We start from the raw sequence: 72089 nt of genomic DNA on the forward strand, positions 1-72089 counted from the left end.
GGATTGTGAGCATCTCTTGAACTCAATTGTAAATATGGCAATTTTATTAGGTTTATGGTCAAAATGGAAAATTGGCTCTCAATTTCTTAATAGAATAAAAGTGCTTGTTGAAAGTCATTCAAATTACTTGAAGCACTTATTTAGGGGGAGCTAAATTTCTATTTTGCACCATTATGGACTAACAAATTTATCTATCATTCTTTGAAGTTCTTTGGATGAAAATGTATCTAGCATGATTATTTGGCAATTGAGGTCAACATAAAGATCATCATGCTGTTTATCTTCTTAGTGGTATTCTTGTGGGCTCAAGGCAAAGGTATGTGTTTACATACATACATTGTAAGTGCATCTAAGGCCCTTTATATGTTACAATGTGCATTTGTGTGACATAGGAGAGATATTTTCAAAACCCAGAACTAGCATGTGTAGGTGGTGTGAATTTGAAAAACTATTTGAATCTTGGTCTTTGTGACCTAGCCTTGTCATGTGATGATTATAGCTCCCCTTGATTGTTTGATTGGCTAATCACACATGACATGGCTTTCTTAAGTCCACAATCTACTATGTCTCACTCTATCTCTCTCAAGTAAGCGAAATCTTGTTTATGCCAAATATTTGGATAAGAGAAAATCATTTTATGGCATTGGATAAGAAAAGTGATGATACTCAGTTTGGATCAAGATTATATACCTTTTTGGACTGAGAAATAATAGAAAAGGTGATTGGAAGAGAGAAAACACTTTTTGGAATTATTTGGGCTAGCCCGCATATACCGGACATGTCCGGTATGCTACCAGACGTGTCCGGTATGAGCGGGGCTATAAAACCGAGCGTACCCCTTCGGCCCAGACAGGCTTGTCTCATTCCAACCAACCCAGCCGCCGACTTCTTCCTCACCTAGGGTGACTAAGGACTTCACCCAAGAAAAAGGAGAGAGGGAGATTGCATTGGAGAAGGCTTGCATCAAGATTGAAGGCACGGGGATTTGGATTTCTCATCGCCTTCATATCTCTTCTCTCAAGGTACCCTAATCACGGACCAAATCCGATCTACTTGGTTAATGCTTGGTTTTGAAATTCCTTCGGTCAATATGCTGCTGTTGACACCGTTTTTTGCACGTGTCAAAATAATCGGAGTGGACTAATCGGCAAGGGGGAAGTTATTGAATACTTTGATAGCCGATGAAAGATGGTTTGTAAAGATGGTTGCCGATAGCTGGTGATGGTCGATGGAAAGGTTGATTTGGACTCGGGCGTTGCCGATGAGGTTGGAGGTGTTATTGTCGATGCCGATGAAGGGAGGCTTGAGGACTACTACCGATGAAACATGGAGTATGCCGATGAAGGGAGACTTGAAGACTACTGCCGATGAAATAGGGAGTATGCCGATGAAGGAAGACTTGAAGACTACTGCCGATGAAATAGGGAGTATGCCGATGGGAAGGAGGACGGTGAGATTTCCATCGTAATTGAGGCGGACAGGGAAATAGATAGGAGTTGATTTCCTTTTCTGTATTTGTTAGGTTATGATTCATGTAAGAGTCACGTGTTTCCTTAGATATGGGATTGGTGTCCTAGTTGTGTTTGGTTGTGTCTCTTTAGATCAGGGTATAAATATGGAGTAAGGGGCAATGTAATAGATATATCAAATCAATATCAAAACCAATTTTTACTCCTATTCGCATCTACTTACTTTTCGGCGACTTCGTCAATTTGCATACTTTTCTTTTTTTTACGAGTTCTCATTGATTCGGCGAGCTGCATCGTTTCAGTGCGACCTTCGGCGATTCTTGAGTTCCGCGTGAGCACCTCTTGGCCATGACTTCCGGGCGTATCGCTGTTGTCAGGACCAAAGTGTTCGTATCTTCATCCTTGTCGATTAGCAGGTCAAATCGACTGGCACGCTTTGGATATCGATTCGGGTATTAGCCCTTTGTGTTTGCAGATCACTTTTGCATCAACACATCTTTTGGCACGCCCGGTGGGACAAATCAATCAATATGTTCAATTCCGAGATCGATCCAGGGAACATTATCACAGTATCAGAAGAAGATCTCAAGGAAGAACAGAGGCAGGCTATGGAAAAGGCTGTAGAAGAATACAAGCAGCTTTGTCTAAGATCGTTTAGCTTGAACAAGAGTGGACAAGTCATCCAGAAGCAAGATTTGCCGTTGCCTCGGCAGGTTACCTTTGACTCCAATCCTGGTAAACTTCAAGAGATGGTTAATTCTGCAGTAAATCATGCTTTGATTAATCATTCCAATGTGCTGTCCAATACTGTTCATAATGCTGTGGTTCGAACTCTCAAAGAAGGACAAGCGGCACCACATTACGTTGGGCCTGCCTATCATCAACCAGAGCCGGCATCTGTCAAAACTCCATCGGCTCCTTCGGCCGTTGTGGGTACAGAAGTTACTTCCCCTCCAGTATTGGCAGGCTCACCTAATATTCAATCTACACCGATACAATCAGATCAGGTATTACCAGGAGGGCGAGTTCAGCTTAATACAGATCTATCGGCATCAGCTATGTCAGGCCCTGTGTCTCAGAATAGCCAGATTCCTACTAATTGGTGGGGATATGGCATGCCTCCAGAGTCCTCTGCTTTCAATCCTAGATTACCTCAAGTGTTTGATGCAGTAGGAAGAGCGCCTATACCATCGGCCGTTTCGCCGATGGCTCAAGTGCCTCAATATGCCACGACTACTTCTGCGCAACCAACTCCAGGAGGTTTCCAGATGCCTATGGTTCAAACATTCAATTCAAGTCCATCGGCGAGCTTACTGCCGATGCAGCAGAAAGCCCCTGCTATGAGTCAAACTGGGGTTCAGTTCATGCCTCAAACCAGTTATAATTATCCAACAATATCAGCAAATTACCAGCCATCGGTAAGTTTTGTACCGATGAGTTCTAATAATGATTGGTCAGGACAGTTACCTGTTCAACATACAGTTCAGCGAAATCAGCAGGTTGCAGGGATTCAACAAGGTCATATGCAAGCTGGTTTCCAGAATCAACCATCGGTAGCCCAGCCGATGAATCCTTTCCAACAGGTTAATGGACCACAAGTAACGGCAAATATGCCGATTGCTGGAGATCGTGGGCCACAAAGATATGTGGAGGGATGTCAGCAGGCACCTCCTGTAGAAATTCAACCAGTTCGTCAGCAGGAGGTTGATGCTTTTTGGGCCGATAAGATAGCAGAAATTATGAAGGATCAGTTTGGGATAAAGCCCAAGGTCAATACTTATTCTTATCGGACTCCATACCCTCCTGCATACGATTTAATTCCTCTCCCAAATCGGTACAAGGTACCGGATTTCACTAAATTCTCTGGGCAAAATGATACATCAACAATGGAACATGTCAATCGCTTCATTATTCAATGTGGAGAGGCAGCTAACAGAGATGAATTAAGAGTTCGATTATTTTCATCATCTTTGTCTGGATCAGCATTTACATGGTTCATTTCATTACCATCAAATTCTATTATTACTTGGGTTGATCTAGAAAAACAATTCCATAAGTATTTCTTTGCTGGAATCCATGAAAAGAAGCTTACCGATTTAGTAAAATTGAGACAGCGTAATGATGAATCGGTGGAGAGCTTTGTACAAAGGCTACGAGATGTAAAAAATAAGTGCTACAGCCTGGTGCTGGATGATCGGCAGCTTGCCGATCTGGCTTTCCAAGGGTTATTGCCACATCTTAAGGACAGATATGCTTCTCAGGAGTTTGAAAGCCTCAGTCATCTTGTGCAAAGGATCTCTGATCAAGATACTAGGGTTTTTGAACCTAAAAAGAACTGGAGTAAAAAGGTATCATTTGTTGAAGAAGTAGGAGATTCTGACTCTGATGAAGAACCAGTTATCGACTTAGCTGAGTGGGTTAAGAATAAAAAACCGATATCATGTCCCTTTGGTCAAAAAGAGCCAGAAAAGTTTACCTTTGATATCACCAAGGCCGATAAAATATTTGATCTTCCGCTTCAAGAGGGCCAAATTAAGCTGTCACCTAATCATGTGATCCCATCGGCAGAAGAGTTGAAGAGGATTTTGTACTGCAAATGGCACAATGCAACTTCACACAGTACAAATGAGTGCAAGGTATTCAGGCAACAGTTACAATCGGCTATTGAATCTGGGAGAATTAAGTTTGGTACTTCCAAGACCCAGAAGCCGATGAAAATTGATCAACACCCTTTTCCAGCAAATATGTTGGATGCCAAAGGAAAGACCAAGGTATTGACGTCAGAGGCTGCTGAGAAAAACGTGTCAGTAGACCCCCAACATCGGATAACTACCGATGATGCAAAGAGTAAGGGTTTGCTAGGAGAAAGCAGTAGTTCCAAAAATCCTCCTCGACCTGGCATTGTGATTACTCATCGAAGGCAGCAGGAGGGTTGGCGTCAACGTAATGACCGATATCGGCAACAGCAAGAAATGAGACGTCAGGAAGAGTGGAATCGACATAAAGATCATTGGAGATGTCCATTTTTCATCCATTGCTGGGAAGAAGGTATTAAATTGCCAACTGTTGAAAATTGCCCTGAGTGTAATGGTTATTACGGAGTCAATCGTTCAGAAAGGAGGTTTCAACGTGGTAATCAGGGTTTGTCTATCAATGAGCCGATCAGAGGCAGAGCATCAGTGCATGATCGGCTGGGGGGCAGACTTAGTGTACATGAGAGGCTTGGTAAACGCGCTAGGATATTTTCCAAGGAATCAAGAGGAGCTTGAGGAGATGGCAAACGCAAGAGTTCCCGATGAGGAAATATTCTACAGGGACCCTAATATACGTCATGTAGAACCAACTAGAACTTGTTATCAGCCGGTTTGGAAAACCAAGTTTCCTCGATGGTGCCCAGAGGGTCTGACAAAGACACAGAGAAGGAGGATGCAACGTGAGCGTCAGGAGGATTTATACCAAGAGGAAAATTCCTCCAATGAAAGGCCTGGTCATCAGCAATGGCAGGTAAAACACAAAAATAAGGGTCCATCGGCAGATGTTAATATGGTATTCATGTTGCCAATGGAGTTTCTGGCACTATCTGATAATGAGGAAGAAGTTGTTCTCTCTGATCAAGTAGCTCAGCTAACACTAGATCCAATGATGGCTGTTTTTGAGAAACCTACCGATGACGAGAGACAACATCTTAAGGCTTTATTTGTGAAGGGCAGAGTTGATGGGCAGCCTGTGTCTAAGGTACTTATTGATGGAGGGGCTGCGATTAATATTATGCCTTACGTGATGTATCGGAAAATTGGTAAGGGAGATCAAGACTTGACCAAAACCGATATGATGTTGAAGGATTTTGAAGGCAATGTGTCACCGGCTAAAGGGGCAGTGTGCGTTGAATTGACCATCGGCAGCAAAACCTTGCCAACGATGTTCTTTGTTATCAACGGCAAGGGTGCGTATAATTTGCTTCTAGGGAGGGATTGGATTCATGCTAATTGTTGTGTTCCTTCTACAATGCATCAATGCCTCGTACAGTGGATCGGGGATAAGATTGAGGTCGTCCCTGGTGATTCTTCTTATATCATCGCATCGGCAGAATCAGATACTTATGAGCGAACTAAATGCATATCAGGAGAAGCTTGGGAAAAAGAGTTCCTTAGAGTTGCTGATTATGAAATTCCACCGATCCAAGCAGTCGGTTCTGAAGAGGAGTTGTAATGGATAGGTTTGCCGATGATGGAAAATTAGGTCAAGGGTTCACATCGGCAGATGATTTAGTAGAAGTAGATATCGGTGATGGTGATAGGTCAAGACCTACTTTTATTAGTGCTAAGTTAGATTCCAAGTGTAAGCAGCGAATAACAGATTTGTTAAAAGAATATAAAGATTGTTTTGCTTGGGATTATACTGAGATGCCTGGATTAGACCGATCGATAGTTGAACATCGGTTACCTATCAAATCTGGATTTCGGCCACATCAGCAGCCAGCAGCGCCGATGCAACCCTAATGTACTTCCTGACATTAAGGCCGAAATAACTAAATTAATTGAAGCAAGGTTTATTCGGCAATGTCGATACGCAGAGTGGATCTCTAATGTGGTTCCTGTTTATAAGAAAAATGGAAAACTTCGTGTCTGTATTGATTTCAGGAATCTCAACAAAGCCACACCGATGGATGGTTATCCAATGCCGATTGCTGATTTGTTGATTGATGCTGCAGCTGGACATCGAATTATCAGCTTCATGGATGGTAATGCAGGTTACAATCAAATATTCATGGCTGAGGAAGATATTCCAAGACTGCTTTCAGATGTCCAGGACATGTGGGGTTGTTCGAGTGGATAGTCATGACGTTTGGTTTGAAAAATGCCGGTGCTACTTATCAAAGGGCTATGAACTTTATTTTTCATGAGTACATCGGCACATTAGTGGAGATCTACATTGATGATGTAGTGATTAAGTCTGGAGATATCACAGCACATTTAGCCGATCTGCGAAAGATACTGGAGTGCACAAGGAAGCATGGATTGAAGATGAATCCTAATAAATGTGCATTCGGTGTATCGGCAGGACAATTCTTGGGTTTTATGGTGCATCAGCGGGGCATTGAAATCAGTAGGAAGTCTATTGATGCAATTAACAAGGTGATTGCTCCTGCCAATAAGACTGAGTTGCAATCTTTGATCGGTAAGATTAATTTCATTAGAAGATTCATATCTAATCTGTCGGGTAAGATCAAGGCTTTCAGCCCACTACTTAAATTGAAAGCTGATCAGGAATTTGTATGGGGAGTTGAACAGCAATTAGCCCTTGATGAAATTAAGAAATATTTATCAAATCCTCCAGTGCTAGTTCCACCTCAACATGGGAAGCCTTTCAGGTTATATTTGTCAGCTGATGATGCAGTTATCGGTTCAGCTCTTATTCAAGAATTTGAAGGGAAAGAACGTGTTATTTATTATTTGAGCAGAAGATTAGTGGATGCTGAGACGAGGTATTCGGCTATCGAAAAATTGTGTCTGTGCTTATACTTTTCTTGTGTCAAATTAAGGCATTATTTGTTATCTGCCGAATGTACGGTCATATGCAAAGACGATGTGGTCAAGTATATGCTGTCGATGCCGATATTAAGTGGTAGAATCGGCAAATGGATCTTAGCATTATCAGAATTTGAACTACGCTACAAATCAACTAAGGCAGTTAAAGGGCAAGTGATGGCTGATTTTGTCACTCAGCATTGTAATACGGTGGACTCTCTGGGGATTGCTCCCTGGACACTTTTCTTCGATGGGTCCACATGTGGTGAAGGAGCAGGTATCGGCATTGTGTTAATTTCACCTCAAGGAAAGAAGTATGAGTTTTCATTGCCGATTGTTGCTACAGCGACAAACAATCAAGCTGAATACCAAGCCTTGATAAAAGGGTTAGAATTGCTAAAGGAGATACGTGCCGATGTTGTTGAAATCTTTGGTGATTCTATGCTAGTTATAAATCAATTGGCTGGAATTTATGAATGCCGAAGTGAAGCTTTGATTTCATATTATGAAAGATGTTTGCAATTGTTGAAAGGATTTAGAGATTTTCGTCTTGAACATATCTCTCGATTGCATAATGAGGAAGCTAATCGACTAGCTCAGCATGCTTCAGGATATCAGCCTATCCAGGAAGTGCTAACATCGGCAGTTGATACCGATGACTGGAGGAAAGAGATTGTCGATTATTTAAAGGATCCATATAGAAAGGTTGAGAGACGTATAAGGTTCCAAGCTACCAAATATGTGCTCCTCGATGATGAATTATATTATCGAACTATAGATGGAGTTTTACTCAGATGTGTTAGCAATGATGAATCGAAAAGCTTGATGGGTGAAATTCATGAAGGAGTATGTGGGGCACATCAATCGGCTTTCAAGATGAAATGGATGATCAGAAGGAATGGGTACTATTGGCCGACTATTCTTGAAGATTGTTTTAAATATTTTAAGGGATGCCAGGGGTGTCAAAAGTTTGGTAATATTCAAAGAGCGCCTGCATCGGCTATGAATCCTATAATCAAACCATGGCCGTTCCGGGGATGGGCTATTGATCTCATTGGTCAGATTTATCCGCCGTCGAGTAAAGGACATAAATTTATTCTGGTTGCTACCGATTATTTCACAAAGTGGGTTGAGGCAATTCCTTTAAAAAAGGTGACATCGGTCAATATGATTGATTTTGTGAAAGAGCATATTGTTTACCGATTTGGTATTCCTCAGACTATCACTACCGATCAGGGTACTATGTTTACATCAGGAGAATTTGATGAGTTTGCTGTAGGTATGGGAATTAAAATTTTAAATTCTTCTCCATATTATGCTCAAGCTAATGGTCAAGCTGAGGCTTCTAACAAAGGGATCATCAAACTCATTAAGCGCAAAATTGAAGAAAATCCTAGGAGGTGGCATACAGTATTAAATGAAGCCTTGTGGTCATATCGGATGTCATGCCATGGTGCAACCAAAGTAACGCCTTATCAGTTAGTATATGGACACGATGCAGTATTGCCTTGGGAAATTAAGGTTGGCTCTAGACGAATACGTTCTCAAAATCAGCTGACAGCCGATGATTATAATACTCTTATGAAGGATGAGTTGGAAGATGTGGCGGGTCATCGGTTAAGGGCTTTAGTTAGTATCGAAGAAAATAAGAAAAGAGTAGCTAGATGGTATGACAAGAAGGTGAAAGTAAAAGACTTTGCCGATGGAGATCTGGTCTGGAAATTGATTTTGCCGATTGGGACTAAAAGTTCAAAGTTTGGAAAGTGGTCTCCTAATTGGGAAGGTCCATATCGGATAAATCAGTCTGTTCCTGGTAATGCATATATTTTAGAAACCCTCGAAGGGGTTGTATTTCCCAGAGCGTTAAATGGAAAATATTTAAAGAAATATTACCCTAGTATCTGGATAGATGCATAAAAGTACAAGTGCCGATAACAGTACTATCGGCTAGAATTATGCAAGGATGTCAATGTCTCATAAAGTGCCGATACAATAAATAAGATTACATGTTCAACAAGGATTGGATAGCTAATATCGCACGCAGGCGAATCTGGTCGGCTTCCTCCATTTCTTTGATATCGTCATCGGCAGTACCCTCTACAGGCTTGAGTTTTCTCTTCATGGCTAAAGCCTTGCAAGCTTGGATATCTCTTTCTTGCTGAAGGGCTTTGACGGCATTGGGTAGCTGGCTTTCTTCTTGTTGAGCATGAGTTAAGGCTGCATCGATTTCTTTCAATTCAGCCAATAGAGCTACCTTCCTTGCTGATAGATCCAAGATTTTCTGCTTAAGTGCAGCACCCGAAGTCTGTAAGTTGACGATGCCCTTGTGCTTCTCATCAGCGATTTGTTTCAGTTGTAGCATCTCTTCTTTAAGTTGAGCTTGAGCTGCTCTATCGGCAATGCGCTGAGCAGCCCGTTGATATTGCAGTTGGCGGCTTTCTAAGTGAGCTGCTGGGAAGAGTACTTCTTCAACATCGGCAGGGACCTGGCCGCGAATTGTTTTGAAAATTGCTTTTGCGGGGTCCGAGTCATCTACCAGTTGGGCGGTACCTTGCTGTAGCAAGTTCAGGAGGGTTTCCAACTTGGATTTAGTCTCTGCCGATATTGTTCCCAGTGCAAGGGAAGAACTTGTCTCCTCTCCATCGTCGTCAGAAATGTCAATGGCAAAGGAAAATAGGTTGTTCGGGGAATCTTGTTCCTGAGAGAGAGAAAAGGAGATCAGTTAGGGGTAAGTATGAGTATTGTAAAATCAGATAGGCTGATTGGTTTACCTGTTTCAAGGCAATTTCCTGTGCTTGACTGGAGGAAGCAACCTGGAGTATGTCGTGTGGAGGATCGGCTGAGCTTGCCGATGGGATATCCTCTGTGACTTCATCGGTGGTGGGCTCTTGAGGTATGATGACCGATGACATTGGGGCAGATGTAGGGATCGGCATAGACCTTTGTCGTTTTGGCTGTGCTTCAGTATCTGTTAAAGCTTTGCGCTTTGCTTGAGCATCGGCAACGATTGGCTGGGGGGCATCGACACTTGTTGGTTGTGAAGCTTGGACATCTGGTACGTTTGCCGATGTACCCAATTGTTGCTGCAAAACAAGTGTAAGATATGATATTTAACAGATAAAATGTAAAGTCAAAAAGCTACCTCTGAAGGAGTGGTGCTTGATATCGGCGGAATTGCCGATGACGATCCAGTAGCAGCTCTTACCCCCTGATGATTAAGGTTAATACAGTTTGTGATCGGCATAAGTGAAAATAAACAAGGTTGTTACCTTAAAGGCTTTGACCAAGGTTGCAGCAGCGGCCGATGGAGTAGCCCTGGATGTAGCCAATTTGGACTTAGAAGTGATGGTCTTGGTACTGAATCTTCTGGTGGGTCAAAGCGGCTAAGGTGGGAGCGTTGTAGCCGATCGGCGATGTTGGGGAAACAGGCCGGAGATTGAAGGGTTTCCCACTTTTGCTCACCGATGGTGCTGGGTTGTTAACCTGTTACAAGAGAATCAGTTACTGATATATGAAGGGAAAAGCAGAAGGGAGTTAAAGGAAACTTACCGCGTCGTCAGGGATGGCATATTCAGGGTCGATCATGTGCCGATATGTGTGAGCAGAAGTTGCGAACAGTTGTTCTTTCCACTCTCGCCACCATTGCTTGTATGACTCGGTGATGAAAGATATTGGTGTCCAGGTGGATATATCAACATCTGTAGTATCGGCATCAGGAGAGAGTTGTACTACCTTGTTCCAGTCTGTTCCACAGGTGATTGTTTCCCTGGGTTTGATCACATCGGCAAAGCAGAGTTTGATTGGCAGTTGCCCAAAAGCTAATTGGCGGGATACTGCCGATGGGTTGTAAAATTCATATGTAATGTTGGTGTTTTTCCTGCCGAATGTGTTTACTGGAATTGCCCTGGGAGTGATGATAGCCATCATGAGCTCATTATCTTGATTCAGAGTGTCATCGGCAAAGTTGAAAAGAAGGGGGAATCTGTTTTCTTCGTCGATATAAGGCACCCAGGCCCTATGATCATGAGAAAGACCATTGTAGAAGCTTTGAAAGAATCTACCGATTTGGTCTTCGTTGGCTTCTGTTCCAGGAAGGACAATTATGGCTTCACCAAAATTGAGGGGTGAGCGTGTTGCCGATTCATCATCTCCGAGCACATAGTCTTCAGCAATTTCTCGTGGGAATTGTTGAGCAAAAAAGTCCCATTGCAAACGTTTGTGCATATGGGCATTCAACCACATGTTGATGAACCACCACGGGCCTCCCAGGTTGCCGATGGGTTCGCCAAGCAAAAGTTTCTGAGACACTTGATGAAGAAGATGATAAGTGGAGCTCAGAAGGTATCGGCCAAGAGGAAACCTTACGCCATTAGCCAAAAGTTCAGCTGCAGGGAGGAAGGCGTTGGTTGGTCCTACTGATCGACCACAGAAGATAAATTTTTCTAACCACATATTCAGGAATGTGGCATGTTCCCTCTGGCTAAGTGTCCCGGTTTTCTGGTATTCTTGAATATATCCTGTCCAACCGCCGATGTTGCGGGTATTCACCCTATATTCAGACTTTCTACCATAGATGGAGCCTTCATCAGCAGTTGAGATGTCCAAGCCAGTAAGCATGTGGACATCGGCAAGGGTAGGAGTAGCTGGGCCATGTCCAAACATAAAAGTATTGGTCGTGTCTGACCAGAAATAAGCAGCTGCAATTATCATTGATTCATTTTTCTGCATATCGGCAATAGAGAGCCTGATGCATTGGTCTAATCTTCGTTCTGCCCAGTATACTTGCATCGATCTATTAACCCTCAAGTACCAATCTTTCCACCCTTTGGTGGTTTTGGGCCAAGATCGGAATGTGTCTTTCCACAAATTCAAAGAGAAATTTTGGGCTCTAAAGGGGATTCTGTTAACCTCTGCATTGATCAGATCGGTTGGATCTGGGTTGCCCATTGGTCCAAGGCATTGGACGTGCGGCTGATCGGTTGGGATAACTAATTTGTTGCGCAGTTCCTAAGGTTATGAAATCCAGAAGACAGAAGAAAGGAAGAATCACCAACTAAATGAATTTGCAAAAAGATCAAAGTAAAAGGTAATGGAAGTGGAGCGAACCGCGGGGACGTCGAAGTTGATGGCCATTGTCTTGAGGAAGGTGGAGGTACGAGCCGGAAACTTGAAGTTAGCACCGGAGAAGGGTTCTTGTTGGTTGAGGTCGCGCGGTTGTTCGTCGGAGTCGCCGCCGGAGAGAGAGAATGCCAAGGATTGGAGGCTGAAGATAGAAAATGAGGGTTCCGGAGAAATCTATTTATAAGCCGCCCAGAATAAGGGCATTTTGGACTTATCTCTATGTCGCGCGCATATAGGTCAAGGCGGTTCAGAGGGATATGGTAACTGTTCGCGCGATAATCAGGGGATTGTACAGATGAGTTGATAACAAGTAATCATGACTTGGAAGGGATATCGGTACATGATATTTTAATTCTGAAAATGGCAGCATTATCATGTTAAGATCTTACCGATGGGTTATTGTTTTGGTATCTTAACCATAATCAAGGCAAGAGTGGTTGGTGATTGTGCAATATTTACTGAAGTGCGTGAATCAAGATTAGGTTTGATTGGATTTGATAACAAATCAAGTTTTGGCTTGGAGAATGAGTTACGGTAATCGGGCAAAGGCAAGCGTTATCTGGAGTAAATTTCGGAGCATTAATGGTTTTATACTCCGAAATTGGGGGGCATGTGTTGACACCGTTTTTTGCACGTGTCAAAATAATCGGAGTGGACTAATCGGCAAGGGGGAAGTTATTGAATACTTTGATAGCCGATGAAAGATGGTTTGTAAAGATGGTTGCCGATAGCTGGTGATGGTCGATGGAAAGGTTGATTTGGACTCGGGCGTTGCCGATGAGGTTGGAGGTGTTATTGTCGATGCCGATGAAGGGAGGCTTGAGGACTACTGCCGATGAAACATGGAGTATGCCGATGAAGGGAGACTTGAAGACTACTGCCGATGAAATAGGGAGTATGCCGATGAAGGAAGACTTGAAGACTACTGCCGATGAAATAGGGAGTATGCCGATGGGAAGGAGGACGGTGAGATTTCCATCGTAATTGAGGCGGACAGGGAAATAGATAGGAGTTGATTTCCTTTTCTGTATTTGTTAGGTTATGATTCATGTAAGAGTCACGTGTTTCCTTAGATATGGGATTGGTGTCCTAGTTGTGTTTGGTTGTGTCTCTTTAGATCAGGGTATAAATATGGAGTAAGGGGCAATGTAATAGATATATCAAATCAATATCAAAACCAATTTTTACTCCTATTCGCATCTACTTACTTTTCGGCGACTTCGTCAATTTGCATACTTTTCTTTTTTTTACGAGTTCTCATTGATTCGGCGAGCTGCATCGTTTCAGTGCGACCTTCGGCGATTCTTGAGTTCCGCGTGAGCACCTCTTGGCCAGTGACTTCCGGGCGTATCGCTGTTGTCAGGACCAAAGTGTTCGTATCTTCATCCTTGTCGATTAGCAGGTCAAATCGACTGGCACGCTTTGGATATCGATTCGGGTATTAGCCCTTTGTGTTTGCAGATCACTTTTGCATCAATAGCTGCATTGGTGATATAGAAGCAATGCCCAAAGTTTGGAATTGATCCGTGATGGTTTGAATCGAGGAACCCTAGCTAGGGTTGCTGGGCACCCATATTGGACATGTCCGGTATGCTACTGGACATGTCCGGTATGGCCCAGCAGAGCAGCTTCTCTGCTTCCTTTTGATTTAATCCTTTATTAGAATTGTATGTTAGGCTTAGCTTCTTTTGTATCTTCATTTTGCAAACCTATTGACAGTTGTGTGTCAAAGATGGATGTAAAATCATGGATCAAAGATTCTACGTCTAAATTGCAATTCGAGATTAAATTTTGGGCATTTATCTGAAATTTCTTGAAAATCTTTGGATATAGGACAGCAGCCATGAGTGGACGATAGGAGCTGAGGTCCAAGCATAGGCATGATCCAGCACTTGAAAAGTACAAGAAGGCGAGATAGGAAATGCATCCTGGATTCAAGCCGACCAGTAGGAGGTCTACCAAGGCTACCTCTAGTGTAGCAGCTCAGTATGCAGAGGGGTCAGGGAGCTCTTCTTCTGACACTAACACTAATGAGTTCAGAGTGGAGTCTAGAGAAGAAAGAAAGAGGAAGAGCACTGACAGAGGATTGGATGGTGATAGCTCAGATGAGGAGCAGGAGATTGAGGAGGAGTCAGTTCCTCCTGTTCAGCACCAGCCTGGTTAGGGTATGCATTATGGTCTCCTTGAGACATGTTTGCCTAATGTGCCCTCTTATGTTCCTAGAGTTGACTACAGGGGAAAGGGTATGACCAGTAAAGCTAGAGATGAGCGAAGGATTGATCCGAGAGGCTTACCTAAGGTTCAGTATGATCACCGCTTTCAGACAGCTTTTCACCTTGACTTCTACTCTAGTGTGATTCTCACCAGGAACCCAGTTATTGCTAGGTCTCAGTGGATTGACTGGCAGTATGTTAGAGAGTTGCAGAAGGCCTCAGTTGATCATGCCATTGCTATTTGTCAATGCACTAGGTTTATGAGATCATGGAGTTCTAGCATGACTGGAACATAGAGGTAGTAGCTTAGTTCTATGCTACTCTATTCGTTGAGGAGGATGAGAGGTGGATGCACTGGATGCTTGAGGGCTAGTGGTACAGTGTTGATTATGATGTTTTCACCGCTCACCTTGGCTTTTCAGAGGATGACCTCCAGAGAGACCGGATCCACACCGAGCAGGTTTTACCCCCTAAGCAACTCACCTATATGTATCCACCAGGAGGTGAGAGAGGAGTAGTGGGGAAGGTCCTAGGTCTTCACCCTACCTTCAAATACTTGGACAGGATGTTTAGGAAGACTATTGACTGCAAGGGTGGAGACAAGGGCAACATTGCTGATTATTTTAGGAACCTACTCCATAGGATGGCACCTGATGCTCGGCCCTTCAGCGTGTTTGAATTTATTTGGTCCGAGATTAGGAGTGTGGGAGAGAGGCCCCTCAAGGTCTATGGTTTTGCTCCTTATATCATGTATATGATTAAGCAGGTGACAGTGCACACATTCGAGTATGATAAGATTCACAAGGCCCTAAAGATTGTTGCAGATCTGCTTGAGATAGGGTTACCTCTAGTAGGACCAGGAGGAACAGCAGCAGCACCAGAGGTAGATGCACCTAAGAGTGGTGCACCAGCAGGAGCTTCACCTCCACCATGTGCTCCTTCACGTTCTACTTCACGCCGTGGTAGTCCTCCCTTGCCTATCCGTAGGCTTTTCAGCTCCATATTTGGGATGTGTCGAGACATCCAGACCAGGTAGTAGAAGGAGAGGGAGGCTAGGAGGAAGGACACTTGAACCCTAAAGCAAATTGCTTCTAGGCTTGAGCTTGATCCTCCTAGGTCTCCACTATCAGATGAGGCAGCTAGTGAGCCTAAGACTGAGGAGTAGTAGCAGGCTAGATATGATAGAGAGTATGTTGAGTTCATTCAGTGACAGTAGCAGCAGTCACCTAAGCACCCTAACACTCTACCACTTCAGGCTTGTATGCCTACTCACTCTTAGCTATGTCCCAGCACTGTAGATGACTATGCTTCAGATTGGTGGAGTGACCTCACAGGTGGTGGTGGCTACTATGGGTCTAGTGCCTATGACCCGTCTGGTGCGGGTGGTTCTCGTCCAGCCGGTGTTACACACTCAGATGATGAGGATGCTGGTAGAGATGATGATGATGAGTGATCTCAGCTTTCAGTGATAGCTTGTAGCCCCTTTGTCCTTAGTATGTCATTGTTGGACTTTTGTGGTGATAGATGACAAAGGGGGAGAGAGACTGATTAAAGCTTTAGGATAGTTTCAATTGCTTATCTTTTGTACCTGAAGATATCTACAACAGGCTGTAGTTTCTTATTTTTGAGCTACATTAATGTATCTTGGATTTGCGATAGATTGTATCATGTGAGAGATGAGACTTACTTATGCTTTATCTATGTATCTCTTGAGACATGATCTTTATTTATATATTAGTAGCTTGTGGACTTGAGAAAATTTGTAATGAGTGCTATGTGTGAATTACATGTGTTATATTTATTTTCATAAGGACTATGCATGCTAGAATGAAAATATTTGATGTGATGCCTTTCTATTTATTCTTGTGTGATATATCTTGTCATATGCATCATGGTTTCACTTTGTCACACACACATGCACCCCATGGATGCAATGATTTAGAGGGAGTCTCCTATATGTTTTAATATGTGCAATTGACATTTGAGGTCATTTTGTGAATTCTAATCATAAGCACATATTAAGGGGGAGCCTCTCATAAATCATTGAACCCAAAAGTTTAAATGTTTATATCATTTTGTAAGCTTTAATCAAGTTGTCATCAATCACCAAAAAGGGGGAGATTGAAAGTGCATCTAGCCCTTTAGTGGGTTTTGGATGATTGAATGACAACGTGATTAAAGGACTAACCCATTTGCTAAGTGTGAACAGGTAATAGGTTATCTCATAGGTACTTAATGAAAGCCAAAATGATGTGTTATTGTGTAAACAATCTAGTTCAAGCGCAAGACAATAATGCAAATGGAATTCATGCAAAGGCTTAATTATTGTGGGATTTCCATGTACTATGTGAAAGCAAGCTTGTAGAATTAATTAATGAGATGTAAGGGATTGCATATGGATTGGTCTCATATTTGAAGCTTGCAAAATTAAATAAAAAAAGATAACAATACATGAATGGATGATTCAACACAAGATGTGACTTGATGGCTTGAGATGGTGAAAATAGCAAGGAAAGGCTTCAAGGTACTAAGCAAGGGTGAAGGGCAAGCGACAGCTTGGCGGCCGAAGAACCTAGCTAGGGTGAAGAAGGAAGTACTTGCATTTAGTTGAGGTACTAATCAAGCTATGATGGCCATGTTTATGTGGAGGATCAAATCACTATTGGAGTGTTTAATGGAAGTGACTTGATACATTTGGGATTATTTAAATTTGATGAATGGAATCAAGTCACGTGCTCAAGATGGCTATGCTCAAGTGTAAAGATCAATATCAACATGTTGGCACCCCTATTTGATGAAGATTGAAAGAGACGGCATCAATTCAAAATAGATCAACTCAAGTGGTATAAATTCATTTTCCATTTATCTTGAGTTTAATAGGTATGCCATACTATTAAGAGGAATGCATCATGTTGATAGATAATGTTTCATAAGTGCTCAAGCCAACCCATGTGAGTTTTGAGTATTTGAGCGACAAAAAAGCTAACTTTATTTTTGCTGGTCTGGCAATACCGGTATTGATACCGGACGTGTCCGGTATTTACCCAACAGTGGTAAAATTATTGTTCTTGGGTTGGTTTGTCAGGAGTTCCGACGTAAGTCGGGAGTTCTGACGGTTGGGAGTTCCGGCAAGGGTCGGGAGTTCCAACGTCTCGCACTTTAACTGACTTGGAGGGTTCGCTGTCCTGATCATACCGGACGTGTCTGGTATTCAGTACCGGATGTGTCCGGTATGCATAACCAGAGTCCAATGGCTAGTTTTCAAAAGCCTCAAGGGTCGGGAGTTCTGACATGTGTTGAGAGTTCTGACACCTCACAAACTTCAACTCAGTTACATGGTTTTCAAAATTGCTGAGGGTCGGGAGTTCCGACGTGAGTCGGGAGTTCCGATGGTCGGGAGTTTCGACGGTCGGGAGTTTCGTTATTCATCAGGAGTTCCAATGCCTCACAACTGCACTGTAACTTAGTTACCATTGGCGCAGTGTAAGGCATACCGGACGTGTACGGTATGCATACCGGACATGTCTAGTATTTCAATGGCTATAAAACGGCTAGTTTTTCCAAGGGGGCTATAAATACCCCCAAGCCTCCACCTTTGGAGGCTGTTGATTCTGCTGATACACACACACGTTTTTGAGCCTTGCCAACTCTCCCAACCATCACTTAGTGAGTGATTGATCAAATTTTCCAAATCAAATTGTGGGTTGAGTGAAATTCAAAAAGAGAGCAAACCAACCACTTGAGCACTTGTGCATATTCTCAATCTTGTGATTCACATTTGTTACTCTTGGACTCTTCGGTCCTAGATGGTTAGGCATCGCCGGAGGGCACCTGAGAGATTGTGGTGTGCCTCAGAAAGTTTGTAACGGTTGATTTCATCGCCTCAGAATCATCTAGTGGAAGGAGGAAAAGGAGTTGGAAAAGACTCTGGCTAGAGTGACCTTCATGGTACCCTCTAGGGCTGACCTTCACTGGGTCACCCGCAACCCCCTCAACAGAGAGTAGGACTCGAATGAGTCCGAACTTCATTAAAACAAATATCAGTGTCTCAATTTGCATTTCATTCGATATTTGTGTTGCTCTAGCTCTTGTGCAGGTTCTCTGTGTTAACTGTCATCTCCAGTAAATACCTATAGTTTGGTTTGAAGATAGAAATCGAAGGGAGCAAGTTTGGGGCTGTTCTGTAGAAATCATGTATACCGGACATGTCCGGTATTGATCACTGTGCCAGGCTGTTCTGCAGAACACATGCATACCGGACACGTCCGGTATACCTACCAGACACGTCTGGTATTGCCTGGCTTTGCTGAAAATATTCATTCTATGTTCTAACTTTGTGTTGCAGGGTTATAGCTTTTAGATATATTCTTTATACCTTGTATACTCTGTGGATAACTTGTGAGGGGTGGTACTACTCTTTATTTGGAGTTTCCATTTTGGAAACTCCCTTTACTAATCATTTTCGCATTTAAAGGTGTTAATTTTTAGAAACGCCTATTCACCCCCCTCTAGGCGGCATCCTAGGTCCTTTCACTGAGAAAGCATGTGTGCAAGCACAAGAATGCAGCAAGTGAGGCTCGATGGGAAACTGATCAGGCATATGTAGCATTGGGAAATCTCCACACTTAGCTGGAGCAAGTTGATCAGTAGAGAGTTGCCACCCAAGAGGCAAGAACTGATGATTAGGCAGTGCTAGTAGGACTCCAAGAGCAGCTAGAGGCCGCTTGTGCCGAGGCACTCATAGCTATGCACCAGCGGATCAAAGCAAACAACTGTACAGCCCTGGCAAAAGCAGCACGAAACAGAGCCGAAGCCCTAACCATGCAGTAGGACCGTGTTGAAAGGGACTTGTGCCAGCAGCTTGCACATACCCAAAATGTGGTGGTTGACCTTCAACATGAGATGGATTTTCTAAACAACCAACTGCACCTGATCCTAGATGAGGAAGAAGAGGATCCAGAAAAGATGGTCGAAGATGATGGTTGGGAGGAAGAAGTCGAGCTAGAGGATGAGGACGATGCTATCTCTGATCTTGACAGCGAGCACGCTAAAGATTAGAATCGCCTAGTGACTAGTTAAAGTGCTAGATGTATCCCTATGATTCATGTAATGGACTTGTAGCTTGAAGTTTGGTATTCGTGACATGACTTCAGTGTAATGTTGGCACTTTGCATGCCGTTTCACTATGGTTTGAACTTTAATGAAATTCCAGTTTCATTTTTCTGGTGAAATATGAAATGCATGTTAACACGCTGCGAGCATGATAAGTGATCAAATTGGTGATGTTATGTTACAAGAATGAATTATTATGCCTCTATTTCATTGTATGAATTTAAGATTTACTCCAGTAATTTTAGTTTGGCATGATTATACAATTCATCTGCAATCTCTTGACATCAACCAATAATCACTTATTGTTGCAACCTTGTAGATGACTCGCACTCGTGCTAGGGCAGGCACCAGCCAAGGTGTCACCGACGGTGACTTACCACCACCGCCGTCACCATCTGTGAATGAATTCTTCGCACGGTTCCTAGGTAATTAGAGAGCCATAGAGGGTACACTACGCCTCATTGTGCAGAACATCGCTCCCACCCATCAGCAACATCGAGGGCCTGAGCCAAATCAATATAGCTCCTTCAAGGATTTCTAGGACATCAAGCCTCCTATCTTCAAAGAGGCCAAAGAACCACTCTAGGCGGATGAATGGCTTAACATGATAGAGTAGAAGTTCTGTCTATTGAGGGTTACTGAGCATCTGAAGGCCGAATATGCGCCCCATTAACTGCAGGGACCAGCGAGGATATGGTGGACCCATTTCCTATCCTCTCTACCTGCCAACTCATAGGTCATATGGGAGCACTTCAAGTTAGCCTTTAGGGGACATCACATTCCTCTGGGGCTAATGCGCATGAAAGCCATCGGGTTCATGAGGCCTACTCAAGGGACCAAGACCCTTACTGAGTAAATGCATGCCTTCAACAATTTGTCCCAATACGCCCCAGGGTTCACCAATACGGAGGAAAAGAAGATAGAAAGCTTCAAGAGAGACCTTGGCACTAAGCTAATGAAGACTATGTCCAACTCAAGGTGTACTACATATAATTAGTTTGTCAGTGATGCCTTAACCTAGGAGAACTAGAACAACTTGCTCGTAGAAGCAAAGGGCCACAAAAGAGCAGCTGAGGCAGGTGCCTCAGGATCTTCCCAGTCTAGAGCCCTAGTGGTGGCTAGGCCATAGTTTTATTCACCAGCGCCTAAGTTTAGGCCTCCTTCGCTAAAAGCTTAGGCCAATCACCCCCAGAAGACATTCCACCGAGCATTCACCATTGCCCTACACAAGGGAAACAGAGGGCAAGGAAGCCCAGCAGGACCAAGGAGCAATCAGCCAAGCTTCAACTGTAACTAGTTGGGTCATTGGGCCAAGGAGTGCCCCCATCCCAAGAAGAATGGCAGTCAAAACTAGGGTAATCAGAAATAGGCAAATCCTAAAGCACGTCCTAGATACGTGCATTACACAGCTATGGAAGAAATCCCTACGGGAGAAGTTGTCACAGCCGGTATGTTTCTTGTTAACAAACATCCCACCATTGTTTTATTTGATTCTAGAGCTTCTCATTCATTTATGAGCCAAGCATTTGCATCTAAGTATGATCAGAAAATAATTGAGGTAAACAAGAGTGGTTATAGTATAAGTTCGACTGGGGCAACTATCTCTACAAATCAGATAGTCAGAGATATGCTCATCTCCATACAAGAGACGGAGTACACAATCGATCTAATAGTATTGCCTGGATTAGCCATAGATGTGATCTTAGGCATGAGTTGGATGAGTGACCATGGAGTTCTCACTGACACATCCACTCGAACAATTATGTTGAGAGAACCAAAGGGAGGTAGTGCTTTTCTAGTGCCACTTTCTAGAAGTTTTGATCTCCAAAACTTATCTTGTGCTATCCAAGCCACTACCCTCTGTGATATTCCAGTGGTTTGCAAATTTCCTAATGTATTTCCAGATGAATTGTCGGGTTTACCACTAGATAGGGATGTGGAATTTAAGATTGAGTTAGTGCTAGGTACAACACCTATCTCGAGAAGACCCTATAGGATGCCACCAAATGAGTTAGCTGAACTTAAAATTCAGTTACAAGAACTGTTGGACAAAGGTCTCATTCGACCTAGTTCATCTCCATGGGGATGTCCTAGCTTTATTTGTAAAGAAGAAGGACAAGTCCTTGAGAATGTGTGTGGATTATAGGCCACTTAATGTTGTGACCATTAAGAACAAGTATCCTTTGCCTCATATCGATATCTTGTTCTATCAACTGGCAAAACCAAATGTATTCTCTAAGATTGACTTGAGGTTCGGCTATCATTAGATTAAAATCAGGCCAAAGGATGTACCTAAAACAACTTTCTCCACTAGGTATGGCTTATATGAGTATTTGGTCATGTCCTTTGGACTAACAAATGCTCCTGCCTACTTCATGTATTTGATAAATTCGGTATTCATGCTTGAGCTAGACAAGTTCGTGGTTGTGTTTATCGATGATATCTTGATTTACTCTGAGAGTGAGGCAGACCATGCAGAGCATCTGAGAGTTGTTTTGTCCAGATTGAGGGAACATAAGTTATATGCCAAGTTCAATAAGTGTGAATTCTGGTTGAGCAAAGTACCTTTCTTGGGTCACATCTTATCTAAAGATGGAATTTCTGTAGACCCATCTAAAGTACAAGAGGTCATGGATTGAAAGGCCCTAACTTTGGTTCATGAAGTTCAGAGTTGTCTAGGGCTAGCAGGTTACTATCATCTTTTCATTCTGGATTTCTCCAAGATAGCTAAGCCCATGACCAGACTACTTCAGAAGGATGAAAAGTTTAGTTGGACGCTAGAGTGTGAAGCCACTTTTCACACCCTATAGACATTGCTAACTATAGCTCCTGTTCTAGCACAACCCGATATTGAAAAGCCTTTCGATGTGTTAAGTGATGCATCGGGTATAGGTTTGGGGTGTGTGCTCATGCAAGAAGGCCGAGTTATTACCTATGCTTCTCGGCAACTAAGAAAGCATGAAGTCAACTATCCCACCCATGATTTAGAGCTCGCAGCAGTTGTTCATGCATAGAAGATATGGAGACATTACTTGTAGGAAAGCGTATCTCACATGTATACTGACCACAAAAGTCTCAAATATATCTTCACTCAACCTAAGCTGAACATGAGGTAGCGAAGATGGTTAGAGTGATCAAGGACTATAATTTGGAACTACACTACCATCCAGGGAAAGCTAATATTGTAGCAGATGCACTTAGTTGGAAATCTCATTATAACACCTTGGAAGCCTTGTTGGAAGGTGGATTTAATTTGTTACATCCTATGGTGCTACACAATATCACCATCAGTTGTTCACTTGAGAGCAAAATCATTGAACTATAGAAGATGGATGTAGGTATAATTCACATTAAGAGAAAGATGAAAGAACAGGAAACCAAGCATTTTAGGTTAGATGAAAGAGGTGTGCTATGGTTTGAGGACCGACTTGTGGTACCAAAAGACCGTGAACTTAGAAACCAAATTTTAGATGGAGCTCATTCATCCAAGTTGTCTATCCATCTGGGTAGTAGCAAAATGTATCAAGATTTGAAAACCTATTTTTGGTGGACCAAGATGAGGAAAGAGATCGCCGCCTATGTTGCTAGGTGTGATAATTGTAGTAGAGTCAAGGCCATTCATTTGAAATCTGCTGGATTACTTCTGTCATTGCCTATTCTAGGCTAGAAATGGGAGGAAATAAGTATGGACTTTGTTACAGGCCTTCCGCTGACACAACAAGGTCACGATTTCATATGGGTCATTATAGATCGCCTCACCAAGTCAGCACATTTTGTACTGGTTAACACAAGGTATCTAGCTGGGAAGTACGTTGAGCTGTACGTTTCACATATCGTGAGACAACATGGAGTACCAAGGACCATAATCTCAGATCAGGGACTAGACTGAGCGAGTGAACCAAATCTTGGAGGATATGTTGAGAGCTTGTGTTATCTCCTCCAAGGGTTCATGGGAGAAATGGCTACCTTTAGCTGAGTTCTCCTATAACAATAGTTATCAAGAGAGCATCAAAATGGCACCTTTTGAAGCCTTGTACGGTCGAAAATGTAGAACTCGTTTGAATTGGATTGAGCTCGGAGAAAGAAGATATTATGGCATTGACTTTGTCGTAGAATCTGAAGAGCAAGTATGCATTATCCAATAGCATATGAAAGCAGCTCAGTCTATACAAAAGAGTTATGCTGATAACAGAAGAAGATCACTAACTTTTGAAGTGGGAGACTGTGTGTACTTAAAAGTGTCACCCATGAAGGGAGTGCAGAGATTTGGAGTAAAAAGGAAGCTTGCACCTAGATATGTAGGGTCATACTAGATTATTGAATGGAAAGGAAATGTCGCCTACAAGTTACAACTTCCTCTAGAGATGAGTGCTATATTTGATGTCTTCCATGTTTCTTAGTTGAAAAGATGCCTTCGCATACCTGAGGAAGCCATTGCACCCACCAACATTAAGATCAAATCAGATTTGACATATGAAGAGAAACCAATCTGAGTGCTAGAAGGGATGGAAAGTGTAACACGAAGCAAGGTCATTAAGTTCTACAAGGTGGTGTTGAATAACCACAGTGAACAAGACACCCTGTGTGAATAGGAGGATTATTTACGTGATGTTTATCTTGCCTTTTATGAGGAATGGTAGGTCTTTCAAATCTTGGGACGAGATTCCTATAAGGGGGAGGGGCTATAACACCCTAGTGTTAAGCATTGCATTTGGCACCTGCATTTCATTAGTACAAGCATCATCCAAGCATTAATGAACATGAGCATAAGAAATTTCATCCCATTCTTATACCTTATCACAACAAATGTTGATTTTATATATATGCTTATGCTTGTAATCATATGTGACCAATGTATGAAATGGTTGTGGGGTCATGAAAACACCTTAGACACATCTAGAATGATAATTGGAACAATGTTTATATTCATGACATAGACCAAATTTGCTTCTAAGTGTTGGTTTCACTTGAAATGCCATTTTCATGGTACTAGTTTGACTAAAGTTGAATAGTAGCTTAGAGAGCTTGCATGACTGTGTGACCTAAATAAAAGTAGTAGTTCTTGTCATGAGTAACAAACTTTATTTAAGGGTCATGAGCTAATTCAATGTCTAACTTAGTCAAATAGAGCTCACAAAAATCAACAAAATATTGTTTTGAAACTTAGAAATTTTGCTGTCATGTGCTGACCATAGTTTCAAAGTACTCTACTTTGGAGCTTTGTAGTTTGAAAACCATTGGGAATTAGGCCAAACTCCTTTAAGCATTTTTGTAGTACTCACTTAGCTCTACAAATTTGATTAAGGAAGTTTTCAAGAATTTACCACGAATTAGGAGTTATAGAGTCACAAAGTCAAACTATCAGTCAGGTTCAGCGGCGTCTGAATCGGCGCCGCGCACACGCGTTATGGCCAACCGGCGTAGGCTGCGCGCGTTGCGTGGTGTCCATACGCCGATGCCGGCCCATCGATTAGGCTGACGCGGGCAACAAAGCCACACGACGCCACTGTCCTCCCTCACTTGCCTGCATTCGCACTCCTCTGCCTCGCATCGCCTCTCTCGCCGTGCTCGAGCGAACCACAGCGCTGCGCCATTGTCGCCGCACCTCCACTGAGCTCGATCGCTGCCACCACCGCACCACCATCCATCGCATCTCGCGCACCGCTCGACAATCACCTCCTCCACCTCGCCGACCACCCATTGCCTTAACCTGAGCCAAGGTAAATGCTTACGAGCTGTTGTCGTCATTGCGCCATCGCTGAGAGCGCAGCCGCCATGCATGCCGCCGTGGCTGTGCATGCCCAATTTTCTTCCTTCTGCGCTTCTAGACATTAGGGTTAGGTTAGAGCTAGGTCTAGCTCGAAGCAAGAGCCTAAGGCCAATGCCATCCATGTCGAAGCAGAACGCCATTGTGCCACCGTTGCCCTCTTGTCACCGTGCTACCATGAACATGGCCAAGATTCGCTGCCGCTCCACCCTAACCTAATCCATGTCATAGAGCTTCACTAGGGTTTGTAGATGCCATAGTAGTGCTCGCCTAGGCTCACCGTCGTTGGAGACGATGGGCTCACCGCCGTCGAGCCGTCGTGCTCCCTGATGAGCTAGCTCTAGTGATCCTCTGAGCAAACCAAGGGTACCTGTAGGTGCAGAATAGTATGAGGAACACGTCGATGGTGACGCTACCACCGGTGACCTCATCGTCGGTGAGCTTTTCGTTGGTCAACCACTACCTCTACCTCTGCCTCACTAACGCATGGGGTCAGTTGACCCATGGGGCCTAGTTATTAGTCGTAGCAGGGTGTGTACACTAGGTGCACCTAGCTATAGTGCCTGATTTGAAATTTGATTTTCATTATTATTTTTTTATAGATTTAGTTACAAACTTCAAAAATTCATATCTAGAGCTAGGAGTATCTAAATGAGGTGAACCAAAGTGTAGTGCTCGCGCTGACACCAAGGGCCATGCATCTGGCACCATGGTCGGGAGGGGCCGCTGCGTGCTGTCGTAGGGAGGGGGCGCTGGGATGCAGCGTGGGGAGGCAGGCGAGCACTGCTGGATTCACTGCTCTGAGAGTGAGAGGTGAGAGAACCAAAGGAGAGAGAAATGTGGGATTTCAAATGAATTTGAAAACATGTGTTGGTGGCTTATTACCTAGGCATGTGGGAGCTGACTACGCCCATACACCGACGACAACGTTGGGCCCATGCATGGGATGCTGGCTCATGGTGGGAGGCTAGTTAGGTATACCCAAGTGGATGTAGTTTGGGCTGGGGCTTCCACTAAACTATTTGAAGCCCAAAGCTCCCAATATCATATATATATATATGCTATTGAGAGCATAGGGCTTCCAATAGTTATAGAAAGCCCTGACCTAACTAGCTGGTCTAGTTCCACCAAATCAACTTAGGGTCGTCGGCGAGCTTTGCATCGGTCAACCGTCGCCTCTGCCTTGGCCTCGTTGACGCGTGGGGTTAGTTGACCCATGGGGCCCAGTCGTCAGTCACAGCGGGGTACATACACCGGGTGCACCTAGCTGTAGCGCCCGATTTGCAATTTGATTTTCTTTATTAATTTTTTTTATAGATTTAGTTATAAACATCAAAACTTCATATCTAGAGCTAGGTGTATCCAAATGAGGTAAACCAAATTTTGTTAGATTCATATTGAAGTGTAATAGTTGATAAAAATATGAAATTTATTATTTAGAATATTTTTCTTGGAGAATTAAATTGAGCAAGATATATGCTTTTAAAATAGTTTATATCTTGTAAATTGCATAACTTAAGCTAGGAAGGTGATAAAATTATGATTCCAATTTTGCTGACCTTGTGTTGACATGCGCTAACTAGAAAAATATTGAACCTACAGTAAACATACTTGTAATATGGTCTTCCTATTTAAACTTAATTAATTGCTAGATTCTAGTGAAATTAATTAGGGTAAAAATACATAACATATGATCATACAAATTTTTACACAATATTCTCATGCTAGGTGTAAAGTCCGAAAAATATTAAATCTATTGCTTGACACTTTCACTATGCTAAACCATTTGTGCTAAATAAGTATATGTAACTTGTCATTTTTGTAGAGGTAGCTATGCTTATCCAAATGGTATGAAATTTGCACAATAGACTATTAGGGTCATTTGTAGGCTACTCTAATTTTCTGAGAATTTATTAAGCAATAGAAATATTTTTTCTTTAAATCACCTTATTATATAAGGAAATTGATAAATGAATATAAATAAATTAGTTATATTTAACCATGATGTTTTCTGCGGTGCTTGTGATTCATATGATCTATTTATGTTATTAGTTAGGTTTAGAAGTAATTGGTTATATGCAACTAGTTAATTATTGCTTTATAATTCAACTAGATGGCTGCATATATAGTTTCTGTTGTGATGATAATTTCATGATTATAATGACCTATTCTGTGAAACTTCTTAATAATAAAGTTGTAGATAACTTACTTATATACCTTTTGTTAAATTTTTATAGTGATAGGCCTTATGGTTTAAGAATTATAGCTATTAGAAGTCTGCTGTTAGAAATGCTTGCTCTCTGGACAGATATCAAAGATTGAATTGTTTGACCTAGATAACTACTGAATCACCTTAAGATGATTAAAATAAAGTTGTAGGCAATTTCATAATATTTCCATAAAGTCCACAGCCATATTATTTAGATGTGTATAAGTCTAGTTATGATCAAAACAAGTGGATGGTTTGTTGTGAGAGGAAAAAACTGTACCATGGCTAATAAATACTGGCTAAAACTAATAAGCGAACAGGGCCATTGTACAATGTTTCAACTCTCTACCCAAACTTTAGTGCCATGAAAAAATTGGAAGGCATCGTTTTCTTATTCAGCTTAGGGTCCTTTTCATTTCCATATATTGCCCTCATGGCTCGCCAAAGTTATTGCTGTTGCCTCCGTGACATCGCCGGCACTAGAGCGGCGCTACTGCTCATGCTGATGCCAGGGGCCTCGCATCTGGTGCCATGGTTGGGAGGGGCCGCCACGTGCTCTCGTAGGGAGGGGGCACTGGGATGCAGCGTGGGGAGGCAGGTGAGCACCGCTGGATCCGCTGCTCTGAGAGTGAGAGGTGAGAGAACTAGAGGAGAGAGAAATGTGGGATTTCAAATGAATTTGAAAACATGCGTTGGTGGCTTATTACCTGGGCGTGCCGGAGCTAACTACGCCCACACACCGATGACAACGTTGGGCCCATGCACTGGACGCTAGCTCTTGGTGAGAGGTAGGTTAGGCGTACCTAGGTGGATGCAGTTTGGGCTGGGGCTTCCACTAAACTATTGGAAGCCCAGAGCTCACAATATCATATATATATATATATATGTTATTGAGAGCTTAGGGCTTCCAATAGTTACAGGAATACCTGACCTAACTGGCTGGTCTGGTTCCACCAAATCAGCTTAGGGCCGTCGGTGAGCTTTTCGTCGGTCAACCGCCGCCTCTACCTCGGCCTCGCTGATGCATGGGGTCAGTTGACCCATGGGGCCCACTCATCAGTCGCAGCGGGGTGTATACACCGGGTGCACCAAGCTGTAGCGCCCGATTTGAAATTTGATTTTTTTAATTATTTTTACAGATTTAGTTACAAACTTCAAAAATTCATATCTAGAGCTAGGGGCATCCAAATGAGGTGAACCAAATTTTGTTAGATTCATCTTGAAGTGTACTATTTGATAAAGATATGAAATCTACTATTTAGAGTATTTTTCTAGGAGAATTAAATTGAGCAAGATATATGCTTTTAATATAGTTTCTATCTTGTAAATTGCATAACTTGAGCTAGGAAGGAGATAAAATTGTGATTCCAATTTTGCTGACCTTATGTTGACATGCTCTAACTAGGAAAATTATTAAACCTACAATAAACATACATGTAATATGGTCTTCCTTCTTAATCTTAATTAATTGCTAGATTCTATTGAAATTAATTATGGTGAAAATACATAACATATGATCATACAAATTTTTACACAGTATTCTCATGCTTGGAGGAAAGTAAGAAAAATATTAAATCTATTGCTTGACACTTTTCACTATGCTAAACTATTTGTGCTAAAATAAGCATATGTAACTTATCATTTTTGTAGAGGTAGATATGCTTATCCAAATGGTATGAAAATTGTATAGTAGACTATGATGGTCATTTATAGGCTACTGTAATTTTCTTAGAATTTATTAAGCTCTGGAAATATTCATCCTTTAAATCACCTTATTATATAAGGAAATTGATAAATGAATATAAATAAATTAGTTATGTTTAACCATGATGTTTTCTGTGGTGCTTGTGATGCGTATGATCTGTTTATGTTATTAGTTAGTCTTAGAAGTAATTGGTTGTATGCAACTAGTTAATTATTGCTTTATAATTCAACTAGATGGCTGCATGTATAGTTTCTATTGTGATGATAATTTCATAATTATAATGACCTTTTTTGTGAAACTTATTAATAACAAAGTTGTAGATAACTTACTTATATATCGTTTGTTAAATTTTCAAAGTCATACGCCTTATAGTTTAAGAATTATAGCTGTTAGAAGTCTGCTGTCAGAAATGCTTGCACTCTGGATAGATCTTAAAGATTGAATTGTTTGACCTAGATAACTACTAAATCACCTTAATATGATTAAAATAAAGTTATAGGAAATTTCATAATCTTTCCATAAAGTCCACAACCATATTATTTAGATGTGCATAACTCTAGTTATGATCAAAACAAGTGGCTGCTGTCTTGTAGTCTAGAAAATGAGTTACATAAGTGTTTGTTTGAGTTACTAGAGAAGAAATATGCACCTCCTTAGTAAAAGAAAATGTAACTTATTATCACCTTAAGGCAATGCTACCAATAACACTTAAGAGGATGCATTCATCACATCATATCATATTATACATGTCATTATATATGCATCCATGATATCTTATTTCATGCTTATGCATATAGGATCGTCCGAGGGGATAACTCTTTTGGAGTTCAATGAAGAAGAAGAGGAGGAACAGCAGGAGACACCTTAGGTTGTAGCTCTAGAAGGAGAGGAGCAAACTCTTAAGGACCTCCCTGAGTGACTGGATCATAGGCCAACCTCTTTCCTTAAAGGTAAGTCCCGGAGCATTTTAAGCCTCCCATGACTTTACAAAATATCACTTGAGTCCTTTGTGTTTGATGCATTAGGTTATAAAAGTTGATTGAAAACACTTGATGCATAGAACTACCTTGTCTAGATACATATACCTTTAACCCTGTGTAGGTCCAGGATCGAATATATGCTTAGCCATGCTTAGACTGGTAGAAGTCAGGTGATTTCCTATCACCTACGAGATATAGGTGGATATCGAAGCACGGTTGGCTATATTTGCTATTGTGGAAAAGAACCATGGGCTAATGTAAATGGAGGTCGGGCGGAGTCTATATGTAGGTTGACTCATGTGATTCTGTCTGTGCGGATTAAGGACCATACCGTTGTTGGCGCTTCTATCGAGATTGAACACATGTCTCTCACTTAGCTGGCCGAATAACTCATTTTGACCGCGAAGCCAAGTAGCTCAACTCAGGGCGGGCCCTATTCTATTAGAGTGTGCACTCTGGATGGTAGTAAGGATGTGTGGAGAGCCAGACATGAGCCCAAGAGCAGGCCAGGCCTAAACATCCTAGTAGCTGGTTGTACCTAATTGTGCGGCGCTAAGTGAACCCATGAAATGTGGACCTGAGTTATTGCAAAGGTGACCGTTGATCTGGTCTGCCTGGGTTTGTGTTAGGAATAAATTCCTAGTTGGTTGAAATCGATTCGAATCGCCATCTCTCCCGGACAGTAAGGAACTTAGCTAGTCCCAACATCATAGTAACTGTGTTATAGAATATGATGGTTCGGATAAACATAGAATTATTATACCAGCTATAGTTACTATTGTATGCTACTAAATGATATACCAGATATTTGGCATATGTTAGTTGCTAATCTAGAGATGAATAGCTATAATTAACTTAATGACCGAATTATAACTATATACTTGAATTGGTAAGCTTTTTATGCAAAATATAATCAAGCTAGCTCCACTTATAAAGCCTTTCATAATCCTTGGAGTCACTTTATTTTTGGTTTATAATGGGTAAGTCTAGTTGAGTACCTTCTCGTACTTAGGGTTTTATTCTCATTATTGCAGATGGTATAATTTATCATGGCTATTGCAAGAACTGCTTATGTCCCACCGTGGACGAGGAGTAAGCCCTGGGTAGGCATCTCTTATTAATCCCTCTCTTATGCTTTTGTGGAAGTGTGATCGTGAGCTGGCATTATATTTAAACAATGTTGCAGATGTTGGTCTTAAACTTTTAATTTGCTTCTGCTACTATCTTACCTAAACGTGGTTTGTAATAACTTTAATTCGTACTTTGGATGGATGAACTATATTTGTGAACTTTATGTAACGTGTGACATGTATGTTGAATTATGTACAATCTTGGTTGTATGATTGGTTGAATCAAGACCCTTCATGGTACTCGATGGACTACCGGGTTTATATAGGCTCAAGTATGACAGTGCGACTGCTTGCGGGCTACCATTGTACTTGTGCTCTTATAAATTGGTCGGTTCTGCTATAGTTGGTATCAGAGCAAGATTCAATATTAATTGCCATATGTGTATTTAAAACAAAGGTTTTTATTTTCCAAAACTAGTTTTTAGCAACTTATAGCTATATATATGTTGTTTAAAAATAAAGTTTAAATCTAGAGTTTGCTAGTGATCACTTCCTTTATGCCTAGTTAAGGATTTCAGGTGGTTAATTAAGTACTAACTTAGAGTTTTTTACTTTCGTTGTCCATACGGCGTACTATTGTATGGATGTCATTCACTTGAGTGGTAATGTATAGATCAAATGCCTCTACGCCCAAGGTAAAATGCCACTCATCATCACAATGGCATGACCGCAAGTTGTGAGCATGCAGTCTAATGGGGAGAGTTAGCTTTGATACTGAAGTGTATATATGCCTCATATATATGGAAGTATTTAATTATGGGTTAGCTTTGATACGGCTATATATACTATGCATATTTATATGTATATACAGGATGTATTTACTATCGCGTAGCTTTGATACGGGAGTATATATATGGGTATATATATATATATATATATGGATACGGCAGACGGCGATGGCAGCACGCGGCTGATGAGGAGCGGTAGCGGCAGATCTAGTGAAGGGGACGGCATCAGTGGGAGCACGGTGGGGCAGCTGTGTTCTCGGTCGCATTGACAATGACGGGGCGCAACGGGCATGACTACGAGCTTGGCCATGTACTGTGACGGGATCCAGGCGGGTGAGGAGCAACCAGGTGCCACCGGATGTGGCAACGGGGAGCGGCAGCGCCCCGGCTCCCCTCTCCACGTGACGAGCAGCGAGGCCACCAGGTCCGGAGGCGGCGACAAGCTCACGGGTTCCGGGACGGCTCATGTCCATGGGTAGCTACATGCTCAGACAGCGGACGACGGTGTTACGGCGGCCACGGGGACTGACCACTGCATCATGGTGGCCGCGCCGACGGTGACTGCGTCGCGCCGGCTCGCTACCTGGTGGCCTGGGCTACTTTGTTTTTTTTCTTGCAAGCATAGGTTTTATGCATGGTGAAACTGTGATTTTGAAGATGTTGGATGATTTCTATGCTTAGTTGCATAGGTTTCCACATGTAGTTGAATTCATCTTCATTGTTTTGTTTGTTGATTTTGTGTTCTTATACTTGTGTGCATAAGTTTCTATACATGGTTAAACTTTAACTTGGTATACAATTCTATACAATGTTGCATCATAATTTCTATACATTGTTAGAGCAATTTTTATGCGGTAACAAAATTAATTTTTATTCATCGAACAATTAATTTCTATGCAATGTCAGCGCCAAAAACATTTCTACGTATCTTGACAACTGATTCTATGAATCCGATCATCCATCACGTGCTATATTTCAAATTTCAAATTTTGGAGAAGATGAGACCGTTTCTATGTTTTACGCTGTTGTATGCATTGTCCCCATGTTAATTACACACGCTTATAGTGGGAAGCATGATGTTAGTCGAGGCAATCACGGTTGTCTCTGGTGGAATATTCATCTCGTGGAGAGGTTTTATGTGATCAAAAAAATAATTTTTATTCATCGAACCACTAATTTCTATGCAACATCGGCACAATAAACTTTTCTGTGCATATTGACTAGTGATTCTATGCATCCAATCGGCCATCACGTGCCATGATTCAAATTTCCAATTTTGGAGAAGATAAAATCGTCTACATGTTTTACGCTTGTGGTTCTTCATGTTCTATGCATTGTTCTCTTGTTAATTATACACCTCCATAGTGGGGAAGCATGATGTTGGTGGAGGCAATTATAGTTGTGTCAGGTTGAATGTCCATCTCGTGGAGAAGTTTTTAAGCGGTAACAAAATTAATTTTTATTCATCCAACCACTAATTTCTATGCAATAAAAAACTTTTTTGCGCATCTTGACCATTGATTCTATGCATGCAATCGGCCATCACGTGCCATGATTCACATTTTAAATTTTGGAGAAGACGAGATCGCCCCATGTTTTACGCTTGCGGTCTCTATGTTTTATGCATTGTTCCTAAGTTAATTATACACTTCCATAGTAGGAAGCATGATGTTGATGGAGGAAATCATGGTTATGTTAGGTGGAATGTCCATCTCGTGGAGAGGTTTTTACGCGGTAATAAAATTAATTTTTATTCATCCAACTACTAATTTCTATACAATGTTGGTGCAAAAAACTTTTTTGCGCATCTTGACCATTGTTTCTATACATTCAATCAGCCATCATGTGCCATGATTTAAATTTCAAATTTATGAATTTTAATTTTTTTAAAAAAATATTCTCACGGGATCTTGGATCGTACATAAAAATATCAGGAGTTCAATGGTGAAAACTGTTTTTAAATCAAATGCTTTGTTGAGGAATTTTAATGAAAAAATGAAAGAGATTAGATTGGATGCGTGCATGCATGCATGCATCAGCTTTGTTAGGTTGTGTTAGCTAGAACGTCCAGCTCACGGAGAAGTTTCTATGCGGCAATGAATTAATTTTCATTTATCCAACGACTAATTTCTATGCAATGTCACGACAAAAATGTTTCTACGCAGCTTGACCTGGGATTTTATGCATACAATCTATTTGGGTCTGCATTGGTCCCCCACCTGCGCGCACCAGCACCACGGACCTGAATGGTTTGGCTGGCTAGGGTGGCTGGTTGGGGCTCTCCATTAGCTATTGGAAGCCCTGGGCTCTGTCGACGAAATATGGTCAGCAGTCCATCTAGGGGTATGCCCATGATGGTAGATTGTCGGTAGACGGTGCGTGTAATCAGGAACCAGATGGTGACACAAGGCGCAGAGACAGCGATTTGGACAGGTTCGGGCCGTCTGATCGACGTAATACCCTACGTCCTGTGTCTCATTATTCTGTATTGATTGAGGTGAGATCTGTTATGATCTATATAATCTAGATCATCTGTCCTCTAGGGGACCCTTGCCCCTCCTTATATACTCCGAAGGGACAAGGTTACAAGTAAAGTATCCAATTTGGTACAATTACAATATAGCGTGCTCCGCACGCTTCATCTTGTGGACTGGGACACCTCAGGTGGTGCGGCCCATGTATACCCATGAGGGTATAGGGGGTCTATTCCCCCACAGCTAGCCCCCGAGCGCCTTGTATCCTTCGAGTAGCGTCGTCTTGAGCTTGCCAGAAGGATGTAAGGGGCTCAAGATAAAATTTGAAAAATATTTCCCTCGAAGTGTGCCCACTTTGACTCTGAGTCGAGAAGAGACATCGTCATCCTTGTAGAATCAGAGGCGTTTGATCCATCAGATCGAGCACATTCACCGCAAGGTGAAGTGTGCCCACTTAGTCCTCAAGCCTGGCAGTAGGTGACGTAGGCACGTGGTGCCAGGGTCTAAAAAGAATTCCCAGTTAAGTTGAGAATTCAATCGTCGTACAGGCGATACGAGATGCACCGGTAGGTGCATCATACTGATGTAGTCCCCGAGCCTGCTGGAAGGCGAGGTATGAGCCTTGTAGCAAGGTCTAAACGAGAAAGAATATCCCAACTGTATGCGAGTCGCCAGTTGCATGTAGTTGAGACGCAAAGTCCCTGAGCTGTGGTCGGAGAGTGGTCGAGGCAGTCCCCAAGCATAGGTCGAGGAGCGAGCAACGAAATCCCCGAGCTGTGGTCAGAGAGTGATCGAGGCAGTCCCCGAGCGTAGGTCGAGAAGCGAGCGACAAAGTCCCCGAGCTGAAGTCAGAGAGTGATCGAGGCAGTCCCCGAGCATAGGTCGAGAAGCGAGCGACGAAGTCCCCGAGCTATGGTCGGAGAGTGATCGAGGCAGTCCCCGAGCGTAGGTCAAGAAGCGAGCGACGAAGTCCCCGAGCTGTGGTCAGAGAGTGATCGAGGCAGTCCCCGAGCACAGGTCGAGAAGCGAGCGACGAAGTCCCCGAGCTGTGGTCGGAGAGTGATCGAGGCAGTCCCCAAGCGTAGGTCGAGAAGCGAGCGACGAAGTCCCCGAGCTATGGTCGGAGAGTGATCGAGGCAGTCCCCGAGCACAGGTCGAGAAGCGAGCGACGAAGTCCCCGAGCATAGCTCGAAATTTCTACAATATAAATATGTAGAATGGTAGTACATGATGTACAAAATAATATTTTAAGGAGAAAAATCAACAGTGAAGAAATAGCGTATGACACTCAACAGTCATTTGCAAATGAGCATGATGTGATAAAGCAGTTGGTGCTTTGTAAACATCAGTGTTAATATGAAGTTTGTGTTTATACTTAATATAAACCGCCCGACCAGTTAGTATGTAGCTGAGTCTCCAGCCCTAGCTAACCCGTGAACCATAACGCGGGGCACGGAGCCTGTGCACGTGTAGGAAGAACAAAGCATCGCTAAGGAGCCGCTGCCGACCACCCATAACGCAGAGGGCAGACGCTCGTGCATGTGTAGGGACGAGCCGAAGACAGGGCCATTTCTAGAGACATCGAGCGTCAACATGACTGGTCAAGGATTTGCATTAAGTATAGCCGTATGTTATTTTTAAGATGGTATACATGGACAAGCGTTATTTGAAGAATAATCATGACGAGGACGTTGTGGAGAAACGTCGTAATGAAAATTGTGTTAAATATAAATATTAGAAGTGTACTTATCTTTGGATAGAAATCTGGTCGAAGGCGATAAAGTTGTCCGATCCTCATACTTTTCAGCCTATTGTGATGGTGGTCGCGGTTGTCATAGCGCCGTTCTTCGTGGCGATCATCATTGCGACGTGGTCTGGTGGTCGAGGTGGTCGGAGCTCGGCGGAGCCGCTCGGGACGTGGTCGATGTGGTCTGGTCGTCGGAGCTCGGTGGAGCCGCTCGGGATGTGGTCGACGTGGTTTGGTGGTCGGAGCTCGGCGGAGCCACTCGGGACATGGTCGACGTGGTCTGGTGGTCGGAGCTCGGCGGAGCCGCTCGGGACATGGTCGACGTGGTCTGGTGGTCGACGTGGTCGGACCGAGGGCCAGAGCCCTACGGACATGCGTAGCCGAGACGTAGCCTGACGAAGTCCATCGCGTGGGGAGACATACGCGCTGCATGCATGTTAGATGCATCCGTGCATGTACACATGTATACAAGCCTCAAGACTTAATTAGCTTGCATGCCGCCGTACGCATGTATGCGGCTCACACACATACATGCAGGCCTAATTAGCTTGCGTACGTAGCCATGTTGATCACGTAGTCCTTGTTTGCTTGTGGCTTTGTCGGTTCTGGTCTTGACCAAGGTCCAGGGAGTTGGATCTAATGCCCCCACCGTTACAACACGTGAGGCCATGCTGCTGTATGACAGGAATCGTCGGCCGCCTAATCGTCTCGTGCCGCTTGAGAGTCGACTTGGGTAGCTGTCGCGAGACGGCAAATTGCTGCCGCCGTGGTTGATCTTCAGATCCCATCTGGTTCGTCATGGATCAGCGCGCACACCCCCTAAAGGGGACCCCTACCTGGTGCGCCGCTGTCGACGAAATATGGTCGGCAGTCCATCTAGGGGTATGCCCATGATGATAGATTGTCGGTAGACGGTGCGTGTAATCAGGAACCAAATGGTGACACAAGGCGCAGAGACAGCGATTTAGACAGGTTCGGGCCGTCTCATCGACGTAATACCCTACGTCCTGTGTCTTATTATTCTGTATTGATTGAGGTGAGATCTGTTATGATCTGTATAATCTAGATCATCTGTCCTCTAGGGGACCCTTGCCCCTCCTTATATACTCCGAAGGGACAAGGTTACAAGTAAAGTATCCAATTTGGTACAATTACAATATAGCGTGCTCCGCACGCTTCATCTTGCAGACTGGGCCACCTCCGGTGGTGCGGCCCATGTATACCCATGAGGGTATAGGGGTCTATTCCCCCACATGCTCCCAATAGCGCATATCCTCATCAGCTCAGACTTGTCCAGATGTTAGCAGGAAATTTGACCAAGAATCATCATATCAAGAGCTAACTAGAATGATTAGTTTGCATGGCTATCCCCTCTCCATTGTCAAACATGAAGAAATGAGGTGTTTTGCAAAGGGCCTAAATCTAGCGTTTAACATGGATTCAAGCATTGATATTGAAGAGTTTTCAACTATTTTTTTCCAGGAGAGAAAGGCTGACCTTAAGAAGAAAATTGCTCTTTCATCCCATCGGGTTTCGTTATCATCATGTTTGTGGACTCATGGATCTGAGGCCTTGGTCAAGTATCTCTGTTTGGCAGTGCATTTCATTGATTCAGACTGGAAACTTGAAAAGAGAATCATCAAATTTGGTGTATTTCAGCCATCACCCACTAATTTGGATAGGATAACACATTTTAAGGAGGCTCGCGCACTAGATTGTGAAAGTGGGCCATTTAATGTCATATGGGAAGCTATAAGAGATTGGAATCTTGATCGGAAGCTTTTTAGCCTGACATGTGTCAATGAAATCAGAAACGATGAGCGTACATCTAACCTGAAGGACTTTCTCATCCAAAGGAAATGTTTTCCTATTGGTGGTGAGCTATGCAATACTGCTTGTCGGGATGGTGTGCTTCACAACATTGTTTCGAAAGGGCAACCCATGCTTAATCTTGCTGGTGATATGCTAGAGAGATTTATCCAGGCACATATGTCCTCATCGCTGGCCCAACAGAAGCTTATAGAAGTTACTAGACATATGTAGGGATGAAAACGGTACGGATATTTTTCGACCGTATTCGAAACCGAATCCGTTTAGAGGAGTTGAGATCTGTCCGTATCCGAGTCCGGATATCCAACATCCGATACCGTATCCGTATCCGAATACTCAAATCGTATATGTATGATGTCGATATCCAAACGTATCCTATCCGACATAATTGACACTATCCGTATTCGAATCCGAATCCGGACAGAAATATGAAAACAAATATAATATCGGTGATATCCGTCCGTATCCGATCCGTTTTCATCCCTAGACATATGGAATTGAAATTTCCTGAGGAAGATGCAAAATTGTGGCACAAAATTTACTTCAGGCTTGAAGTTCTTTTGCATTTCAAGAAGACATTTCCCTCCGAAGAGTTGTTACCTGCAAAAGAAACTGAAACCGTTGAGTCGGTTTGCAAGATATTAAGGGCTATTTATCATGCTGTTGAAGTGTTTTCTGGTCCTATTTGTCCGACAGCAAATATGTACTTCAATGAATTGTGGATAGTTATGACAACTTTGGAAGGACAAGCGTCTACCGATCATACTGAACTTTCTAGAATGGTCTGGGAGATGCAGGAAGCACTTGAGTTCTTGCAAAATTCATTTGTGTGGTTGTCAGTACCTGTTGTTTTCGATCCAAGATTCAAATTTGCTTTTATTGAGTTTCATCTAAAACTAGCTTTTGGCAACGAAGCAGCAAAATATGTATCTGCTGTACATGATACAATCTGGGAGCTGTTTGTTGAATATTGTAGTTCTGTAGATAAGCCTAGTGTCGACACATCAATTTGTGAAACTCGTGATGTTCAAGTGGGTGGATTTTACAGTGACTCATTGGAAGATCCGGACAAGCATCTTAATGCGCAGAGCCAGATATCGACAGAACTCAACAAGTACCTTGATGATGACCTTGTTCCGAGGAACGATGATTTCAATATTATGAACTGGTGGATGAGTAATTCTGCAAAGTATCCAACTCTCTCTGTCATGGCACGTGACATCTTGGCCAATGCCTGGTTCTGCTGTTCATTGTGAGGCAGCATTAAGCAGCGAGGGGCCAGCAATTAGTAAGCAATGGTGCAAATTGAATATCAAAACAATTGAGGCTCTCGTATGCATCCAAGATTGGATTAAGTAGAATGGTAAAACTTCGTTTTCATTGCTCTGTTACTTTTCTTACACCAGTTTCTACTATCTAGGAGTAAGCATGCATATTTTATTTTTTTTAATGAAAAATGCAGTGTGCACGATTGGGGTACCACCTCTCATTACTGTTTTTTTTATATTAACTAGACATCTAGTAGCAATTTGATAGTCACAGCACCCATTTTTTTCTTTGTTGATGGTTTTTTGAAGTACGATAACTTATGACCAAAAGACGCACTCTGCAATAACAATAATGCAATATCAGAGGTGTTTCCTGTCATGTAGGTATGCATTACATGATTATATATGCCTTTGTACTTAGATTATTGTATTCATACAATATGCATCATGGGTAAAATAACTCGCGAAGTAGAGTGCTGACTGTGATGATATTTAATTTATTCGCGAAGTAGGGAGTAATCTATAATATTTTTGTTTGAGAAACATTGTGTCAGGACATCTTTTGATTACGGTTAATACTGCAAATATGGGAAGTAAACAGGAGTCTTTTGTGTCGCATTGCATTGGCATACATTCACCAACACGCTTGTCCTCTCTTGGGGGTAGTGTTGTAATTTGTGTTTCCCATGGACAATTTGCAGGGCTATTTATCATGTTACTGTAGCTACTGCCGCTTATCGGACCTTTTTTTATCTGTGGATAGAAAATTACAAGGACGTAGATGGCCACGGTGATTAACGTAAGATCGAGTATTGGGTGATATTGCAGAGGCCACATTGCTCATTTGTTTAGCTGTGTTAGACACCTTGCTGCTGCTGGCATGTCTGAATATTCCTACTGTTTTCTACATATATGTGTATGGCATTACTCAGGCACAGTACTCTTCAATCATGGAAGCAACGAAAACACGTGCTTCTGATTTACATGCATTTCCCGAACTAGGATTTGGGCTCTGGTTCAGACTTCAGTGAGGTGCCCAATGATCTCCTGCCTTAACTTGCTCTGTAGTTGTTTGGTTGGTCTGTTTATCGATGGGCGTGGCTAGCGCCCGGACGTCCGGATGGACGCCCACGCAGCCCGCCCCAATCCACCATCGCCCCACACTCGTCCAGCTTCGCCCCGCTCCACGCGTGCACTACGTCCCCGTATCTGCGCCCGCCGGTCATTCCCCAGACCCGCTCCTCTCTCTCCGCATGGGCGGCACTTGAGAGCCGAGACTAGGCGTGCCCCCGACCACAACACCCGTCCGCCCACCCCCCCTAGCACCCCCGTCTGTAGCCCCCCCAGCCGGCGCGCCACACGCACCGTCCGCCTGCTCCCTGGCTCGCCCCCCCCCCCCCCCCCCCCCCGGCCGAACAACGTAAAACACTTGCAATATGAATTTTTTTTTTTTTGAATGCAAGATACGTTTGAAACACAGATGAAACCCTTGGGACATGCACTTGCAGCATGTGTGTGGAATACATGAAACATCCAAAAAAAACACTTGCAACTTGCAACATGAAACCACTTGCTACAATATAAGACTGAAACAACTAAAATATTTTGGAACATACTGTTGTAACATATATGTGTGAACACATATGCAATATCCATATAAAAAACGATTGCAACATACGTCTGGAAATAGATGAAACATTTTAAATAAACGCTTGCAACATGTATCTGAAACACTTGAACATATGCAATATGTGCAACATACCTCGATCTACTTTTGCAAAATCGAAATGGAACAATTGCAACATACATCTGAAATGTCCGAAACAATTGAAACATACATATGCAATATAGGGTACGGGAAGGACGGGACCGGTTGATTCCAGCCGCCGGGGTTGAAGCCAGCAGCGAGCGGCGACGCATGAGCACCATCACCACCAGTAGCGGGCTTGGCTCGGCTGGACGGGTGCACTAGCACCAGTGGCATGCGCGCACCACGGCCACCAGCACCGGTCTTGGCTCAATTGGCGGGCGGCCCACACGACGGGCGAAGTGAACACCACCAGCACTAACGCGCGCGATGGGAGGAGCGAGAAGCGCTCGCTACGGGGACAAGCGAGCGGCGCTGGATGGGGCGCACGGCAACATCGAGGCATAGTGCGTGTTTAATCTGTCTCAGTGGCCGACTTAAAAAGAAGCATTTTTAGAACACTTAAAAAGATGCATTGTTAAACAGAGGAGCATACAATAGACTATGTACAGCGCATTGGCCTCTCATTTTTCTTTATTTAATAAATTTCGTGGTTTGTTAGTATGTTTGTTGTATGAAGCTAAAATCCTGCTTTCTTCATGGAAAATTTTGTCTTTCATTTTTTGTGCATATTATGACTGAACTATTCAAATTTTATACATTATACATATAGTGGTGAATGAAGTAGAGCCGGTGGAGCAAATTCTTCCAGATTCACTTGATGAGATAAAGTTGTTGACCCATAGTGAGAATAGCAAATTCAGGTCAAGGTCTGGAAGGATTTTGTACCATTCTATGTTCAAGGGAGAGTCCAGGGTGCTGACTGTGTCCATTGCCACAAGCGACTCAGTGCAGATAAAGGTAGAAGCCATTTGAACCGGCATACTCAGGCTTGTCCAGCACGGAGTGGAAATAGCCTAAATCATCAGAAAGGTGTGTTGTTCCAGTCCAGTATACCGAGTTCTAAATCTAGCCTTCAAGACGAGCTTTCACCTGCATTGACAAATGGCAAAGTTCAGATTGCAGAATATGCTAGTAAGTTCCTCAAAGGCAGCTCAGGAGAACGTCATGTTCTAGCTTTACCAGCAATGGATCATATGAATCCTTCAGAGCAAAATACCTCATCAGCTCAGACTGCTACTGATATAACCAGGAAACCTGACCAAGAAGCATCTTATCAAGAGTTAACTAGAATGATTATTTCACATGGCTATCCCTTGTCGATTGTCGAGCATGAAGAAATGAGAAGGTTTGCAAAGATCCTAAACCCCACATTTAACATGGCTTCAAGCATTGATATAGAAGAGTATTCAACTCTTCTGTTTGAGAAAGAAAAGGCTGACCTTAAGGAAAGAATTGCACTCTTATCCCATCGGGTTTCCTTGTCAGCAAGTGTTTGGGCTCCTCATGGATTCGTGCGTGTCGGGTCCTCCGTTTTGCTGTTTCCTGGTTTCGTGTGCCCTCCTCTCTGCTTGGCCCAGTTTCAGTTGGGCCAGCTGTCCTCCGTGTTGCGGCATCAACGACGTCGTTGCTACCGTCCAGGGCTCGCTTCTCCAGGCGTCCTGCCATCGGGGCTCGCGCCAGCTCGCCTCGACGCGTCCGTCGCCTCCCTCTCCTGCAGTCCTGCCTCGCCCTCTCCGTCGCTTCCACGGTGCCTTCACTTGACGCCCTTCATCGCATCATCGTTGGCAACGTCGCCGCTGCATCCTCCGCTTTCTTCCCCTCCTCAGGGCTCGAGGCCATCCCCTTGCCTTTTCCAAGGTCTCTGATCAGTGATCATGCGTTCTCCTCTTCCACGGGGTGGGCCGCAAGGCGTGGCGGCGGGCGGCCAACCGCAGGTGGTGCTGCCGTGCTGGAGCAATTCTCGCCACTTCGATTGTTGGTGAGGCTATCTTCTTTGATTGGCTTGCGCTTTTGATTGGATGTCACCGTCCTCAACTAAATCCAACACGAAGAACAACACAGTAACACAATTCGACTATCTAGAAGACACTGGAATGTTCTGGGTACATGAACTGGTAGTTAGGAGGAAGAAGAGAGGAAAAGGATAGGAACTCTAGCCGCAGCTAGCCTCGAGCAGAGCTCGCCGTCGGGTTCTGGTCTGGTCCTTCGACACCTTCCGTGTTTCCCTTGCCTGTGTATACGTAGGTCGTTGTATCGGGCAAGACAATTCCAGCGCTGCAGCCCATTAGCCGGTCCAGCCCACGAGGTCCCTGACATTGGACTCCTTTTTTGCCTGGATTCTCCCCGACTAATTTCCCATTGTTCTTGATCGTGCTTGGGGATTTCCTCGGTTCGTTGGCGTTGCCGTTGGCTTTCGAGGTGTGAGTTCCCCTTCTTTCTTGGTGCTGCTCATCAAGCCCGAGGAGGACCACTTCCGCTGCCATGAGATGCAGAACCACCAAAGACGCCCATGACTTGGCTCCTCGTGCATGAGGCCATGAGATCTGCGGTCGTCGTCGCCCTCACCTTCCAAGCCCGGTAAAGATCTCCACCGCGCTTGCCGAGGCTGAGGCCAATGAGTACAGCGCCAGGTCGCTAGCCTTCTCCAACGACCTGCTCGAGCATGGCAACACATGGCGCCGCTCGCATGGCCAGCTGCTGTCATGCACCAACGGGGCCACGACATCGTGCGCCACGGCGGGCTAGCGAAGAGCATTCTCATTCCCTGGCCTCCTTGCGCCCGCAACGTCGAGCGGACAGGCCAGGGAGCTCGCCGACCTCGGAACCAAGAAGTCGGCGCTGTACCTCGACTCCTGAGTTTCCCTAGGTATGGTTCTAAAATTGCCATGGCTCTAGCTTTCCAGTTGGGCTTCAGGCTGCCCGGATAAGTGATAAAGATGATGTTTTTATTTCTTCCTGAGGATTGGTGGTGGCAGCAAGAAGTTCTTCGCGATCCAAGTTTAGCCCAAGAATGAGTACCTCACGGTACGTATGACCTGGTCGGCCAAGGGCATCATCTGTGAGGATGTTGACAAGAGCCTGTGTTGTGACCTGTGAGCATTATTTCAGCTTTCGGTTATGTGCAAATTGAAATGGTCATTTGATCAGTTTGAATTACTGAATCCGGATGTGCCAACTTTGCATTTTTACGGGTTAAATTAACATAGAGAAGTGTCAAATAATGCAATTACTATGCTGCCAAATTCACTTTAAGTCACTGAAAATTAGATCGGTATATGCTGCCAGCCAGTGTCCCATTTATTATGCTGTCAAATTCAGTCACAGTTGAATTAGAACGTTTCATATTCTGCCTACAACAGAAACATTTTCCTTCTCTATCTGCAGTTTACCATTAATTTTTTCAAAATGGTGATGGTGACATGTGCAGAGTGCCTAATTAGTTCTAATGTTGTCTCTTGGCAGATTATGTTTTCTGAAGCCTGGTGGGTTGGGACAAAAGAAGTTAATCCTGGAAAACTCCGACCTGAGTGGCTGAGTTTACAAAAGAATTTCAAAATATTTGTGCTCATTGCAACCCCATTTGTTTCTTCTGCTTTCAGTTCTCTGTGTGCCTATCCTATAATATATGATTCTTCATTTTCAACTGATAAAATGGCACAACAGTAGATTGTCATTTCGGAGGAGGTCATGCAGGTGCTGCTTCATTTTTACCATATTTCACAGGGCCTGGGTCGTTGAGGGAAGGATGTCGTAGACAACATTGTCAAGTACGTCACCGATACAATGCTGCCTAGGATACTATTCTATGTTTACTTTGAGTTGTCCGATACCATACTATCAACTGATATTGGAAGAGTAACCATTCAATCTTAAGCATATGTTGATAAAGCAATTTCATTCAATTTCAATGTGGTACAGGAAGTTGCTCTGCTTTTGCAGGGGGTGACTGCTTTCATATTACTTACTTACCCTCTCAGCTCATGTCACGCCAAGAGACATGTCTTTGCTAAAAGCAAGGTTAGTGATACCTTCTGGATCAATGTTTTAATGCATCTAGGGGGTCTGACAGTACTACATTTGCACATTTTTTAGTTCCTCATGAATTTGTTCAAAAAACAAAACGAAGAAGCATCATCATTACTGCTCTGTGGATCAGATTATTCAGAAGCCTCTGCTCCAATGAACAACATGCAGCTTATGGCCTCTGTTTTTTTTTACTAAACTAGGTACAACTATCCACCAATTTTTACATGACTTCTCTCTTTCATTATTGCTTTACTTTCCTATTCTCTATGCCTTGTGGTTTTTCATCTTATCACTGGAAGAAGAAAATGGTCTGTAAAATGGATGGTTCTAATAATATCTATCCATGTTTACATGTTATCCAGCATAAACGAAGCAAAGTGACAAGTTAATGTGGACTGTGTAGTCATTTGTTGGATCCTGTTTTTATTATATTTTCCAATCAATCGGTATTTTTTTATTAACAAGTTAAAAATAAAGCATTGACTTCTCAGCTTCCTTCCAAAAGAAACTAGCAGTTCTGAAAATCTTGAGCACTTTACTGGTTATTACTTGTTAAACAGGTTGTGGTCAGGATCTTGCTTTGGTAATGTCTGATTGTGATTTGGTCAAATAAAACTGGATGTATACTCAATTTCTGAAGCCAAATTATTACCTATTAGCCTGCCTATCAATTCTTTTCCTGACTAAACCTTTTGACGAAAAAGAACTGCCAAAATTATATTTGTTTTCATCCAACCTGATGTGTGATGCCCACCGCATGTGAACAACTGCCAATTTTCTGGACATCAACTCAGCAAGAACAGTTCTTGTGTCAAAACAAATCGGATCCAACTGCTTCTTCAAATTCTGCACTTCCCGTTCTCCTGCCCAAAGAGTTCCAGTTCTCATCCCAGAGGTCCTTTGCCTTCCCACATTAGGTTTTCCTGAGGACCAAATACTGAGTTGAATTTCTTCTTTCCTTCACTTCATGAATTTGTAGGAAGTAGGTACCAATGTGCCCTTTTCTCACTTCGCCCCTAGCACAAACACTTTCCACACATCAGTAATTGTTAGAGCATTTTTGCCAATAAAGTTCCAGTACTGCTACATCTCATGTTCTGTTTTGAGATTTATATTTTATTTAGCTTCTTCAGGATGCTGGTTATCCATAGACGACAACAATGTAGAAGAGGACGATGACAATGTCAGGTAATATAAAAAAAATCTCTCATTGGTTCACTTTTGTTAAAACATACTCTTCAAATCATGGATAATATGCAGTGATCATGGAATCGGTGGTCACCGTCACACCAGGAAAAGGCTCAAGCTCATTGCTTACCCAAAAAAAAAGGTATACTGCCAAAACAATGTTAATTCATAAATCATCACACTCAATATCAACTTTGCTAAGACACATTACCTATTATTTTCTATTGAAATCTCACTGATGTATATCGTCGCTTGATGACATAGAACACAAGATAAATGCATACCAAGGCTCCCATCTTTGACTTATCTTCCAGTTTTGTCGACGACGACCAGCTCCAGGAGCACAGACCTATGCTTGATTACGTAAATATTTGTCAGCATGTGCTTATAGCTACTCTATGTAGATTTAAATTATAGATGTGCGATCAGCGGACGTGCTTGCTCATTGTTTTGTTTGTCAATCCGTTACCATAACATATATCTGATTACCCTTCTATGAAGAATGCTATGTTTGTTTAGTCTATTTTTCCTCTCTTGCAGTGTTTCACCTAATTCTTTGCACTACTTGACATTACATAGCTGAGAACGCCTATATCAGAGCTATATTTATGCATAGCCTACACAATACTTATGCATCCAACATGGGCGCAGCGGAACGCGCCTACCTTCCTAGTATGCCCTGAAGTCCCATGCCGTTGCAACCCCTCCGCTCCCCTCCCTACGCCCCCAATTTGTTTGTTTGCGTGTCTCAAAAAAAATTTGTTTGCTTGCTTGTGCAAACTGTATGATATGTCTTATCTGTGGATATTACTGCCATTTATGCATGGTGCGAACCAATTTTTTTTCTTGGTTAGTTTTGATCAAGTTTGCAGTTTAACAACGCTTGTCAAGAAAGTTGATTATGTGGTATTGTTATCTGGATCTTTTGGATTAGAATTAATTATATTTTTAGGCCTCAACTATAAAAACCGTTCAATTTTGACCTCCAACTACAAAAACTATCTAACTTTGACGTCTCAACTGTCAAAGCCACTGAAAACCACTCAAAATCGGCTTAGGGGTCAAAATTGGACGGTTTTGATAGTTGAGGTGCCAAAGTTAGACAAAGGCAAGAGTTGAGGAACAAAAATAAACTTATCATGGACTTTAGTTTTTTAGATATATATGAAAATTTACATATTTAATTTACTTACTGATAAATATTTAAACTTAACCTTTATAATTAGCCATAAATATGATTAGCCACGTAGATAACTTTTAAATAGTTTAAACAATATGTATCATCTGTTATAGTAAAATAATATTATGATTTGCATAACTAAATAGTCATAAATATAAGTTTTTTCAGTTTTAGATGGTACTTTGTTCTTCACGGATATGGATATTTCACATTTTTGTCAAATATGCATCTAGAATCGGTTAGAGAAGGATACAAAATGGATTTGAATACATCCATTTAATATCCATATTAAAATTAGATACAAATACAAATATTGATGTTGATACCAAAATAGATATGAATATTGGATCTTTCGGACATTTAAACATTCAGATCCATCCCTACATGCTTCGGTACGTAGCTTGCAACACACCAGTATGAACTAGCATGACTGTTGTCTCGAACCACGCACTGAATGTACGTGCAACATAGTTTGAACTAGCATCATCTGGCTCGAACCTTGCAGACATAACACTACCTGTTGGAGACGAGAACCGACAGAGATATTCCAATGCCGGATCGTGGCTTGACTCGGCATATCACTGCCATTTTTGTATGACCCAACGGTGTTCTAGCTATAGTATAAAACCCCAAAATCACTTCTTCCTCCTCCATCTAGCCTGTGTATTTAAGAAGGTGTAAGGGACCGTGACGCTTAAGAAGATGGTTGATTTAGGCAACTTAAAATTCTACTTCTAACTAAGGCCTCTAATTCCACATAGTCAAAACCTATGCAAAAAAGTAATCTATCTAAATGTGTAACTACGGTTTTGCTAAGTGTGTTGCTATCTCTACCACAAAAGAGTTATGCAACCTAGGTTCTAAACCTATCAACTAGCTTATCAACTAAGCTAGCGAAGTAAAGCACACAACCAAGGTAGCAATATAAATGCGAAAGGTAAAGATGAGGTAGAGATACAAACTCCCTTCGACGACTCCGGTATTTTTACCGAGGTATCGAGAAGCGCTCAAGCTTTTCCCTAGTCCTCGTTGGAGCCCCTCACAAGAAATCCCTCACAAGGGCTAAGCTCCCGGTCGGGTAACTCCGTGGATAGCCCCGGGCCTTCCCACACGCAAGTGAGTCTTCGATGTGCCTTTCAGCAAGTCTCTGCCAGACCACTCCCCGTCGTCTTCACTATCAAGCTTTCGGCCAAAAAACCGCGGGCCTTGTTCCTTTGGTACACGGTGGCGGCCACACCACAAATGCGGTTGGTGTGGTCTCACAAGACTACATACCCCGCCGAGTACAAGCACGGTGCGCGCAAGCACCTTTGGATGAGAGGTATGCAAACCTCACTAGCAACTAGACCTAAGCCTAGAGCAAGCGCATATGAGTGTGGTATAACTAGCTTAAGCACTTCGCAAAGCACATACGCTAATCATCAAGTGATCTTTAAGCTCTATGCACGTGGAGAGAACAAATGAGGTGTAGCAACACACTCCTATCTTCCCTCAGCTCCCACTTTCTTCAAATGGCCAGTTGGGGCAAGTATTTATAGCCTCCAAGTCGAAACTAGCCGTTGTGGCTGAGATCCTCTTCTCTGCCAGGTCACCGGACAAGGCGGTGACCGCCACGTGGACTAGCCGTTGCTCACTGACAGGCCGACCATTGGGACATTGTTCATAGGGCGGTGCCCGAGTCCCGACTCGCTGCTCTCTGAAAAATTAGGGCGGTGGCACCGCCACCCCTGTCCAGTGCACCACCACCCCGTGGTGGTGACCAAGGCGGTGCACACGGCGTTGTCTGGTGCCTCCCTTTTCTCCAGCTGCAGCAGCCCTCTATTTGGTGGCACCACCGCCCCCTGGTGGTGCACCTCCATGCCTAGGGCGATGCCCCATCTTGCTGTTCTTCGTGTTTCTTCGTCGGGGCTTCATCATCTTCGCGTTTTGGACTCCATGCTTCACTTCTAAGCTATCAACACCTCCTCCATTGTCTTCTTTTGAGTGTTGATTATTTTCTTCACGTTCCAAACTTGGTCCAAGTCCGTGTTGCATCCTATTGAACTATGAAATAAACACTAGTAAACACATTAGTCTAATTTGGTTGTGTTGATCATCAAACACCAAAATCCAAAGTAAATAGGCCTAGGGTTCATTTTCCTTACAGAAGGCATCCTTCTTCACCTCTTTATCCATTTTTGAGGTTATTTTTTATCAAATTGCTCATGGAGGGTCTAAGGTTTTGAAGGATTGATGTGACTTCCTTAGTTTAAGGTGGGTAACTAGCAATCTTTTGAATTTGTACCTTGTTTTGTTGGTTACATTGTCTTTTGATTCTCATGTTTGTTCTTTGTCCATTTTAGAGAGTATTCCTTAGAATTGTTCATGAAAGCATTAGAATTTTGGTATTCATATATATATTTAAAATCATGGTAGCAGGAGCTCATTTGTACACGGTGAATTCTAAAAATAGAGTAGCTTCTCCTACTCGCCTTGTTGAAACTAGTCAGTTTGTTTCTGCTACAACTGGTTTATCGGCTGCTCCAACTGTCCAATCGATCCTAACAGAGTTAGGCATTCCCCCTAAGCTGGCTAGGGAGTCAACAACAAGACTAATGAAGTAGGTCGAGTTTAGGGTTATCTCTCCTTTACGAAATAGAGGTTCACTTCGACTTTACTACTTTCCATCCAACACACTCTACTTAAATTGAAGGAAATTGTTTGGCCCCTATTCTATTTATTTTTTAAAGGAGGATACTCATAACGTTGAATCACTGTTTTTCTTTCCTAATGTTCATCTCAAGCTAGCTTTGACATATGGTTATCCAACAATCTTCTCCTTTTCGACCGCTTGCTCTCGTGCTTGCAACCAATGATTCACTTGTTTAACCTCACCTTGAGGAATCACTTTGCTCAGATGAAAGGCAAACGAGCTTTTCGGAAGGGCTTGTCTTGTCCTCCCGTTGGTTGCATCGCTACTGCTCCCTATCGAGGGGGGATTCAGAGACAAGCTATGGGAAATTATTACAACATGTTTTAAGAAACGCAAAGACTAGAATGCTAATATTGCAAGACATAGCATGAATCTAGAAGTATTGAAAAGATCTATGGGCCTGATTGGTTGATGGCTAATTTGGTTGTCAAAACTTAGACAAGCCATGATTTTAGTTGTTGTCACATCCGACCCAATTTGGAATTTGGCCCATGTTAATGAGATGTTGTGGAGGGTTTAGTCGTACCTTAGTTGTTTAGGGTGAGTTAGACCCAACATATAAAGCTTCTATAGTCCATCCCATAGTCCCCGGGTTAATCCTTTTACGCGTAGCGAGGACGAAAGCGTAAGTAGGATGGTAGTAGGTGTGGTTCACTCATCGTGCAAGACGGGATCTGAGCCATTTGGACTCTAGGGCGTTACAACTGTTATTTGGCAACTTACCAACCTCTCACTCTAGGCATTATAGCTGTTATTTGGCAACCGGGGGGCGTTACAGCTGACAGTCGTTATTTGGCAACTTACCAACCTCTTACATTTGGCTTGTCAGATCTTGCCTGACTTTTTGTCAAATCTATATCCATGATTTAGGACCAGCTACAATGCCAAAGATGTTGTAAGTAAAAGTTGCCAAAAGTCAGCCAAAAATGTTTACCATAAATTTAGCTGGGCGACGACATCGCCAGTCATACGACGCTTGTAGTGTATCGTGGATTTACTGACCTGCAGCAGCGACGTTGGCATGGTCCACAATGGCGAGGTACGCAGCGGTGCATTTGATTCAGGCCTATTTGGTTCCCAACTCCTAAATTTAGTTAGCTAAATTGTCTCCTAAAATTTAGTCAAGCCATGTTTGGTTAGGTGGACTAAATTGGACTAAACTTGACATGTGCATGTTTAGAATGACCAAAACACCCCTAATTAATGCTAACCTAGTGCCCCTGGCATTTGGCGTCAACGGTGCCACGCTGCTGGCTCCCGTGCGCACCCTTTGCGCCAGCGCGCACATGCCAGCTCTGCTTGGCTACCCTGCTAGCTGCTAGCCGCAATGTTCATTCTCACAAACAATGTTCAAATGGTTTACAAAAAAACTTCATTATTACAAACCATGGCACATCTATGACCTTGCAAACAAACTATTGGCTATCTAATCACGGAATTGATTCAAGTTTTCATCTTCGTCTCCATAACGTGTGTTGCCTCCGGTTGCTTGAGTTGAAGTTCCTTCCTCATTTGGGTTATAGTTTTCATCTTGATCACACAAGTCAAAAAGGTCATCCATCATACCACTCTGTCTAATGAAATTGTGCAGTGCCATGCATGCCATGATTATTTTGCTTTGCTTTGCTATGGAAAAGCTAGGTAAATCCAACAAAATTCTCCACTTCATCTTTAGAACTCCAAAAGACCTCTCTATGGCATTTCTAAGTGAAGAATGTGTATAATTAAATTGCTCTTTTTTACCTCTAGGCGCAGGGCCTTCTCTCTATTTGGGGGACATAGTATTTTGTACCCTTGTACGAAGCAAGATAACCCGATCGATTTGGGTACCCCGAGTCAACAAGATTAAATTTCTCTACACAACATAAAACTTGTGTAAGTAACATGACAAATACTACAACTAAGACAAAGAACACATTGGAGAGCACATGCATACCTTCAGGTGGATGTGGAAATTTGTTACCAAACTTCTCAAATGTATCATTGAACACCCTCATATCATGAACCGAGCCAGGCCATCTAGCCAGAACAAAAGTGAATCTCATATCGAAGTCACATACAACCAACACATTCTGTGTGGTGATTCCTTTCCTTACTGTGTACTGGACTACCTTCTCAGTTGGCACAGTGACAGGTACATGTGTCCCATCTATAGCTCTAATGTAATTATCAAAGTACGAAGCAAATAGAGGAGATTGTAACCTTGTATGAATAGTTGTAAATTCTGGATCCTTTGGCCTAATGATATCAATAGCTAGCTTCATCACACTAGACAGTACATTATCAAACTTGTTGCTACATGTCCCTAGTGACCTCTTAAATCTATTATCAGCTTGTCTCATGGACTGAGGGGCACCACACATCCACAAAAACATTGCTAGAGCCTCTATAGATGTCATTTTCTTAATGGACTTCAGACCATATCTCTCAACAAGCAAAGAGTGTAGGCTATAAAAAACATCAATGTGCATCCTAAACATGTTATAGCATTGTCTCCTATGTCCTAGGGTTTTCATAGTCCACTGATATACAGATTCAAGAGGGACTCTATAAGCAGCCTTGTTCATGTACTTGTCATAGTGGTACATACCTAGCAATAGCACAGCAGTAGCAATTCTTCTCCTCTTCTGCTAACACCTCAGAACATGCATTGTCAGAGCTTGTTCCTCATCTTTAGAAGAGTCCCCTTCATCATCAATATCTGACCAATCATCATCCGTAGACCAGTTGTCATCAGAGTCTTCAGTAGTGGCACCATCATCAGTAGTAGACCATCCATCATCAGGCACTCCACTAGCAGTAGCCCCATAACCAGCAGCTACTTCTCCTCCACCAACAGCTGCCCCTCCATCAGCAACAGCCCCTCCATCAGACCCTAGATCATTTGCTTCCTGACCATCATAAGAATTAGATGTGAAAAAAGTGTTAAGAAACAGTCATGAATCATGGCAAAAAAACAAAATGACTTGGTAGCAACCCAACAACATCAACAAACATGGCAGCAACACACATTACATTGTCCAACAAACATTACAAGGTCCAAACAAATGCCATGGTTCATTACAATAAAGAGTTCTTCATAAATAAAAGGTCCTAAGCAAAATAAAATTAAGGCTGCTACTTCTGAACAACATGGTTGCAACATAGTACACATGAGAAGCTTTCTCTGCCCCAGCCTCCATAGCCAAGTTCAGGCACCTTGCAACATCATCAATCTTGGCTTGCTTTGCTTGGGAAACTTCCCCTCTCTTGCTCTATGATATTTCTTTCAAAGTATTCACTTCTTTGTCAGCAGCAATCTCCAATTGAGTGACCAGTCCCTACATAATCACATTAACTAAAATTTTTTTGTTACTGTTCTTGCTTGGACTTGAGGTTGTGTCAGTAGTGTTGTTCCCCTCTTGTGGTTGTTGGTGATACTATGTGGACTAGTCTGGAAGCCAGAGTCCTCTAGAGTAGCAGCACCATCTTCATCTTCCTCATCTTGCCCTGTATCTTGGTCAAAGCAAGACAGGCCAGGGATGGTGGCTGTAGAGCCATCAACAGCAGTGTTCTGGAAAAGCATCTCCAGCTGAGAAAAGAATCTAGGCAACCCATACATGAATTTCCTACACTCTGGCTTCTTCTGAAAAAATAGAAGAATTCACTGTTAGAACAAACTAACATGACAACAGAACAAGCAAAAAAATAATTAAGCACAAAGATTACCTTGGTGTGCCTTTCCCACCAACTAAGTGGTGCATCTAGCCCTCCGTTTGCTTGGTGGCAAACCCCTGTTTGGTTTAGTGCCCACTTGTAGAAACTGTACATGGTCTTCGGCTGGCTATATCTATTCTTCACACATTTCAGATCATGTCTAAGGCCAGTCTGTTGCTCATAGAACTCTCGCAAATTATCATAACCTCTCCTTGTCATTGTCCCATTAGATGTATTGCCCTTTTGCATTTCATCAATAGCAAGACAAGAGTATACAAATGTATTTGCATCTGACCAATTTGCCTTGTCAAACTAGTAGAAAAGCAGATCAGAGACCAAGAAAACAAAATATTAAATATATTCAAACTGCTACACACTTGTAGATCAAACAAATCCACACTTGTAGATCAAACAACTACAAACACAAACATTTCAATAGATCAGACAAATACACACTTGTAGATCAAACAAATAGAACCTAATACATCATATCAATACAATCTAATAGATCAGACAAGTGCAAACTAATTTATCAGAGCAAAACATACTTAACGATCAGAGCAAAACAAATCATACTTAAAAATAGATCAGACTTGCAAAACCTCACCTCAGGTGGGACATCGTTGTCAGCTTCTTCCTCCATTGCTTCTATTGGGGGATAAGAGCTGCCGGAAGCCACTGATCCACGCATCCTTGCTGGCGGAACGCGGTTGACGGTAGATCCGGCACGGGCACCGCCGGAACCGACCCTGGTGCGGCGCATAGCTCCGCGCTACGCCGGGCGTTTTCTAGATCCGCTCGCTCCTGCGGTCGGGCAAGGAGGAACGAATGGGACGCCACCAGATCTAGCGCCAATGCGAAGAGGAGGAAGCCCTCGTCCGCCGGGAACGTCGTCACCTTGGAGGAGCCCCTGGTACGCGCCGATGTAGGGGTAGCTGTCGGCGTCGGTGTTCAGATCCAGCGCCGCCATGCCGCGTCGATGAGAGGAGCCAGCTCCATTCGATGGCGCCTGGGAGAATAGGCCGAAGTCGCCGGCGTTGGGGGGGAGGATGGAACAGAGGCCATGGGATCCACTGGAGCAGACTGTGAGAAATAGTCTAGATACTCGGACCCGTGGTCATCCATGGCGGACGCGGTGAGCGGAGGAGCGGGTCCGACGGCGGGGGCGTTGGGAGGAGCAGGGGCGGCGTGGAGCGCAGTGGCGGCGGCGACAGGGAGAGAAGAGGAGAGCGAGCGCGAGAGGGAGAGAGTGAGCAAGCTGAGAGTGAGCGAGAGTGAGGGGATAGGGTTGAGTGGCGCTCGGACAGGGCAATGATGAGTTGGCACCCCTGTCGAGGATGGGCTTTTAGTCCCCTTTAGCAAGCTTTGGGTGACTAGTTGGCTAAATGGCATTTAGTCCCATTTAGTTAAGGTGTTTAGTAAAAAAGTGACTAAATGGGATTAAATAGGACTAAATTTAAGAGCTGCTAGGTGAACCAAACACCTCTATGCTGTCATGTTGTAAAATGAATGTGTTGTCTGCCTTTTCTAACTCCTTAATCCTGCACTTGAACCATGCATATTAACACAAAGTACCTTCATTTTCAAACTTGGCACCAGGCTTTTACAACGGGATTGCGATCGGTTTCATTGTGTCAAAGATCTGTGAGGTACAATTGCTTTGCAAATTGAAATGGGTGCCCTTTGATCTAGGCGACAAGTAGCATGTAGTACGGTCTAGGCTCACAATGAATGCTTATCTAAAATTTTATAGTTGTAAATTGCTTGACGAAATATCTCTTACGGTTACTGTCATCATAACGAACCATGAATCCCAGTGCCATTTAGTATAAAATAGATGTAGTAAGCTGACCTAAAGAAATGTGACTATGGCAGCTTCTAACGAGCATGCACACTGTGTAGGCTGTTTTTTCCCCTATCTGAATCAGTAAAATAAACAGCGATAGTTTTTCAGAAACCATATTGTAATCTAAGCCAATAGACTGACAATGAACTTATACTTAAATTGATTTGCCTCTCAAATACCCCCTTTGCGACAAGTCGCTGCTACCAAGATAGTTGGCGACTGTCATACTGTAGAGTAATGTTTTCATATTCAAACTTCCTTTCTTTTCATTTTAAGCCTATTGTAGTTGCCATCATGGTATTTCTGTGCTTTAATGTCATTGGTAGTATCTTAATGTCAGTGATTTATGCTCTGGTCAAGCAGTCAGCTTGCCTTCATAGACACCGAGCTGCTCATCAACTTACATGGAAATTACCATTGCCATAGGGTTGGGGATGTAAACCAGGGACCACGGTAATGTCTTGCAGAAACTTGGGAGCACCTCTCTTAAAGCTGTACCTTCACACATGCTATGACCACCAAATTTAAAGATCAGATTTTTATGTCCCCTAAATGCCTTCCGAGAGTTATCAAAGAGCAACAGTATAGGAGCTAATCCTGCGCAGATGTAATTTGTGAATGGTTCTGTCTTATTTTTCTACTGATGCTATATTTGGCTAAGAGCATAGAAAGTTTTTGGTGACAAACATACTGTTTGGTTCAAAGATAAGCCTATGTTACTAATTTTGTGACGATTGGCATCAAAACTTACCTGTTTGCACAGCTGCTCCTGCTCCATATAAAAATAAGAACATTTGGATCTCCTAGGTAGTGGTCCTCCAAATTTCAGTTGTATTACAGGCTTGCAATGGTCCTAGATTCAGTTTTTAGGATGCTATATACTGATTGTGCTTTACTCCACTTACTTAGTGTACCATACCTTTGTTACCCTCCTCCATATTTCTTTTCCTGTGCTCTTTTATTAGCATTACTTTTTGAGGCACCCGGTTGCCTGCTTTAGTTTAAACTTAACTTATGAAAACACACTTACCATATGTGCAAATTTAGTTTTTGTTTTCTCATAATGTTCTTCGGTTTGCAAATGTATATGCTTCGACCTTTGCACCTAACCTACATACTTTTCAATCTGCCTGCACAGTTCCTGGGCCCTTGATGTTTTATCTATCATCACCACAATCAGTCTGATGGAACGCATCCCACGACAAGCCTCCCTCGCTTGGTGGACAGCTTTGCCAAACATTGAAAGTTCCTTGGCCCATGCCAAAATGAGCCTCCATATCCAACTGAAACATCCATGTACTGTGCTAACATTATCCTACGAATGGCTACAATGACAACCCATCTGTAACTAATTTTGTTAATCTTTTTGTTCCATGTATAATCATATGATGTGCTACAATACCGGTTTGCTGCCTCGCACGGGGGTACCTGCTAGTCTGCTATATACGTATCAATGAAACAGTGCGTTGACATCGGTCTTTGAAAAGAATTCTCATGGATTGCTTTCCGCCTCGCACGCCATTTCGCCCACAAGGTTACCACCACTCGAGTCAGCTCCTCATGTGACGAGTGAGCTAATTAGTTTTTTAGCAACACCATCCTCTTTATTTAGCTAGGGGGATTGTACAAACTACAAACACTGTAGGTTCAAGAACCAAACATGACGCCCTAACTCGACATGCATTGAGCTACGAGCTACCCTATGAGCATCGGTACTTGAGTCTCTATGCTCATGTACAAACTCGACACTTCTAAAAATTGTCTTTCTCGCATTGATCCCCCCAATAACCTGTCCATAGATCCTGAGGTCGCCTTGTTGGATACTCTTCACGACATTCAGACAGTCACTGGCTAGTCTGAAGTTGCGAGCTAGGTCTGAACCGAGAGTCATCCCTTCTCTGCATGCAATGGATTCCATCATCTCCGGGTCAATAATTTCTCAAAGGACCAGCATCGAGGCTCCCATAAATCGGCCATCCTCAACTCTTGCTATTGCTGCCACTGAAGCCGTGGATGTGTTCTTGGATAAAGCCATGTCGATGTTGATTTTAACAACATCTAAGGGGGTTGCAATCCATGCCAGTCTACTCTGGTGCACCCGAGCCTGGGTCATTGCACTTGCTTCCCCTCCCACAGCTCCCACATGAGTGAGCTAATTGGTGTTGTCAGCTGGTAGGAGCTACTAATAGTTCAAAGCGAGTGAACAGTTTGGGCCACCGTTCCGATCTAGTTACTGGAACTACAGATTTGATAGCTTTGTCGGTGTTTCGAACCACCACCTAGTAAATCTGTATTTGCGTGTCTGGTCCGGATGGTGTGCTCGGAGAACACAAGGGTTTATACTAGTTTGGGCGGAATGTCCATACGTCTAGTTCGTGGCTGCTTGTGTTACCGACACTTGTCTATGGTAGGGGTTACAAACGAGCGATAGAGGGAGTGGGTCCCAAGTCTCTGATGAAAGGATCAAATGGAGTTGAGTCTCGTTGAGCTCTTGCCCTCCATGGGGCGTCCTGCTTCCCTTTTTATAGATGAAGGGGAAGATGCAAGTTACACGAGAAAAAGAGAAATAGAGAGAGAGAGAGAGAAGCGAGGAGGAAGAAGGCCTCTGGGGTCACGACGTCCTTCATCTCCCTTATGCGGGTCCCGCTAGTCCTGTAGATGATGATGGGGATAGCTCCACATCATGACTCTGTTCGCCACTGGCGCTATGCGCGGGGGTCATCAGCTGGTCACGGCGCTCCATTTCATCCCGACAGACAGCATGGCCAACAGGTGTAAGGTCGAGATGGCGACTAGAGGGGATGAATAGTCATTTCTAAACTTAATCGCGCCGGCTAACCGAAACAAGTGCGGAATTAAAACAATCGGTCTAGCCAAGACTACATCTCTCTATCGAAGTTCACAAACACCTTATAAAGATTCTTATTAGGCAACAAAGGTGTCGGGCTAGCTAGAGCTCACCTATCCAATTCTATGAGCAATATCACAGAAACCTATGCCACTAGTATTTTATGCACTGAGGAGCTCCTACACAATTCTAGTAAGCAAAAGCACAAGCTCCTAAGCTCACTAGCAATGCTCAATAATAAGGCAACCAATGCCAAATTAGAGAGCGCGATTACTTAACTACACAAACTAAGCAATGTGACTAACAAGGTTACACAAACCAAATTAGTCACGCAAGGGAGCTACTTCTATGCTACACAAGCAAGAAGGTAACTAGCAAACTACAAAAGCAACTACACAAGCGCAATATATATGAAAGTAACTACAAACTTGTGTAACGAGGATGCAAACCAACGGGAAGAACAATGTTGACACGGTGATTTTCTCCTAGGGTTCACGTGCTTGCCAACACGCTACGTCCCCGTTGTGTCGATCGCTCACTTGGTGGTTCGGCGGCTAATTGGCATCACCTGCCAAGCCCGCACGTCGGACACCGCAAGAACCTACCTCGAAAGTGAGGGTAGCTCAATGACATGCTCAACTAGAGTTGCTCTTCGTGGCTCCCGCGGGGCGAGCACAATGCCCCTCACAAAGCTCTTCTCCGGAGCACCGCACAAGCTTCTTGCGGGCTTCGATGGAGACCACCACCAAGCCATCTAGGAGGTGGCAACCTCCAAGAGTAACAAGCACCACCGACTTGCAAGATGACCACCTAGTGCCACTCGATGCAACCTCACGATGAGGGCGAGGTTACCGTGTAATGTGTATATAGCCTCATGGGCCCGTCAACAATGAGGGCTCTATTTGCTTGAGCTTATCAACCAGAATCAGCCAGTCAGAAAATAGTGTTTTTTCTCTCACAACAAATCAGCCATACAAATCAGTCGAAGCCAAAAAATAAGTCCTACCAAACAGAGTCGAGAAAATGAATTACATAGAACCCTAGCGGCCACCCTTGTCTGTGTGTTCTCGTCGTCCTTTGCAGGCTATACCCCCCCCTAAAAGGTCCTAATATGGCTAGAGGGGGTGAATAGTCTATTCAAAAATCTACAAACCAACTAAAGCAATTTGATTAGTATGACAAATAGCGAAATACAAACTTGCACTAGCTCTATAAGGGTTGCAAGCCACCTATCCAACAATTCTAATTACTATGATCACTAGACACACAATTTGCTAAGTCACTACTCACTAAGAGCTCTCACACTTTCTACACTAAAGAGCTCCACTGGATGAACTTAAGCTACAAAGCAAGCTCTCAAATCTAGCTACACTAAAGAGCTTGCTACAACTAGTTTGCGGAAATGTAAATGAGTAGGTAAGGAGATTATACCGCCACGTAGAAGAGTGAATCAATTACAAGATGAATATTAACTCAATCACTGGGAGAATACCAAAGGGCAAGAGACAACCAATTTTCTCCCGAGGTTCACGTGCTTGCCAATACGCTACGTCCCCGTTGTGTCGACCAACACTTGGTGGTTCGCACGGCTAAGAGGTGTTGCACGAACCTCGTCCACACAATTAGACACCACAAGAACCTACCCACAAGTGAGGTAACTCAATGACACGAGCAATCCACTAGGGTTATCTTTCGACGCTCCACCGGGGAAGGCATAAGTCCCTTTACAATCACAAGGAGATGGCCACGAACAATCACCAACTCATGCCAATCCTCCTCCGCTGCACCAAGCCATCTAGGTGATGGCAACCACCAAGAGCAACAAGCGAATCCCACAGTGAAACACGAACACCAAGTGCCTCTAAATGCAATCACTCAAGCAATGCACTTGGATTCTCTCCTAATCTCACAAAAATGATGAATCAATGATGGAGATGAGTGGGTGAAAGGTCCTAATGGCTAGAGGGGATGAATAGCCTAATAAAATTTCTACAACAACACTTAACAAAAGGTTAGATAATTATGAGGTGAAGCAAGTGTTGCGCTAGCCTACTCAAAATGCAAGCCACCTACCACAATTCTAGTTTAGATAGTATCTATTCACACAATAGCAATGACTCTAACCTATGTTAGTGTGCTCTCAAAGGCTAACTAAAGAGCCACACCAACCAAGCAAACAAGCTCTCACAACAAGCTACACTAAAGAGCTTGACAACTAGTTTGCGGTAATGTAAAGAGAGCGATCAAGAAGGTTATACCACCGTGTAGATAAATAATCCAATCAATCATAAGGATGAATAACAATGAAGACCAATCACCTTGGAATCAAATGATGAACACAATGATTTTTACCGAGGTTCACTTGCTTGCCGGCAAGCTAGTCCTCGTTGTGGCGATTCACTCACTTGGAGGTTCATGCGCTAATTGGCTTCACACGCTAAACCCTCAATAGGGTGCCACACAACCAACACAAGATGAGGATCATACAAGCCACGAGCAATCCACTAGAGTACCTTTTGGCTCTCCACCGGGGAAAGGTCAAAAACCCCTCACAATCACCACGATCGGAGCCAGAGACAATCACCGCTCTCCGCTCAATGATCCTTGCTGCTCCAAGCCGTCTAGGTGGAGGCAACCATCAAGAGTAACAAGCGAATCCCGTAGCGAAACACGAACACCAAGTGCCTCTAGATGCAATCACTCAAGCAATGCACTTGGATTTTCTCCCAATCTCACAAAGATGATGAATCAATGATGGAGATGAGTGGGAGGGCTTTGGCTAAGCTCACAAGGTTGCTATGTCAATGCAAATGGCCAAGAGAGAGAGCTTGAGCCGTCCATGGGGCTTAAATAGAAGCCCCCACAAAATAGAGTCATTGTACCCCTTCACTGGGCACAACACGGGGTGACCGGACACTCCGGTCATATCGACCGGATGCTAGCCCTCAGTGTCCGGTCACGTGATACACGCCACGTGTCCCCTGCTTCAAATACTGTTTGTCAGATTTCAACGGTCATCTGTTGACCGGACGCAGCGCACAAACTGACCGGACGCTTAGCCTCCAGCGTCCAGTCATTTCTAGTAAGGTTCCAGAAATGAATTTCTTCGACCGGACGTGTTCGGTCATGCTTGATCGGACTCTGCTAGCGTCTGGTCTCACAGTGACTTTCTTCTACGCTGCCCGACAACAGGACCGGACGTTGGACCTCAGCGTCCGGTCAGTCCAAGACCCAGCGTCCGGTCGATGACCGATGCTGGCATCTACGCTGCCACACTTGACCGGACGCACCAGTCCCTCTGAGACCAGCGTCCGGTCATTTAGTGACCAGCAAGACTAACTCTTTTTCACCTCTAACTTCTTTACCCTTGCTTAAATGTGCCAACCACCAAGAGTATCATCTTGTGCACATGTGTTAGCATATTTTCACAAATATTTTCAAGGGTGTTAGCATTCCACTGTATCCTAAATGCATATGTAATGGGTTAGAGCATCTAGTGGCACTTTGACAACTGCATTTCGATACGAGTTTCACCCCTCTTAATAGTACGGCTATCAAACCTAAATGTGATCACACTCTCTAAGTGTCTTGATCATCAAAACAAAATAGCTCCTACAATTTACCGTTGCCTTGAGCTTTTTGTTTTTCTCTTTCTTCTTTTCAAGTCCAAGCACTTGATCATCACCATGGCATCATCATCATCATGTTATGATCTTCATTTGCTTCACTACTTGGAGTGTGCTACCTATCTCATGATCACTTGATAAACTAGGTTAGCACTTAGGGTTTCATCAATTCACCAAAACCAAACTAGAGCTTTCAGTGGGAGGGCTTTGGCTAAGCTCACAAGGTTGCTATGTCAATGCAAATGGCCAAGAGAGTGAGCTTGAGCTGGCCATGAGGCTTAAATAGAAGCCCCCACAAAATAGAGTCGTTGGCTCTCTGTTTTCTCAAAAGTCGTGGCGACTGGATGCGCCGGTCAGATCGATCAGACGCAGGACCCCAGCGTCTGGTCGCGCAATGCACGCCACGTGGCCCCTGCTTTAAACGCTGATCGCCCGATCTCAATGGTCATCAGTACATTTAAGTAGTGACCAGACGCGCTGCTCAAAGTGACCGGACGCAGAACCCCAGCGTCTAATCGTTTCTAGTAAGGTTCCAGTCACGACCGGACGCGTCCGGTCACACCTGACCGGACGCAGGACCCCAGCGTCCGGTTACTTCAAGTAAGCTTTCAGATGTGAAAATCCACGACCGGACGCGTCCGGTCGGTCACGATCGGACGCAGCATCAGCGTCCGGTCATTCCTCCTCTTCTATGTGCTGCCATATCAGCGGGACCGGACGCACCCCACCAGCGTCCGGTCGCGAAGTGACCCAGCGTCCGGTCGAAGACCGACGCCAGCGTCTTCCCTGCTTCCACTGACTGGGCGCGTCGGTCCAGTTTAGGCCAGCATCCGGTGCACTCTGTGAAACCCTGTCTTTTCTGTACAGGGCGTCGGTGGCACCGTTGGACTGTCCACACTGACACTCTGCCAGTGGAGTTTTGAACCCTTGCTCTCAAGTGCTAAACACAATGTGTATCACCTTTGTGTATGTGTGTTAGCATATTTTTACAAATATTTCTAAGGGTGTTAGCACTCCACTAGATCATAAATGTATATGCAATGAGTTAGAGTATCTAGTGGCACTTTGATAACCGTATTTCGATACGAGTTTCACACATCTTAATAGTACGGCTATCAAATCTAAATGTGATCACACTCGCTAAGTGTCTTGATCACCGAAACAAAATGACTCCTACCACTTATACCTTTGCCTTGAGCTTTTTATTTTTCTCTTTCTTCTTTTCAAGTCCAAGCACTTGATCATCACCATCATGATGTCATGATCTTCACATGCTTAATCACTTGGAGTAGTGTTACCTATCTCATAATCACTTTGATAAACTAGGTTAGCACTTATAGTTTCATCAATTCACCAAAATCAAACTAGAACTTTCACAAACCCCCACCCAGCGTCCCGCACTCAGCCGAGTACGCGGATGCTCACCAGCCGCTCCCCATGCCGGCAGAGTGCTCCGACACCGCCGACCTTCTTGTGGCCCTCGCCAGCACGACATTAAAGGTTTAAAATTTGGTGTCCCTGGACCAGATCCAATTTTATGCATGTGAGTACACGAACTGGATGCCTTATTTCTTTGATCTGCGTGTCCCCAATTCGATATGAGCAACTAAAAAGAAGCATGCTAGAGTTTATGTAAATAGTTTCCTCATGCTTGTTCCTCGTATCTCCGATTTTATCTGAGTACCTCTTCCTGTGAAACGGTTGTCATCTGACACAACTCGTGTGCTTTTGTGAGCTAGTTCTCCATATTTCCCTGAATGCAGTGGCATGATGAAACCATGCCTACAATGCTTATTAAGAGTAGAATACGTTGTCTAGTTAAATTTCTGTTTTTGATGCTTGTAGTAGCATTGGTGGTGCACTCGCCAGTACTGAAATTTGACGATCATGATAGTATATGTTTGATGTACTTTTGTAATCAAGGGAATGATCACATCACATTCTTATATTATTTGAAAAATTGTAATTGTAATGTATGGATGATCAACTATTTACATGTTCCAAGAATACTACACCCACCATTCCAAATTGAAGGTAATTTTAGTTTGTACGGCAAACTTATAGAAAAATGCACCAACACATCAAATTATTTTCGTCAAAAAATCCGATGAAATATGTCTTGACTTGCATTTTTTTTGGTGTTGTAGATGACAGTATATTTTTCAAAAATCTCGATGAAAGTTAGAGAAGTTTGACTTTTGATAAAACTAAAACGACCTACTCCCTCTGTTCTAAATTATAAGTCGTTTTGACTTTTTTGGTACATAGAATTTACTACGTAGGTAGACATACATTTTATCTAGATGAATAGTAAAATAAAAGTAAAAACGACTTGTAATTTGGAACGGATGTAATACATTTTAGATTGAAGGGAGTAGTTAAACGTGCAGACAAAGCCTATATGTAACACAAAGCAGCCCACAGGCCACACTCGGCAGTGCCGCCACATGCTCGCGCTTGGCCGCCGCCCGGCGCCCACCGGACCATCGCTCGGCACCGGCGCGACCGCGCGGGACGGATCCAGCCGCCGGACCAGGAGTAGGACTGTAGGAGGCCCCGCAAGCTCCATCCCCTATTCCCCATCCAGTGGCTAGTGCTGAGTGCTCGACTTGATTTGATTTCTTGGTTTAAAGTTAATCAAAATTCAAACCCCCCTTGCTACACTACCACCTACACAGACCGCTCCACCACGCCTAGGACTAGGGTCCAGTTTAGTTTGCAAAAAATTTTGCAAAATTTTTCACATTCCTCGTCACATCGAATCTTTAGACGCATGCATGAAACATTAAATATAAATAAAAAATAAAACTAATTACACAGTTTAGACAAAATCCACGAGACGAATCTTTTAAGTCTAATTAGATTATGATTGGACACTATTTACCAAATAACAACGAAAATACTACAGTGTCTATTTTGCCAAAAATTTTAGAACTAAACTGGGCCAAGGAAGAGAACACAAAGTGTAACTTCGCCCCTGCAGCTTTATGGATGCATGCAGCAGCTTTATGAGAAAAAGTTTATAACTCCACAACTCACTCTATTGACTTCTTTATGGATGCATGCAGCAGCTTTATGAGAAAAAGTTAGAACGGAAACTGAAGAATGATCAGAAGGTATTTGATTAAATTCCATTTAGGGTTGCTCTCAATAGATTTTTTTTGTTTCTTTTCTTTTCCTCTTCTTTTTGTGTTTGGTGTGAATGTCTTAGCTGTAACCTAATGGCCTAATGACAATTGGAATCTCACTGAATGGTGATTTTAGTGAGGACAGAATTTTTTTTGAATTATAAAATTTGTTTCTTTGTTACTCTTTGTGTGAGTAAGCACATGTGTTAAAGTCTTATGCTCGCAGGCTAAAGAGAAAGAAGAGAAAAGACTTAAAGCAAAACAAAAGGAGGAATCTATGTTTCAGGTTCAAATAAAATTCTTTAATTTTTATTATGCGAATGTGCAGTTGATCCAGATCTGTAATAAATGAAATGATAATTGGAGATGACTTTACTTTTTTTTTTCACACTGCTTCGGTTTCTGTAGGCAGAAGCAGCTTTAGATGGGCTCAAAAAGGTTGAGAAGAAACAGAAGGGAAAAGCTTTCCAGAAGGTTGTGCATGATATGCTGTAAGCTTATTTAGCAAACTTCATCTTTTATAATCACCTTTAGTGCTTTTATGTGGTCCAACCGTTGGCACAAATGCTGATTAGCTTCCAGCAAAGGGTTAAGTAATTTCTTTACAGGTTATGGCACCTCCAAACTTGACTGGAGCTCTTCACATAGGCCATTCTCTTACAGTGACTATAGAGGCAGCCTTTTTTATGCTTGTAGAAATCTCTATGCTGTTTTAACTGTACTGATATTTACTAAACAATGGTTTTGAACAATCCATGATGTCATGATACGCTGGCGGAGAATGTCAGGTTATAATGCTCTATGGGTCCCTGGAGTGGGTGGGGTGATGCCAGATCGGCCCCCCTGGTGAGGCTGCGCGGAGGCCGCGGGCTCAGCACCGGCGGGGGGATCCGTTTGCGTCGGCACGTCGTCCGGCGTAGGTGGCGGATCCTCCGCGCACGGCCTTGGGGCGGCCGCGGCTGGCTCCGGTGGTGGATGGGGCGGTGGGGCGCCGGTGGATGAGGTTCCCGCAGTGGCGGCGTCCGCCCCATGTGGCCGCAGGACGCCGGAGGAGCAGCCCGACGCGGATGGTGGCGGCGGCCCCCCGGCGCACTCGAGCGCACCCGCGCGTGGGCGAGGAGAGGAGGGTGGCGCAGCCGTGGAGGCGAGCTTCGGCTCAGCCGGCGTTGAGGAGGGGGCGGTCGTCATGGCCGGCTGCCGCGTGCGGAGGGTGAAGGACTGGCGTGGACGAAGGTAGGGGGCTGGTGGGGGAGGGGGAGGGGGCCGCCGGTGGCGGCGGGGGCACCAGGGTGAACCCCTAACGGGCCTCGCCTGCGTCGGAGACGTCGGCGCTCAAGGTGGAATCGTTGTCTCTCCTTTCCATTTTTTTTTTCTAAAAAATATCATTGCATTTGATTAAAAAAATGATCGAAAACGGTACTATTATCATCTTACATGACCAGTAGGCAAAATAAAATACATCTGTACACTATAGCAGCACGATGCACGAACGATTAATTATTAGCAGCTCAATGAACATTTGAGCTGACATGGCATGGATTATCCAGCAACTAGCAAGCACGCTTATATTAGGACCGGCGGTAGCAGCAGTGGCGGTGGTGATGGTGACGAAGGCGGAAGAATTTCCGATCGGACTGCCAGGGCTTCAGGGCAATGCTGTGGAATCAGGAATCAAGTGAGAACGAATGCATCCAAGAATCGCCGTCGCACCAACTACTAGTGTTCTTCGGCTTCCTTATCCCCAAGAAGAACTCCGATGTTGAGGAGCGAGAGCCCGAGTAGCAGCAGAGCAAACGCGCAGAAGCAGAACACCGGGGCCGTCTCCCTGTCCGCCGCCGCCGCCACCACCGTCGCACTGGCAGCAGAGGACGCCAAGAGGAGGCCCGCGAGAGCGAGGTTGCGGCGCAGGCAGCGTACACCCACCCCGGGGCGGCCTGCGGGCGCCGTCGGGTCGTCGGCGACGCGGACGCCGACGAAGATGAGGCTGGCACCGGCGAGCACCCCGGCGAAGCTGAGAAGCAAGGCGAAGCCGCCGGCGGAGCTGACGCCCGCGCTGACAGCGATCAACGTGAGGACAAGACCGGTGGCCGTCGCCCAGCTGCCCGGAGCGGCCATCGGCGGTGTTGCAGAGTAGTCACTGTGCACCTGCACCTGAACAAGGCAACAGGAAAAAGAAAATTCAAGTTGGCAAGAATCATGGAGCGAGGATGAGGCGGACAGGAAGTAGAGAGTTTGGCAAAGGCCGGGATTCGCAAGGGCATTCCCATCGGTCCGCATGGATCACCGTCGAGGCGTCGACAGGCGCGATGCGATGCGGCGAGATCACGCGCGCAAAATTAAATCTGCAAAATTATTAGAACCGAAGGGGGAAAAAAACGTTTGCAGTCGGGGAGGCAGCGTTCGTTACCGATGTAGTTGGTGGCCGTGAGGTCGCGTAGCACGAAGCTGACGCCGCCGGCCCTGGGCGCCCTCGCCGGAGGCTGCTCGCCCGCCGGCCACCGCCGCTCCGTTCACCGGCACGTGGTTCAAGGTCGCCCTCTGCAGCGGGAGCACGCAGGCAAGCGGGGAGGAAGTGAAGAGCGATCGTGAGCGGGTACGGCTAGGCTCTGGGCGGCAATTCTCGTAGCGCGGAGTGAGGAAGGTTTGGGGGAAGAGAGGAGGGAGGGAGGAGCAGGAGCAGGAGCAGGCGGCAGGCGGTGGTGACGAGGAGAGGAGATGGGCGGGGATTTTAAAAGGGAAAGAGGGAAGGGACGGAGATAGGCAGATCAATAAAAAAAAAAAGAATGGGAGAAGTCAACAGGTGTGAACACGGGGTATAGTTGGATTTTTATCCTTGGGCTCTCTTTAGTTCCATGTCAAATTTTTAAAGATTTTCCGTCACATCGAATTTTTGGACACATGCATAAAGCATTAAATATAAATAAAAAATAAAACTAATTACACAGTTTAGACGAAATTCACGAGACGAGTCTTTTAAGCCTAATTAGACTATGACGAGACACTAATTGTCAAATAACAACGAAAATGCTACCGTGGCATTTCGCTAAAAATTTTGCCAACTAAAGAGTACCTTGGCTTGTGCCGGTGGTGGTGGCCCCAGCCCCAGGTCCTGGATAGCGACACGACGCGGTACGCAACCAACAGGTGGCGGGCTGGCGGCGGGGCCGTCCAAGCCATGCGGTCGCTGGTGCGGATACCACCTTTTTTTAAGTACGTAATAAATAACAAAAAGAACAAGAACAGAAAAGTTTGAGACGGGTTGCGTGTGCCAGTTTGAGACGGCCCCCCGCTGCCCGCTCTCCTTCCTGGTGGACCGACCGAGTGTGATGGTATTCTAATCATCGGCGACGAGTGCGTGCATCCATGCCAGTGCGAATATAGCGGAGCTTTTAATTTCGTGCACATGTGTTGCAGCGGCACATTTTATCCGTTGCAGGGAGGGCAGGACGCACCGCGGTTTTGGAATTTACACGTGTTGCTGCTCTTGAGGCTGGATAGGTGAGGTAAGGTGTAGTAGTAAGATCTGCAGATGAGATGCCCGCATAGGGTGCAGGGTCGGGTGATCAATCAGCTCGGTACTTCGGCCAATCGATAAGGAGCACCGCCACGTTCGACAGCCAGTTGGGCCTAGTGCGCCGTGACATGACATCTTCGACGTACAGTACCAGTACGTCTTCTTACCCAGAGCGGCGGCGCTGCAGCAGCCTGGCCCGGGTGTTTTGGCCGCCGTACGTGCCGGACCCGGACATGACGAGGTGCTTGTACGTCGACCCGCCACAAGGCTAGACCTAGTTGTGTCAGAATGACATGCACATTTTGCCCGTAGCAACGTGTCAGGGATGAATACTAGGGTACTCAAAGAGTAAGCTAATGATCTTCAACATTGATTCATCCACGTGATCAAGAGCGCGACTACGTCGTTTACCTGGGCTCCGTCTCGCCCAACCCCCGAGGGCCGGCTCTGTCTCGCCTGACGTCTGAGGACGGACTCTGCCTCGCCCGACGTCTACGTGCTGGCTTCGCATCGCCCGACATCTGAGCGCTGGTTCCGCCTCGCCCGACGTCTGAGGGCTGGCCCTACCTCGCCCGTTATCTGAGCGCTGGCTCCGCCTCGCCCGACGTCTGAGGGTTGGCCCCGCCTCGCCTGATGTCTGCGCACAACTCCTTTACAACAACGAGCGGAGCAGATAAGGCAAGGCGCTCAAAGTCAACCGCAATACCGAGGACCGTACCCTGCACACCTACAGGACAGTACCATCAGGTCATGCCAGATGGGTGCTTTGCGACCTTCGAGGCATGTCAGAACCAAAACAGTGTTGTAGGCGCTGACATTTACCTAACAGTGTTGTGGACACCGTCATTTGCCCTCGAGCGCAGATCCTTACGGAAGCTCACGACAACCACTACGGTCCAGAAGAAAACTCGCATCACCCACAGTAACGGACGTATGGTCGTTATACTGCTCGCTCCCTATATGGCCGTTGATCAACACGCTGGACCGCCGCGCCGCCCACCGGGGTAGGATGGGACGTGACAACCCGCTGACAATGCCAGGATATGGCATCGACAGCGGACAGACACCCAACGTGGTCCTGTCAGGTTCAGCAGACATGCACCCGACACGGGGCTGTCCCTGTCACTACGTGTCATGTCAGCGGGGCCCGCACAGAGGAAAAGGAAGAACCGACGACCTTGAAAGACTTTCTTTGCCTCTTGTTCTCATTTTTCTCTCATCTGTAATCCATGCTCTCCCTTGGCCTATAAAAGGGAAAGCAGGGCACCCCTGCCGGGGGATCAAATCATCGCATCAGGCATCACGCTGCATCCCAGCAGAACCACTAGCATCGAACCTCGAACACATAGCTGAGCAACAACCAAGCTCTCAGCATCCATTCAACCTTTCCATCAGAGACTTGGGACATGTCCCTCTCTTGATCGTTTGTAACCCCTACTACGAACTTTTCAGTGCTAATAACACGAGCAGCAGCCACGAACTGCACGTAGGGACATTCTGCCTGAACCAGTATAAACCTTGTGTCTTTTTAGCACACCATCCGAGCCAGATGCGCAATAACACAAATTTACTCGTTGATGTTTACTCGAAACACCGACAGTTGGCGTGCCAGGTAGGGGCCTTTACGCGTTTCGACATTAATACCAGGCCACGGATGGCTAGTCACGGCATCAGCTGGGCTCCGGGCGCACATGTGCAATTCAGGGACCTGGACTTCATCGTCACGGTGAAAGGAGAGCTAGCGCGGGCGCCCGTTGTCGTTCAACCCTTCCATTCCATCAGCCTTGATGCGATCACCGAGATGCTCGAGGAGCTGCAACTTACCGAGGGAGAGCCATTCTCCTCGAAATACCTCATTTGAAGCGCCCCGACAGTGCTCCCGTCCGATCTCTACAATGCCACAGAGACCGTTGGCCACCTTGTGGCACAGCGCATGATCCTGTCTAGATCTCATGTGCCGGTACGTGGATTCTCTTGGCGAAGAACTAACAACCCTCACAATGATGGACTAGCTTCTCTGCATCGGCTACAACTGACGGCCAATAGAACCCTGCTCGGAAAACCTTGCTAACCAGCGTTCTCGAGGCCACGTGGTTGTCGCAGGAGCCAGAGTGGATTTAGTCCAGGAGTTGTTCGCCATCCTCCTGGGTTATACACTTTATCAAGATTTCCTCCTTTGCGTTCTTGCGCCATAATTTGCCATCGACGAGTAGATATTGCTTACTGCGACGCATTAGGCGCTCGTTTACCGTCTGATCGGTGTAACCGCTGTCATCTGTCAGGTACTTGATGAAAGGTACTCTCCAGTCTTCCTCTTTGATGGAGGGCGTGAGCAGGTCTTGAACGAATACGCCATGTGGGACTTTAGCTTGGGATGATCCTAACTTTGACAGTGCATCGGCTGCTTGATTTTTGTCCTAGACCATGTTTGTGTACTCGATGCCATAGAACTTGCCTTCCAGTTTTCTGATCGATTTGTAGTATGCATCCATCTTTTCGCTGGTCGTGTCCCAGTCCTTGTTGAGTTGGTTGATGACCAGAGCCGAGTCTCCGTAGACATAGAGACGTTTAACACCGAGCTTGACCGCAATACGCAAACCATGTAGGCATGCTTCGTACTCAGCGTCGTTATTAGATGCTGGGAAATAAATCCTGAGGACATATCGGAGCTGCTCCTTGGATGGTGACACGAAGAGGACTCCTGCTCCTACGCCGTCGATGTTGAGAGAGCTGTCGAAGTACATCTTCCAATACTCATCGGGCCCTTGAGAGGCAGGCGTGCTTAAGTCTGTCCATTCGGCGATGAAATCGTCGAGTGCCTGAGACTTGATTGTAGTACGGCTTGCAAATTCCAAGGAGAAAGGGCATAGCTCCATTGCCCATTTGACGATGCACCCATTCGCATCCTTGTTGCGAATGATGTCTCCCAGAGGGTACTCGGTCATGACCACCACACGATATCCGTCGAAGTAATGTTTTAACTTATGGGATGTTATCAGTATGGCGTAGATCAGTTTCTGAATCTATGGGTACCTGGTCTTGGATTCATTGAGTACCTCACTGATGAAATAGATTGGTCGCTGTACCTTGTAGGCGTGGCCAGGCTCGTCGTGCTCGACCACCATGGCAGTAGAGACCACTCGATTAGTTGCCGCAGTGTAGAGTAGGAGGGTTTCGTCTTCTCTGGGAGCAGTGAGGACCGGAGGTGATGTAAAGAATTGTCTCAACTGTGTGAAGGCAGCGTCTGCTTCCTCTAACCACTCAAACTTCTCGGAGGCTTTGAGCAGCTTGAAAAACGGTAGTCCTTTTTCTCCTAATCTTGATATGAAACAACTGAGAGCAGCCATGCATTCGGTAAGCTTCTGAACATCCTTCACCTTTTTGGGCGGCTTCATGTCTAAGACAGCTTTGAC

The 72089-nt window shown here is 44.2% G+C and overlaps 2 protein-coding genes, 1 long non-coding RNA gene and 1 pseudogene across 5 annotated transcripts; 2 read left to right on the forward strand and 2 right to left on the reverse strand.

Moving 5' to 3' along the window:
• The first annotated feature begins 32252 nt into the window (after nucleotides 1-32252).
• Nucleotides 32253-39372, forward strand: LOC136499572 (zinc finger BED domain-containing protein RICESLEEPER 1-like; annotated as a pseudogene).
• A 5063-nt stretch (nucleotides 39373-44435) lies between these two features.
• On the forward strand, nucleotides 44436-46552 carry LOC136499079 (uncharacterized). 2 transcript variants are annotated; one of them, XR_010769889.1, is made up of 6 exons: nucleotides 44436-44699; nucleotides 44851-44949; nucleotides 45025-45158; nucleotides 46092-46146; nucleotides 46219-46288; nucleotides 46411-46552. It is a non-coding gene; the product is annotated as an uncharacterized lncRNA (long non-coding RNA). The 2 variants fall into 2 exon arrangements; XR_010769888.1 differs by having other exon boundaries at nucleotides 44436-44949.
• A 19399-nt stretch (nucleotides 46553-65951) lies between these two features.
• LOC136499573 (predicted GPI-anchored protein 58) lies at nucleotides 65952-66350 on the reverse strand. The gene has a single exon (XM_066495176.1). It carries the CDS (start codon nucleotides 66348-66350, stop codon nucleotides 65952-65954), a length of 399 nt encoding a protein of 132 aa, XP_066351273.1.
• A 197-nt stretch (nucleotides 66351-66547) lies between these two features.
• On the reverse strand, nucleotides 66548-67878 carry LOC136501555 (uncharacterized). 2 transcript variants are annotated; one of them, XM_066497075.1, is made up of 2 exons: nucleotides 67570-67878; nucleotides 66548-67313 (listed from the first exon to the last, which is right to left on the reverse strand). In XM_066497075.1, exon 2 carries the CDS (start codon nucleotides 67275-67277, stop codon nucleotides 66879-66881), a length of 399 nt encoding a protein of 132 aa, XP_066353172.1. In that variant the 5' UTR covers nucleotides 67278-67313; nucleotides 67570-67878; the 3' UTR covers nucleotides 66548-66878. The 2 variants fall into 2 exon arrangements, with proteins under 2 accessions (XP_066353172.1, XP_066353171.1); XM_066497074.1 differs by having other exon boundaries at nucleotides 66548-67504.
• Between the last annotated feature and the right edge of the window lie 4211 nt (nucleotides 67879-72089).

This window comes from Miscanthus floridulus, chromosome 13 (assembly GCF_019320115.1).
Source record: "Miscanthus floridulus cultivar M001 chromosome 13, ASM1932011v1, whole genome shotgun sequence".
Taxonomy (NCBI): Eukaryota; Viridiplantae; Streptophyta; class Magnoliopsida; order Poales; family Poaceae; genus Miscanthus; species Miscanthus floridulus.

Coding starts and splice junctions, on each gene's coding strand:
- LOC136501555 (XM_066497074.1), bottom strand. CDS start 67,439: ATGCGGACCGATGGGAATGCCCTTGCGAATCCCGGCCTTTGCCAAACT.
- LOC136499573 (XM_066495176.1), bottom strand. CDS start 66,350: ATGACGACCGCCCCCTCCTCAACGCCGGCTGAGCCGAAGCTCGCCTCC.